At 37.8% G+C, this 72,089-nt stretch overlaps 4 protein-coding genes across 7 annotated transcripts; 2 read left to right on the forward strand and 2 right to left on the reverse strand.

Moving 5' to 3' along the window:
* Positions 1-4,174: 4,174 nt before the first annotated feature.
* Positions 4,175-22,074, reverse strand: pcgf5b (polycomb group ring finger 5b). Its single transcript, XM_084434181.1, has 9 exons — positions 21,858-22,074; positions 19,700-19,968; positions 16,588-16,684; positions 16,127-16,182; positions 15,960-16,019; positions 12,621-12,766; positions 9,847-9,945; positions 8,832-8,921; positions 4,175-6,229 (listed from the first exon to the last, which is right to left on the reverse strand). The coding sequence occupies exons 2-9, from the start codon at positions 19,809-19,811 to the stop codon at positions 6,182-6,184; spliced, it is 708 nt and encodes a 235-aa protein (XP_084290307.1). The 5' UTR covers positions 19,812-19,968; positions 21,858-22,074; the 3' UTR covers positions 4,175-6,181.
* Positions 22,075-27,195: 5,121 nt separating this feature from the next.
* ankrd1b (ankyrin repeat domain 1b (cardiac muscle)) lies at positions 27,196-31,531 on the forward strand. Of its 3 annotated transcripts, none has more exons than XM_084434178.1 (8): positions 27,196-27,358; positions 28,333-28,434; positions 28,521-28,628; positions 28,719-28,817; positions 29,664-29,762; positions 29,857-29,955; positions 30,039-30,137; positions 30,778-31,531. In XM_084434178.1, the coding sequence occupies exons 1-8, from the start codon at positions 27,332-27,334 to the stop codon at positions 30,862-30,864; spliced, it is 720 nt and encodes a 239-aa protein (XP_084290304.1). In that variant the 5' UTR covers positions 27,196-27,331; the 3' UTR covers positions 30,865-31,531. The 3 variants fall into 3 exon arrangements, with proteins under 3 accessions (XP_084290304.1, XP_084290305.1, XP_084290306.1); XM_084434179.1 differs by having other exon boundaries at positions 27,198-27,358; positions 28,360-28,434; XM_084434180.1 differs by lacking the exon at positions 28,333-28,434 and having other exon boundaries at positions 27,198-27,358.
* rpp30 (ribonuclease P/MRP 30 subunit) lies at positions 30,543-33,777 on the reverse strand. Its single transcript, XM_084434177.1, has 11 exons — positions 33,516-33,777; positions 33,280-33,335; positions 33,144-33,200; positions 32,992-33,057; positions 32,834-32,902; positions 32,608-32,697; positions 32,124-32,240; positions 32,019-32,048; positions 31,886-31,923; positions 31,716-31,795; positions 30,543-31,481 (listed from the first exon to the last, which is right to left on the reverse strand). The coding sequence occupies exons 1-11, from the start codon at positions 33,595-33,597 to the stop codon at positions 31,369-31,371; spliced, it is 798 nt and encodes a 265-aa protein (XP_084290303.1). The 5' UTR covers positions 33,598-33,777; the 3' UTR covers positions 30,543-31,368.
* An 88-nt stretch (positions 33,778-33,865) lies between these two features.
* Positions 33,866-58,906, forward strand: kif20bb (kinesin family member 20Bb). 2 transcript variants are annotated; one of them, XM_084434182.1, is made up of 31 exons: positions 33,866-33,978; positions 34,215-34,327; positions 34,432-34,521; positions 34,799-34,918; positions 35,022-35,160; positions 35,251-35,435; positions 35,544-35,601; positions 35,709-35,906; positions 36,105-36,216; positions 36,318-36,389; positions 36,467-36,616; positions 36,714-36,876; positions 36,991-37,248; positions 37,347-37,483; positions 37,722-37,851; positions 39,917-40,121; positions 40,196-40,257; positions 40,360-40,479; positions 40,776-41,830; positions 42,027-42,165; positions 42,275-42,397; positions 42,487-42,547; positions 42,652-42,774; positions 53,024-53,127; positions 53,213-53,347; positions 54,392-54,550; positions 54,684-54,875; positions 56,363-56,437; positions 56,539-56,677; positions 56,790-56,926; positions 58,547-58,906. In XM_084434182.1, the coding sequence occupies exons 2-31, from the start codon at positions 34,226-34,228 to the stop codon at positions 58,628-58,630; spliced, it is 4,827 nt and encodes a 1,608-aa protein (XP_084290308.1). In that variant the 5' UTR covers positions 33,866-33,978; positions 34,215-34,225; the 3' UTR covers positions 58,631-58,906. The 2 variants fall into 2 exon arrangements, with proteins under 2 accessions (XP_084290308.1, XP_084290309.1); XM_084434183.1 differs by having other exon boundaries at positions 53,216-53,347.
* Positions 58,907-72,089: the final 13,183 nt, after the last annotated feature.

Raw genomic sequence — 72,089 nt, forward strand, 5'->3', positions numbered from 1 at the left:
CAGTGCAATATATTTGACCCCTATATATGGAGCTTGATCTTTTTCAGCCCTGTCTCACCTTGAGAAGTGTTTCCAAATGTTTATTTAATACTGTACAGTCAAATACTGAAAAGAGCCTCAGTTAAAAGTGTGGCACAAATGTTTGGTTAAACATTAGGGGAGCCAGCACAGACATATAAATGCAGACAGCTGAGCAAATAAAGACACTAATTAGGCCAAACTGAGATGCCAAACTGCTTGCACAAGAGTACGGTACATGCTGCAGAGTTGACCTGCTTGCAAGGAAACTGGAGGAAGTTTGAGGAACAACTTTTTTGAAGAAGAAAGAAAGAAAGAAAGAAAGAAAGAAAGAAAGAAAGAAAGAAAGAAAGAAAGAAAGAAAGAAAGAGAGTGGCAGTTTATTTGTAAATCCATTCAATTTCTTGTGTGCTCCAGTCTGGTTTGACCCATGGACCTCTCTCAGACACCCACATCACATTGCTCTGTAGATTGCAAAATAAAAAGCAACCAAATGCCCATTTTTGATTTACATCCACTGCAATATTATAGTGTCTGATAATAAAGTGTCTATAGTTAAATAAAATAAAAAATAAAATAAAAAATCCAAATAATAAAATTTGAATATTGAATAGTATATATTGTATATACCATAAAGTCTTTTTTGATATTAATTGATATTTGAATTTATGTATGTGTGCAATAGTTTTTTTTATTTAATCATGTATTTTGTTCATTTTTGTCTAACAAATATATGTAAATATATTCAGTAACATCATATTTCGATGGTCCACTTTATAAATTATTCTAACTATAAGTAACTTTGCAACTACATGTCAACTAACTCTCATTGCAGTATTAGTAGACTGTCTTCTTAATACCTTCTAACTCTTTATTTTGATGGTCCCAACAGACATTCTACTTACCATGTCAACTTATTCTACTTACCTGAACCCTGACACCTAACCCTAACCTAACAGTCTACTAAAACTCTAATGAGAGTTAGTTGACATGTAGTTGACAAGTTACTTATAGATAGTGGAATCTCTGTTGGGGACCATCAAAATTAAGTGTTCCCCTTGATATACAGAAATACTGAAGCCTGATTGAATCACGCAGTGAAACCGCATGATCCTATGGCTCTGCAGCCTGCCGAAATGGGCAGGGCTACTAATCTATATAAGCGGGCCTACCTCGCCATAATTTTCAGAATCTTCCTTCTCCTTGAATGCGAAGATGTTCTCCTTGCTGGACTCCGAAGATAGAAGACAATACATTGGCAGCTTTAAATACAGAGGAGTGATCGAACTCCATGCAGGACTCCACCTCCTACCACTCAAGGAGCAAGGTAAAGTTAAGGGCCTGGTTTGAACTTGTTGCTTGGTTTGGAGTGGTTGGCCCTGGAAATGCCAGGCCACAGCCGCTCAACGAATGATTTCCTGCAGCTGGGGCACCATCAGTGAGCCCCCCGCCAGGAATCTACCTCCTTCGTTCATGTTGAACTTACCAGTGTGACGCACCCCCTACTCGGCCGCGCTCACTCTTCTGCTTCACCGGCCCTTACCACTGTTGACGGTGCTGAAAGCTTCTCCTGGAGGGGGCTGTCGTAGAACTTACTCTACGACCAATCAAGTTGGATCCGCTACTCATGCGATGGCGGTCCCTAAATTGCTTCAAGTCAAACTTCTCTGAAGCTCTGTGTGCAGTCCACGTACAAACGCAGGGCACGAACGGGACACAGCAATGCAAGGGCCGGGTCTGCCTCTTCTTCACTACCTGGTACCTGAAGGGAGTGGTGGGAGCTTTGGGCACGTACCCAGGCTGGGGACTCAAATTCCAGGCCTGTTCCGTTGACTGAAAATGCGTGTCAGTAAAGTCAGATCAATAATTTTGTTAAAATTTAAGAGTGCCCAACTAAGCAAGCCAGAGGCGACAGTGGCAAGGATCCAAAACTCCATCAGTGACAGAATGGAGAAAAAAAACTTTGGGAGAAACCGGGCTCAGTCGGGGAGACAGTTCTCCTCTGGCCACGAACAAACACGATTCATTATGATTCAGGCTGAAAAGAAAGCACGATTCTGATCGGGCATTTACGGGGGTCATCCAGGTGGGAAGAACACCAATCAACGAAAAGGTTCCACCTCTTACGCACCTAAGATGCTTCTGACTCCAGAGGAGGAGATGACTGGGAATCCCTCTTGGCCAATCCCTCTTGGCCACTCCCTCTGAGAAGGGACCTCCTTTCCCAAGAGAAAGGGTCAATCTGGCATCCCCAACCCGAGTTGTGGAGCCTCTACTTTTGGCCTCTTGATAGGAGCCTTCAAGCCTCCCCCAGAGGTCGCTTCCATTCTCTCTTTTCTTTCGGAGCTGTTGGACGGTGGACACACTCCGTCCATGCTCAAAGTACACATGGCAGCTATCGCGACGTACCATGCCCCTATAGCTGGCACAAGTCCTGCCGGCCTAGACCAGGCTCCACCCTCAAGGGTTTTTCTAGACTTTTCCTCAGACAAGTTTGCCTTTTCTGGACATCCTACTTCCCTTAATTTAGTAGTCTGCCTGGGGCCCTCCTCACTGACTGCCGCTGGGCTACGGCTTTGCTGGAAAGCTTCGTTCTGCGCTGGTAACACAGTGTTTTGCAGCCATTCCCCATAGCGATCAGAGAAGATCCTCTGGCAATGTGAATCGTATCTAAAGGGAGCGAGCATTACGTATCCTGCCGTGCTCATGCGCGAGTCGACGCTACTGCTGTTCAGTCGAGAAAATCTGACAAAATGGCCGTTTTGTGCAACTTAAATATGCAGTCGGCCCCGCCCCTTCTGGCGGGCTGAAAGGCTATTTGTCTGTGCAAGTGCACAGACATGCACCAATCAGGCTTCAGTATTCGGAGATAACAGAGTTTCCCCATACTCGTCAGACACAGACCCAACGCTCATTCCCATATCTCAGAGAACCAAGGTTACGTTAGTAACCGGAGCAATATCTTGCCAAGGGCACCAGGCAGTATCACCACCAAATTTTTGTGTTTTCCCTCCTCCAAATTCCCAATATAACCCCTGTTCACCTTCATGGGAATAGGCAGTTTAAAGACACGAAGGTCCAAAATATTCTCTATTGTGCAGATGGAGAATAAATTTGGCACAGGTAGGACATACATACACTTTCCTAGACAGAAGAGATCGTGCTTTTGGAAAAACTGACTGGCCATGACACAAAGTGGAAATCCAGAGGTGTTGTGACCGACCTGTAGAAACTGAAGAAATCCACTTTCATGAGCTCAGAGCCCAGGCAGTGTCTTTCTGCAGAGCGGCACATCTTTCAGAACATCAACTCCCAGAAAGCAAAGCTGTGTGAGCCTCAGTCTAGTGGGTCTTTATCAACATGATGCTGAATGACTTTCCCATTTTAGAAACTGAAGAGTGATGGACAAACACACACACACACACACGCACGCACGCGCGCGCGCGCACACACACACACACACACACACATTCCCTCCTCAACCATCTAAAAATGAGATAGCTGTGTCTTTTTTATGATCTTTTGGCAGCATTTTCTCCTCATTGAAAGCAGTGAAAGTCGAATCACCGTGGAGAAATTCTATCCTTGGCAGATGAACCTTAGATGAAATCACAGAGAAAATATGAGGCAATGCTAACGCAACCAGAGCTCCACACACACCACTGTGCAATGAGACCATTCAGGAGGGAGAGAGAATTGAACCATCTGTAACACATTCAATAAAATAAACATTGTAGTGTTTTGTCTCTATAGAAATTTTAAAAACCATGACATAAGTATGAAATCAAAAATGGTACATGGAGACCAATATAACTGATATTCATGAGTGTATTTTTCTTCCGGACAAAGACACAAATACAATAACTCAAGCATACAAGTCATATGTTGTATACATTTCTAATCTAAAGGAATCACCTCAGGAACTTTACATTGAAAAAAATAGAATATTCTAAGCAGCATTTCATGTTTTTTACATACAACATACATTTCCATTTTTTTAAAAGATAAAATATCTACAAGGGCTTCTTACAAAAATACATTTTGATCGTTGCAGTACAAGGACATTCAAGGGACTATTCTAAACAAATATTAATCAGTGTCCACACATTATTTTATATTTTAAAGTCACCTTTTTAATGTGAAAAAAATTGCAAAATAATATTTTCTATTTTTATTGTTGATTAAGATTTTTAACTCAAATTTATGTGATTTTATCAGATGTATTTTTTCAGGGAGATTTGTAAGGACATGGAAAAATTCACAAATAGACTGAAAAAAAAAAAAATTTGAACTGAGAAATTAGGTAGTTTTGTTACATGCTCAGAAATTCAAGCTTTCTCTTTGCCACATGGCCTCTGTGAGTATAGTTGTAAGGCAAGGCAAACAGTTTTTAGCCTGTTATGCCATGTGGTCAGATGCTGTAGAGTGTCTTTGGTGCAATATGACCAGACTAATATTCTGTAATGTGGCCCAGCAAATCCCTTAATTCTATTTTGCAAGAATTAAAGGAACACACCGACTTTTTGGGACTTCAGCTTATTCACCGTATCCCCCAGAGTTAGCTAAGTCCATACATACCCTTTTCATCTCCGTGCGTGCCGTAACTCTTTCTGACGCACCCACCGCTAGCCTAGCTTAGCACAAAGACTGGAGGTAAACGGCTCCAGCTAGCATACTGCTCCCAATAAGTGCCAAAATAACGCCAACATTTTCCTATTTACATGTTGTGATTTGCATAGTCACAGCGCGTACAAATAACAAGGTCACATGAGACACAGCCATCTTCTAACCGTATACATACTGGGAACTATATTCTCAGAAGGCGAAACACTGCTACTTCTTCTAGTGATTTACTCCAACTCTGAGGGAACTCTCTGCTCCTCACCACGGGGCTTCTGGTGTAGTAAGTAGCAGTGATTCGCCTTTTGAGAATATAGTTCCCAGTATGTATACAGTTAGAAGATGGCTATTGGCTAATATGGTTATTTTGTCACTTATTGGAGGCAGTATGCTAGCTGGAGCCGTTTGCCTCCAGTCTTTGTGCTAAGCTAGGCTAGCGGTGGGTGCGTCAGACAGAGTTATAGCACACACGGAGATGAAAAGTGTATGTATGGACTTATCTAACTCTGGGGGATATGGTGAATAAGCTAAAGTCCCAAAAAGTCGGCGTGTTCCTTTAAGTATAGTTTCTTCCTTTGATTTGACATTTCTTTCTTTGGACAACTTGATTCAGGATTTATTCTGACATAAAACAGGCAAGCATGACTCAAAAGCTTTGATTTAAGACAGCAATTATGAACATTATACCTATGTTTCTATAAAATCCGAAAAAACAAGCCAGAGTATTACAAATTGTGAGGAAGATTTTAACCAAAATAATCCAAAATAACACGACAGTAAAGCTGAATTATTTCTCAATTATGATGCCACGGAAGTATGATGACATTGTAAAACCACTATTCGATGTGTTTAGCAAAGTTAAATTCAACTTTTTTTCTTTCTTTTTTTTTTTTAAATGAGGCACATATGCAGAGGTCACCAAAACCATGTAAAAGAAACAGTATTTTTGAGAGCACAGAGGAATAACCTATAATAAATAAAACCCCTTAAGTGCGCAAAATCAAAAACAGACCAGCTTAAAACCCCCTTAGAGGATGTTTGAAGTTCTAATCAAGCCCAGAAGCTTTAAACACCAGGAGCCTAGTATTAAACCACTTAAAGTGACCTAAAAATTCACATTCTGTCACTCACCCTTATGTTTTTCAAAACCTTGTAGGGCTTGTTTTGTCCGTAGAACACAAAAGGAAAAAATTCTGTAAAAACAACTCTTTATAAACTCAACGTCTGTCAGAATCTCTTCACAAGATGATGTAATAAAAAGGCACTGCCGCATTTACTTGAGATTTTCATATCATGTGACATTTTTAAAGGGAGCTACCATCAAATGCAAATTGCTGAAGGCCTTTAAATATGACTTTTGCGTCACTTTGGTAAATAAACTACAACACAGGAAGTGAAATAAATCACAATGTTGTAAGTGACAATCTTTCGACAAAAAAACGAATGAAACTAAATAGAAGAGATGGGTAGAGCACATCTTCAGAACTGGTCCATTCAATTTGCTGTCTGTTCATAGGATGAAATTAGTGCAGGGTATTTCAACCTAGCCAAAGTCAATGCGTGGTCGATATTCAAGTACCATTGGGTATACCTGGAGAAAGAGACATGTTGTAGATGAGTGTAAAATTTCCTTTTATGACGATATGCAAGCTTTATATTCACATAAACTTATAATTAAATCAAAAACTATCATTCAATATAAAAGTATTCTATGATCACTGATTACAAATACAATATAATTCAAGTTCATTGCAAGCTACCCTGCTGAAATCCAGCATTGCTGGTCACCAGCAGAATATGGTGTGTTTTGCATGCTGGGATTGCTCATCAAGTTTATGGGAAAAGTTCATCAATAGATTTTTAACAATTAAACACAATTTTAATAGTGAAGTTGAAATCACACTGACATACTGTCATTTAACAATTTCTGAGCTCATGGAATGTATTTCTTTTAAAAGGTAGGGTAGGCAATTTGTTTTAGAATTTTTTTATTATTAAGCTGGTTAAAACTCTCTTCACATCCTGATAGCAATCAATAATAGAAGTGGTCTAAATATTAAAACTAGGGCTGTCAACGTTAACAAGCTAACGCATTCGATAAATGTTTTCCAGTTTAACGCGTTAAAAATATTTAACGGAATTAACGCATCTGTTTTTTCTGTCATCCTTTGGCTAGAGTTGCATTGAACATGATACATGATCACACTCTTCTTCATGCAAATGCTTTAAACCATTCAAGTGAGTCAAGACAAAAGAGAACGTGCTAGATTTGAGTTCTCTTTCGTGCTTGAACGAACAGTAACACACATTTATGCCAAAATGTCCATTTTGTCGAGTATCCTCATAAGAGCAGTCTTAAATGAGCGTTAAGAGTTGTGAGAGAATGAGACGCGTGTGAGATCCGTGTCTCTGTCAGCAGCGGCAGATCTTAAAGTGACAGCAGCCACTAATTATATGACATTGATTATGGGTTTATGTGAGGATTGTTTGAAGTTCACTTAAATTAAAAGTTGTTCTTTTTTTGAAGCCTAATAAATGAAAAACACTTTTTATAGCTTTCAATTGACCCTTCGCTAAGCCACGCCCCGAAAACCGCCACTGGCCAATCGTGGCTTAGCAACCGTAACTAGGCGCGGGAGGTCTGGCAAGCTTTCGAGCGAGGGAAACATGCCCATGCGTTATGCGTATGGATTGTGCAAATCTGATACCCGGTATCCTAAAAGTTTGGACGGGGTGGTGGATTTGTTCTCTTCCCGAAACCTAAAACCCAAGGGGAGAAATGCCGGGCGTCATCTTTATTTATATAGCGTTTTTAACAATGTAGATTGTTCCACAGCAGCTTTACATTGATAATAGGAAATTAAAAGTAAAGTGTTTTGGCTTTATAGCAGCTCTAGAATAAAGTTATTGTCCAGCTCGTGGATCAAGCAGTGTGATTAAAGGCAAGACGGAGGCTCACTGACATAACTTAACGTTACTTAAAAATATATTTCAGCATTTTGTTAATCGACGGCTAAACTAGTACCCCAATCCGATCGCGACTCTCCCGGTGTTAGTTCTAGTATAAGTAAAAGGTAGTTAGTAAAAGGAGGGAACATCAGGGGGGGCTTGCCGGAGATCTCCAAGGAAAAGGTTGGTATGCAAACTTAATCAGTTCATAACAGTAACGTTAGTCACTTATGTGACCCACGACGTGTGAGCAGTAGCCTGGCGCGCTAAAAATATAAGCGGGAGAATGTTATCATTGCAAAGTGGTCAGGCTAATGTCTTGTGTTTATTCCACAATACTTATGGATAAGCTGTTTGATTTATAATTGTTATATTATTTTCAAATTTCACTCACCCTGCTGTGCATGCACATAGCTGTTCCTCAATTTGTGTGTTTCCCATTTGAATGGTCAGCGTATGAGGCGCTGCTGCTTGCGCTGGGACCTAACGTTATAGGCTTTAGCTTCAATTTTGATGAAATTATTCTCTAATCGTTGCATATTATGTCGTGGATATATCCCTCGAATGCATACTGCAGTCCCTTTTGTCTTGCTCTCTCAGATTTTCACCTGTTCGCCAAAAATGACTAATTATCTCCTTGGGAATGTCTGAAACCGGTGCATACATACTGTAATAGACGTGCCAGGCGCAAAAGCTTGACAGGCGTAGCAACAGTAACTAAGGAGGGCGGGGCTTAGCGAAGGGTCAATTACACTGCAATGTTGAATGGCTATAATTAATGTTTAAAATTGGGGGATTAATCACAGAAAAAATTTGTGATTATTATTAGTATTATTTTTTTTTTGATTGACAGCACTAATTAAAACATGTACATATATCTTCTGTGGAAGCCTCAGGACCAAAAAATGTTCGTCCAATCATTGCATTCAGTCCTCATAGCTCCATACTCCATGACAGCCTTGTGAAAAAGTTACAATCATAATGCTAAAATTAATGAAGCACCTGCTCAGTTGAAGAGTATGGACTTTACTGAACCGACTGGAATTAACCTTAAAGTTTTATGGCTGTCTTAGTTACTTTGCTTCACAATGTAAGTACCATGAAGAGCAAAACCACACAACTTGCTATGAAGCTCCTTTAGGTAATAAGGTCTGCCGCACTGCTCATCACAGTGGAAAAGATAAGAGGATTCAGATTTCACGCATAAGAGGAGAGGAGGAGATACTGGTATTCTCATGGCTTACATTTTCTCCCCGAAGCCTCCAGCGGGTCATGTAGATGAATTCCATGGTGTGGTCTTTACCCATGATCTCACCATTGCATAGAACATCTAGCTGCAGAAACAGTTAGTGATTATCAGATCTGTTTAATTGTACAGTAGTACAAAACACTAAAGCAAGTATCAAACAAACAAAACATAAACAGCAGGAATATGGTAAGTGATGAAACACATGCAAAGATATAAAAGAAACACACTTGAGTCCCAGACAAGAATATTTAATTTGTAGTGTTCCTATATCTGTCACAGTTATGTTCTGTTTAGTACGGAGGCCCGATCATGACATGCAAGAGAAAAAAAAGTAAATCATGCACACGATTTACTTATTTCTTTCCCTCGATTTGCTAAATCGTGTGCATGATTTACTAATTCGATTTAGCTAATCGAGGGAACGAATTAGTAAATCCTGCGCATGATTTAGCCTACTATTTATTTTGCTGCATGTCATGTGCGGGGCTCGGTAGTTTAGTTTCACTTTATTCGTTTCATAAATTTCTTCAGTTACCTGTTTCCTTTGTTCTAGATTTTCACCAGTCATTAGTTGTCATGGACATTGATTAACGAGCACACCTGTCTGTATTTAGTTCATAACCTTGTCTATTTAAGTGCCTCATTTCCTTTCTTTCCTTGTCCAGTATTGTTTGTGCCATGCACTCTGTCTCGTGTTGTTTGCTCTTGTTAAATAAACCTTGTTGTTGTTATTTTGAACCATTTAATCTGCCTTCCTCATCATAACTGGACTTGAATCATGACAATATCATTAGCAATGTTAAATTCATGTTTAATTACCATGTACTGCTAAGTCTTATGTTTATCCCACTATAAGCTTTGCATAAATGTGCCTGCAAAATGCATAACAACATTAATATACACGTGAGATTTAAACAAAATGCAAAGGCAATATGTAAATTCCAATAAATCATTCTATCTTTGTACAGGAAAATGGTAAACTACATAGACTTAAGATATCCAAATGTTACCTCATAAGAACTGGGAAGCTTTAACTTCAGACTTAAAAACTTCTTAATTGTTCCAACAGTCACTCTTGTTGAGCAGCGAATAAATTTTTTCATTAAACCCTGGAAAACAAATAAAAAAGACAACAAATTTCCAAAATGTGTCTCAGAATATTAGAATGAAAATTTCTGAAAGATCATGTGACATTGAAAACTGGCTGCTGAAAATTCAGCTTTGCCATCACAGGAATAGAAAGAAAGAAAAAAACATTTAAAAACTATATCTAAATGGGGACTGCAGATGAAAATTATTCTGTATGGCTAAATCTGGCACATTTACATGATGGACTTGTTAATTATTATGCATTGTCCCTTTTAAAATAAAGAATGAAGAAATAGAAAATGTCTATTGTTACTATTGTAACCTCCGTTCCCTGATGGAGGGAACGAGACGTTGTGTGAAGACTGACATTATGGGTCTCACATGGGAGCCCCAAACACCTCTCTGATTCTTTCGAAAAATTCATCGCTGTGTGCAAGTAGAGCACCCGGCTAGTTTACCTGCCCATACCTTACAACACACGGGACGAAACTGGCTCAACCCGGAAATTGAAAATTCTCGAAAATGTATTAGGTGTCGTCGAGCCAACCACTCTGCAGATAGAGTTTGCAGTTAAACAGTCACTGCAGGCTAAAGCCCATGAGGATGCAACATTCCTTGTGGAGTGAGCTTAAACGAAGGGGAATGGCATGATCCCCTGTGCCTGATATGCCAAGGCAATAGCATCCACGATCCAGTGGGCCAACCTCTGTTTGGAGACAGCCTTCCCCTTCTGCTGTCCCCCAAAACAGACAAAGAGCTGCTCAGAGTGTCTAAAACTCAGCATGTGGTCCAAGTAAATACGGGAAAGGGAATGTAGTGGACACAGCAACGATAAGGTTGGGTCTGCCTCGCCTAGGGGTAGTGGGAACGTAGTCTGATAGGGATTATGTGAGAGTATCCCGGTCCTGTATCACGCCTGCAGGTCCCCAACCCTCTTGGTGGAGATGAGCGTGGTCAGGAGTACCATCTTCAATGAGAGGGCCCTTGGCTCCAGCAGCTCAAAAGGAGCTCTCTGTAGACCCGACAAGCCTAAAGAGGGATACCATGAAGGAATAAGGCGTGGCCTAGAAGGATTCAACCTCCTGCCATCTTTGAGGAAACTGATTATCAGGTCATGCTTCCCCAGTGACTTACCCTACATATACCTTCAAGGTGGAGGGGGACAGCCGTCCCTACTGTAGTGTTTATCATAATATTATTATATTCTATAGAGCTATAAATAGCAATAACGCGATGGAATGCACTTCACAACTTGAACCCAAGTGGCGTTACTGCGACTGTTACCTACTCTTGTTAGAGATGTGCTAATTTCGCCGAATGCAGTCCCTGCATCAATCCTGGCTCAGAACTACCCTCATGCAAATCTTTTAGTGCCTTGGTCTGCAGGATGGTGGCCTGCCCAGCAGTACTGCAAGGCTCCGCCGTTAGAGACGGAGTAAACTTATATGCCATAGCAGAGAATCTGGGACGATTCTGCCAGGTTGACAGTTCATCCTCATCTGGAGACCTGAATAATAAATTAGGCTCGCCATAGGATGAACCGCCTAACCTAATCCATGAGCTCAACTAGGAGAGACGAGCGTGCTGAGGAATAGAAGGTCTGTGGGGACTCACCCGGCAGAAATGCATCCACTGGTACCCTCAGATCACACTAAGTGCTCGCTGCCGAGGCCTCGTACCTGGAGGTAGAAGGACCAGGACGCAGCGAGAGCATGAACCATCCACAAAAGCTGCTCCAGTATGGGCATGCAGCAGCGATAGGACCGTTTAATGGAGACAGGTGTCGACCACATCCAGAAATACACATGCAGAAAAGCATCTTTAAGAAGACGTTTTTGTCCGCATTTACTATTTTAGAGAAAATGTCTGTTTTATGGAAAATTTCTCTTGCTAGAGAATCTTTTTTGGAAATGTCTCTTTTTACTCTTTTGCACTAAACTGTGTGTGTGGAAGAGAGAATCGCTGAAATGCGCCATACAGAAATCCAACGAAGCTTTTAGGCAGAGGTGAGTGGAGAGAGAATCACAGATACATCTTCTCAGCTCCGAAAAATAAATCTGAATGAGTGGAGCACACCAGCCTTCTTTTATACCCATATAGCCCTCCAGGGGAGTGGCTGGCATGCAAATTTCCCTCTCCAGTTCTTATTGGCCTTTTCTGAAGTATCAGAGGTGTCTGGGGCTCCCAAGTGCAACCCCTAGTGTTAGTCTCGACGTCAACGTCAAAGTGGCTGACAGATAGGGAACAGTTGTTTTAAACTGTAATTATATTTTTACTATATTTTTGATTAAATACATGTGGCCTTGGTGAGCATAAAAGACTTCTTTCAAAAACACAATATATATATATAAAGACCGAAAGAAAGAAAGAAAAAGTTATTAGCAAGCAGGGAGATAATGGTAAATTGGAAGCTGATAGAAAGGATTGAGCCTTGGAGTCACACTGATTGATACCAGGCTTTAGTAAAGACTGAGGATCGGTCTCATCTTAAAATGAGATCTTAAAATGACATCTTAAAATGTCAAACACAAGGATCTTGTGGGGCAAATCTGATCCCGATTCACCTTTCCCTTATAAGGACTGAGGGGGCAAGACCAATGCATAGAGAAGATAAAGGAAGCATAAGACATGGAGTGGCACCCATAAATGCTGACAGGGGGAGGAGAATTATATCGCAAAATTCAAGATGGCTAACCTTAACAATGTTCTCTCCCATCTGCCCATTGTTACGCAAGCAGTCCAGACAGATGGCTATCTGAGTATCACTCCTGTGGCAGTCCCCATCACCTTTATCATCATCCTCTTCATCTACTCGAGCTTTCTTACATATAGGGCCATCCTCTGGAAAAAGACAAAACAGTGGTGCTTATGCTAAAGGATTGCCATTTAAATCATTTAATGAAGGTTCTGAACTGTTGTTTTATCTACTTTTCACACAGATGTTCTCTTAAATAACTGTACTGTTGCTTTTTTATTGTACTAAATTGAGCTAATGACACTATGAAATTTGTTTCATAATTGATGCATTTTTCAGCATTAACACTGTTATTTTCTTGTTTATTACTGTGAAGCTGCTTTGAAACAATCTGTATTGTATAAAGCTCCATATAAATAAATACTTTTAAATGTATTTACTTTTTTTACTCCCAAATATTGTTAAAACACAAAATCCCTGTATCCGCCAATATACACATCTTATTGAAGATTTCCTTAAAGGGATAGTTCACTTTGAAATTAAATTTTGGTATGTTTTAGCTTACCTCAAGGGCATCCAAGATGTAGGTGTCTTTGTTTCCGCAGTAGTTTCAATTTTTATATTTTTAGGTCAAACCGTTCTTGTCTGTCAGTCATATAATGCAGGTCTATGGTCACCACCTCAAAGAGCAGGCACAGAGAAGTCCAAATTAAACAATTCCCCCTCGTAAGTACACATTGATGGCCTAAGACACGAAACGAGCGGTTTGTGTGAGAAAACGAACAGTATTTATATCGTTTTTACCTCTTGTACACAACCACATCCAAGTGATCTGAGGGCGGGCGCTTCCTGGTGTGTGACGTGTGCGCGCGTTCTGGCTTAGTGCATACGTAATTGTTTTCTTTCACGTCGGTTTAAACATCCCGGATAAGCGCAAATTAGTACCATTTCTATTAGCCGTCTTACCTACAGTCTCTGTTCTGTGTAAACAATGAGTGACGTACACGCACAAGAGATCACTTCCGGCGCTTTCCGGCGCTTGCGCAGACTAAGTCAGATCACTTGGACGTGGTTGTGTTCAAGAGGTAAAAACGATATAAATACTGTTCGTTTTCTCACACAAACCGCTCGTTTCGTGTCTTAGGCCATCAATGTGTACTTACGATGGGGAATTGTTTAATTTGGACTTCTCTGTGCATGCTCTTTGAGGTGGTGACCATAGACCTGCATTATATGACTGACAGACAAGAACGGTTTAACCTAAAAATATCAATATTGAAACTACTGCGGAAACAAAGACACCTACATCTTGGATGCCCTTGAGGTAAGCTAAAACATACCAAAATTTAATTTCAAAGTGAACTATCCCTTTAAGAAAAAACTCAACAGACTTCATATGGATTTCTTACAAAAATTTAATTAAAAAAAAGTGCTACATTACTTGCTTCTTCGACAATGTGGGGCAAAAAAGCAAAACATTTCAGGCAAAGCTGAATAGATATGCTAATCCAAAACAGCATCTCCATCTTTTCTCAGATTTTCTTTTATATGAAATAGATAATATTCAAAACAATGCTCTTAGGAAAATTATAAATGTGGTAATTATCTCATCATTAAGAACTATTTGCAGCTGCAAACACTTACAAGTTACCTTGGAGACTGCAGCTATTATGAAAGTCCTTCATTTTGGCTGCTACAGAGCACAAGGACTGTAGATTATTATTGAATTTTCAGCAGCCATTACTGGTCAGTGTCATATGCTCCTTCAAAAATGTGCTGATTTGGTGCTAAAGAAACATTTCTTACTAATGTTGAAAAAAACATTATTGCAGCTTAATAATTTTGTGGAAAGCAGAACTGTTTTAACATAGCTAACAATTAAAAGCATTGTTAATAATTGAGCACCAATAATGACTGATAACAAATAAAACATGAAAATTCTGCTTTTCCATGAATAAATTACATTCTAAAAAAAAAAACTTTTACCCTAAAAACCCTGTTTTTATTTTAAATAATAATAATAAAATGGGGATAAATGAATGCAGCCTTGGTAAGCATAGTGATGGTAGTGTAAATAACTAAACAGTTACTTGTATCTTTGAGCGCAATTAAACAGTCTGAATGTGTCTAAATTTGACAGTACATACAGTATGTCACACTTTCTGCAACGTCATATATCCATTAAAGTCTAAGAGTTTAACATTTTCTGTGTTCATCTTTAAAGTTGTAACTGTATAAAATAGCTGTACAGAGCGATTCTGTGGTTCCCTCTGGAGTCAAAGAAGCAGAGAGACATAGATTGAGGACACCTATACTGATGACTCACAACATTCTACCACCTGTGAGTCAAGGTCACAGAAACAGATTGTGGTAGATTAATTTGAGCTGTGAAGACATTTCTTGATAGGGAACAAAAGTTATAGGCCTACCAAAAGTCTGATGAAAGAAGTTTAAATGCTGAATACAGCAAGGTAACCTGTACCATGAGGTCACATTGGACTGATTCATAGCTATGAGAGCCTAATGTGTTGGTTTAAAGGGATAGATCAGCCAAAAATTAAACTTTTGGAAAACATTTACTGACCCTCATGCTGTTTCAAATCCATAACACTTTCTTTCTTCTGCAAACTACAAAATATGTTATGCAAACTTTTCACACTGCTCTTTTACATACAATGAAAATGAAGTGACCAGGAGCTGTTAAGCTCCAAAAAATGACAATAGGCAGCATAAATGTACCATAAAACTAGTCCATACAACTTGTGTGCTGTATTCTAAGGCTGCAACGGAAATCGTATACTTTCCTACTGCATAGTAGGCGAAAAATAGTGTGTGAATTAAGTAATATGTTAAAATTTACAGTATTCATAAAACAGTAGGCAAAAGTTCCCAGGGGAACTACTACTATCTGCAAGATTTTGAAGTGCGCATCCAATGAACACTTCACAATCCCATGAGGCCATGGGAGAGGATTTGTGAATGAGTGACACAACTGACGCTGGTAGGTCACATGGCAAATACTCAAGACAAGACAATATGTGATTTCTGATGCAGCCTAAGTCATCTGAAGTCGTACAAATTTTATTTGGGCTATTTAATGGTGCTTTTTGTCCTTTTCAGAGCTTGACATCTCATTGTCACCATTCACTTTCATTGTATGAAAAACAGCAGTGTCAACATTCTGCTAAAATTCTCTCACATTTCGTTCAGGTTTGGAATGACAACAGAGTGAGTATATGAATGAAAAAAAAACTTCAGATGAATTATCCCTTTAAAATAGAGAAGCTCTGTGGTAACATAGCTATCAGGTGAGTGCAGATAATTTGTGAGTCATTTTACCATTAGAATTTTCTTTCGATTTGTTTCTTCTCCAAAATTCAACCTCTTGCTGCTGTTCCTCTGGAAGGAAAATGAAAGGCAGGGAAAAGGTTAAATAAATGGCAGTTGATATTTGGTATCTATATATAACACACAAGTTACTTAAAATGGCTCAGTAAAATACATACTTTCTCTTAGACCAGGCACAAGTTTGAATATGACTTCTTCAAGAGTGTTGTCCAGCCTTTGGAGAAAAGAAATGTGAGCTACCACAACACATGATGAGAGCCATATTTTCCCTGTCCCATCTGTTAGCAAGTTCAGGCTAATGCTGCTCTAGATCTTGTTATCATGTTATCATTCTGTCTGGTGTTGGGGTGGAGATGCATCACTGGTGTGGAAAGGCAATCCTGCGCTGGGTCATCTCAGCTGACACTCTAGCTTCAGAAAACAATCTGGCTGTTGCCTGGAATGCCTCCCAACCAAGATGCGAAATCAAGTAGATTAATCTGATTAAACCTTATCATGGTTTGTATTGTGGTGTGATCTACAATGCTGCACTGAATCTGATCCCAGATCACTTGAAACAGATTTTCTGAAGAGAAAATTTTGTCTTAGTAGTAGGATATTATGGATCTGTGTGGTTTACCTTAACATCTCCAAGGGATTCGTTTCATGAACCTGGATACCACATTTTGGGCAATCATTGCTGTCCTCAAAATGCTGGACTATACAGCTTTTGCAAACTGTTCAGAAGCAAGAAAACAGAAGAAATTATTCGTAAAAAACTGAATGCACAAATAATGTTACCAGTTTAATGAACATTTAAAACGAGTCAAAATACAATTAAAGCAGCTGTATCTGTGCAGTGGCTCTGATGATGGGCTCTAAACACACTTGGTGTCTTCCATTGTGGTATTTGTGGTTTCTACGATTTTATCCCACAATTGCTTGCATCCCCTTTTACATTTCACAATTGAAATTCTGCATGTTGTACATAAGTACATATACCTAACTTTTTTTATGCATGTAATAAAGTGTGACCAGAAACACCTATCGCATTCCACCAGCAACGAACATACCTTATTGCTCTGTGAATACAGATGCACAAACCTGTCAACGCACAAACTAAATCAAACTGCTTTACCTCATTAATGAGTGGGGGGAAAAAATAGTCACTGCCCACACTGATATTGATACAAGACACAATCAGGTCATCACTGTTTGGAATAATTGGCTGGATAGAGGGCTAAAATATAGTGCATAGTCCAAACAAATGCATAGTGCATTCAAAATATGGAATTCTTGTTATGGCATTAATGAACATTATAGCATATAAAAAAAAAAAAAAAATTAAAGCAAGCAGAAATCAGAAACTGACTCAATCAAGAATATTATATAGTGAAAATATTATGAGTGAAAATAGCTTATGCATTGAGGAGAATAACGGTGGTCATGGTGACTGATCAACAGATGACTGTGACACTGTGCTGGTCATGTATTTTAAAAGTGGGAATATTCACATGTATTCCGCTTGTTACTTGGCCGATGCAAGAGGAGAGACTGGATCCAAATGCAAGCATAAATTTAACAAAACAAAAGATAACACAAAATGAGGCCTAAATCAAAACCAGAACATGAAACATGATTCAAAAAGTACTGAAACACAGGGGTATATATACAGATAACAAATGGGTAACAAGGAACACCTGAGACTGATTAAACCCTAAGGAAACAAACAAGGGTTGCGTTCCACTAAACTTTTAGACACGCACTTGCAAACTTCCCTAAGCACTTCTCCTCGGGGGAATCCCTGCCATGATTATGAAGTGCGTTCCACTTCGTGAAGTGGATGAGGGAGTTTTATATGGACAGACCCTCGTCCCCTCGATTTTGACAGAGGGAGTGAGTCTACTCCAATGTACACACGTCAAGCAGCTCTATATCCCACAATTCATCTTGATTGCGACGTCACAGCAGATTGCGCTTAACTGTGTGATTAAGTGTATGATATATTAATTATTTTGAGAATTAATTGCATAATATACTCATTATGTTGAGATTTAATTGCATAATACTTGTAGCTGCCTTATGTTCAAAGTCAAAGTTTATACTATTGATGTTTTTTTCATTTGAGTAATTTTGTTTTTCTCCAACAGCTCATATACCTATAGAATTTAATATATTTTTCCCAACCACTTATATGCATATAGAATGGTGCATCAAACGAATTCATAAGTAAAAAAGGGGATTAAATAATAAATCAGCTCCAAAGTGAATTCCAAGTGATCAACGGCTTAGTGCGTTCCATTTAAACCTTATGCACGAGTTCCGGCAGTAGTGGGCACTCGTGCAACATAAGCAATGATGCACATTCGAGGGAACGAGACGGAGGGAAGTTTGCGAGTGAAGGGCATAAAAATGTGGAGTGGAACACAGCCCATGTATCTACAGAAACAAAGGCAAACAGGAAAGGGGAAGCAGTGCAACAAAGTGAACAGAAAATACACTTCAAAATAAAAGTGCATAAATACAACAAAGGACAAAGAGACAGGGATCGTGACAGTGCTGCACCAATATGATGCAAAAAGGAAAGTAGGTCCTTTACACCTGACAATAAAATGACAATTAATTAACACTAAATCCTGATTTTCACATACTCTCTGTGGAAATTCATAGGTGCCTAATCAAGCATTATGAAATTAAATGTCCCTAAAATCAAATAATATCGAACATTAACAATAGCTGTTGTGTGATTTATTAGCCTAAAACACATAGAACAAACGCTGTGTTGTATATTAGCGTGACAGGTAATACAGTAGAGTTTAATTGGACACAGCTTTATCAGATATATGACAATAAATCATATGGAAAATGGTTTGTTCCTCATTCTGCAATCCTAACAATGCTTGAGTATCTGCATTTTATTATTATTATTTAATTATTTGCATTTAGCATTGCTTTTATCACCCACTATCCATCAAGCAATTAGAACAGACCATTTTGGGGTGAGGGCCGCCCATTGGTTGAGAAATCACCAATAAACATTTCACTAAACTTTCACAAAAGCCCTATTCGCACTGGATTAGTATTACCTGGTGACCTCTAGTCATTTGTAATAATTGTGGAGGTTGTTTGTGATCTTAATCCCGTGCAAATCAGCCATGTCTGTAATTCGTACAGTAAAAAATTTCCAGCAAATGACCTACCATATTTCGCCGAACACTGAGGTCCTGTGATAATATCTGTCTTGTGCGAATCGGCATCTCTGTGATTTGGCGGGGTGGTATATAATTTTTTCAAGGTTTTTGTTTCCTGTGCGGCTTTTTATCCATCTTTCGCGAAGAATGGAGGCTGTGTTGGAGTGTTTTGATAGTATTTTGGGTGCTGGGTCATATCGCTATACCTACACCATACAACTATACAATTTGCAGAAAGAGAAAGTTAAAAACCATCAGAAGAGCAAAAACAAAAAGAATGATTAGATGGAGATGGATGACATGTATAGCAGCATGCAGGTAAAGAACATTCTTCTGTTTATGATATATCTAGACCTATAATGACAAGACATTTCCAAGCAATAGCCTATTGACATCATATCCCGGAGAAGTCAGTAAATTCGAGTAAAATCACAGGCTTCACTTATCCCGTGCGAATGCGCCACACGAAATTCAGATGAGGGTGGGTAATTTCTAAATCACACGAGGTCCCTATATAATACTTATCCAATGCGAATAGTGCTAAAGACTGTAGGTACTCACATGTGTGCAGGCACTCTGTCACAGTGGTTGGCTTGATCAGGTACCCTTTACAGACATAACAGGTGATGAAATGGTTGAAGTCCTTCACCAGGTGTTTCCTATGTGATGTCATTGTCAAGTTACCAAAGTGGGGATGGAGGGAAAACAGATGGTGTAAGGATGAAGGAAGAAGGAAGATTTAACCACTCCGTGGCTCAACTGCTGAAGGGCCCCTGGCCTTCTCGTCCTTCATGACATCATGGATAATTAAACATGCCTTTTGGACAGACCTGTGGATGTGGATTCAACAATTAGACTTTGAAACAAAAATGTGATATCTTTTTTTTTTTTTTTTTTTACTTTTATTGCTTTGGATATCTTTATGTGTAACTTTTATAGTTTGTTAAAGGTGAATTCAGTAAGGCTGAATCCAAAAATCGCAAACTCTCTGAGTAGGAGGAACTTCTTTTGAAAAAGCCCTTATTTTGCGACTGTGAAAAGTATATTCTATATAGTATGAATTTGCATAGTAGGCCTATAAATGTAATCCCGATGTACTAGCCTACATTCATCATGTTGTCGTTTTTATAGTCATGTGACCTAACAGCGTCAGTTGCATCACTTCACTGCCATTCACAAATCCTCTTCTGTGGGCTCATGGGATAGTAAAGTGTCCATTAAATGCACAATTCAGAATCTGGAAGTAGGAAGTCATCCAAGGTACTTTTCACCTACTCTTTTATGAATTATGTGAATTCTGAAATACTACTCTTTTCACATACTGTTTTTGCTATGTTTTGTATGTAGTAGGGAAGTATGTGATTTTGGGTGGATTGATTTACGCTCACTCTTATTTATGCCTAAAGTACTAGTGGTTTTGGATTTTGTACTTACCAGAGGTTTTGGATTCTGATTCTGTGCATCATCACGGATTTTGTACTGACACCTACTGGCCTACTAACTGCACAGAAGCTTTCCAATTTTTTTTTTTTTTTTTTTTTTTTTTGTCTTATACTACTACTACTACTCCAACAACACATATGGACATTCCCCAATTCACTTCTAGATTTTCCTATGGTTCATCCTTGATCGGTAGTGTGAGAGCTGCTTGCTTGGACATTTATTTTTCTACTCTTACTCATTGTGTTTAGGCCGGTTCATCGCATATACTGCATATCTCTGGACTATGTCTCTGCCTTCATTAAGTTGTTAAGTAGGCCTATCTATATTGTGTTTTCTGATATATTGTCTGGTTTGCATGTTTTTCTTAGACACTCTTTTAAAACAGCAATATAAAGTTAATATATGATTACTTAATTGTTATCCATAATTCTGAGTGCAACTTTTAATGTTTGAGAAACTGAATGGCTTACATTTGTTTGAGCAGTCTACAGGTGCATCATCACACATGCGAATAAAGCCCCGCCTACTGCTTCAAAACGAAACCATTGGGTTAAACTCAAAGTACAGAGGGGCTTCAAAAATTACATTAAATAAAAGTCTAACTTCGTTTATCCTTACAAAAAGTCCTGTATAAAGTGGGGAACTCGAGTTATTTTGTAATAATAGCCATCAACCGACACAAAATTTGGGCCTGTGAACGTTGTATTTTGCCCTATTTTACATTAGTTTGACGCCCCATATCTTATGTTGGGATCAGCCATTTGAAAGGTTCTGACAAATAGATTCAATACGGGTTTGTCATATAGCCTATACTCCAACGTTAATCCTCAGCTAATCCTCATTAGCTACGTCGCTTCTCATGACATCTTCACGACAGTAAGTGTTTTTTAAAGTCTACTGTCAAAAACTAGTCGGTTTATCCTCACTTGGCTATCGTCAGTGTGAGTGTCATTATCTGCGTCATCTTCCTGTAAAAACCCTGCGCTGCGTTACGTCGATAACGAATAATGAGCTATCAGTGCTGCACTCGTTTTAACTTGCTGCCATTTGTATGTGTCACTTTCAGCAAGCGAGAGGCGAGTGTATTATCGCTCACCAGTGCGCACTAAATAACCAACTCTACCCTGACAACTAGTCTCCTACAGAGACACAGACATGCTGACGAACTTGATATATGACACGAGACCGCATTCCCATCCCACCCGAAACTTTACGATGAAGGGAGAGCGTGAAAACGACACGCAGCTGCAGTCAGACAGTAGCGACCATCTCTTACCTTCTACAAATGATGGGTCCATGTCGATGATGCGCATTGATTTTTACAAACAGGCTTGACCGAATTTGGGCTATTGAAAGTGATGGTTGTAGTAGCGGCACGGAATACGGAACTGCTTTCATTTGAGATGTTATGGGGAAGGGGGCGGAGGACTTTCCAGTTCTTGTTTACGCATTGCTGTTTTATTCATTCCATGGCAGATTGTCTCTGATTGGACACAAACTAGGGCGCAGCCTTCAATTACCAGCTAGTCCGGTAACAGAACCAGTTTATCAATGAAGACAGACATGTGGCAGCACTGCCAAGCTGGTGGATTCGTTATTACTGTATTACTAAGACCTGTACAAGGTAGTACCTGCTATTATAACAAGGCAAGGTACCTGCCAGGTCATGCAAGACTGTTTTGCATTAATAAGTAGAGGCATAAGTAATAATGTTTTGACATGTCCTCCTCAACCCCCCTAAATTTATATAAATTGCCCTTTATTTATTTTGCAGCATCACACTAGAATAAATGAAGAAAGACATTTTAGGTAAAAACATGGGATGAGTAAAACTAATTTATAGCCTACTCTCACAAAATGATGTTTTATTAACAAAGTCCGGGAGGATCACGTTCAGATAATTAACACGAGTGGAGAGCACTCAGCAATCAATGATAAGAGGTGTATATATATTTTCAGCAGTCTCACCTCAATTCATTGACAGTTTAGCAGCATCCCTCCACCACCTCTTCTCCACACTTCTAGTCCTAACCACTTACATACGGGGGGAGTACTCTGGGTTCGGGCCGAACTCCAAGCTCGGGGCCCTCCCCCCGGACAGCACGCCAAATACGCATTAAACTCTCTCCCTCTAATTGTATGTAAGTGTGAACTCGTGAAACAAAAATGGGCTATACAAATTAGTGTTCAGTGTGCACATCACTGCATGCTCAGATGTTACATTTGTGTGACAACAAGGAACTAACACCGAAACGTGGCTGTTGCAAAATTCCCACAGTTGATGGCAACAGAAAATATTTCACAAGAACTATAGGCAAGAAGCACTTAACTGCATAAAACAAGTGGACTCTGACCATAATGGATCTATTCCACTTAATTAAATATATTTAATGCAAATTTATTTTAAAATCCTAACTCCTAATCGTAATGACGGACCCGGACCTGGAAAATTAAGTCAATTATGTAATGTAAATGAACAAGCTTGTAAAAACAGCTGTTTAGTTTTCAAGAAACTGAGCATAACTGCATTCTGTTCTTTCTAACTAACAACTTGTTGGCAGACTGGTGTAGAGAAAGTTCTCTGAATCCCTCTCTCATTAGGAGGCATACCACACATTCCAGTCCCACTGCTGTCTGCTCAATCAGCACCTCACATCAGTCACACTGTGAAAACACAATTACAACCATCAGACAGCACTAATATGTACATATCTGTTACATGAAAGACTTAGCCTATACCTGAGAAATCTAAAGCACACTATAAAATGCAGAAATGACCGGCTTACTTTACAGTATATTGTATTATAGAAGAACACTTTCCATAAACAGAGTACAAAAATGAATAAATGAATGTGTAACTGGGTTGTATGCAAAAATGTGACAGCAATGAATCTCAAGTCAATATAATGTCTAGATTTTGAGATTGAGGTATAATTTTAATTGCTGAAACTGCAAGGCCCAAAACACAATTTTAAGGGAGCAAATGAGAATGTCTCAAACTGATTAAATGCTTGAAGTCCACTCACATTTGGTCTTCCTCTTCCTCTTAGGTGTGATACACACTTTTACTTTATGGGGACATACTTGGATTTCACAAGGATATAATCAATTCATTCTTAAAAATAAAAATAAACATAAACAATATAAATGTAACTATTCAATATTTATTGTGTGAAAATGATTTAATTTGCACAAATCTATATGAATTACAACTGTGTCTGGTGTCATTTCCGCCACAAGCAACAATTTTGCTGCTTTTAAGTTATTTTTAAAAGGTTCATGTACTTGTTTACGTCTTTAAAGTCAAGATATATATATTTTTTTCAAATTATACAAAAAGTGAATATTATTTAATGCAAAACAATTATTTAATTGTGTTTATGTACAGTATAGAATACATGAAATGCTAACTATGAAATTAGCCACAGAAAGTGTTAAACAATACATAATGTGAGATGTGGTGGAAATGTTAATTACGATGAAACCATATCAAAATTGTCCTGTTATGTCCGCTATTGGATATAATTATCAGATAAATAAAATAAAAATAAGCTAGCAAGAGTGTGAAATAATATTTTCACCTGTTTATGTACAGGATCATCTATCTTCACAAGCTGCAGTCTCTGTGGTTCCCGCTCTTCTGCCTTCAAGGGTCTCAGGTGTTTAATGCAAGAGGCTCATGACCTGTTGCTCTGCCGATTACTCAAATGCTCAACTTTTCTGTTATATGACTGCTAAAATGTCATGCATCAACATTGAATAATATTTTATTTGACATTAAGCATTGCTTAATGTGATACAGTATCTCTAATGTATGTATCAGCTCAAGGTTCATATTTCATATTCCATATTAATATTGCTCAAGGTATGCTGTACCAGAGCTGGGTGGTGACAAGTTCAACACACACACACACGTGCCATAGTAGATAAATCAGTCAGAGTATACCACCTGACTGAAAACTCAAAGCATGAAGTTAATGTGAGACATGCCTTCAGATTAGAGGAACACTGAACACTTGTTAAATTTTTAGATATTTTTAATAGTTTAGATATTTTTATGGAAATACAGTAAAAATACTGTTTAAAATTAGAAAAGATTTAAGAAAAAGATTAAAGATGACAATAAAATCACATGGTTTAAGAAAAAGTCAAAAATGCTAATGTGCAAAGCCACAGATGATTTCAAGTGGTCTCTCTACTGAAAAACTGTTTACAGCATTGCGTGTGCGTGTCAGACCTCAGGTCATTAAAGAGCAGGTAGAAGCTGTTACACGGTCCAGAAATGGTTGCTATAGGTATTCAGGCAATGTGTTAAGTTACAGATCATCTTTTACAAGCATTTTAATAACACACTGAGAATGAGGACAGATAAAAACACAAGACGGAAGCTTCACTTCACATATCAGATATCCTACTGACCTATGGCCTAAATAAATCAACAAAATACATAGTGTAAATGTAGAAGTCTCATTTTTATCTGACTGGATTGATTCCCTTACCAATTAAACTTCCTCTCGATTTCAACTGCTTTTTTTTATCTGCAAATGTTTTATCTGGAAAATGAACGTGTAAATATTTGAATGTACATAAAAAGATTCAACAACTGAGACTTAAACCAAATTTCACAGATCTCTTCCACCAAGGCACCAAGGTGTTTTTCTGAGTTATTGTATTGTAAACTTGATTGGCTACCGCCTGTAAACATTTGGTGTCTTGAGGACTGTTCAACTGTGCATGTGTAATAATTGTTTATGGTTCATTGAATAAGCATCAGAAACATTGCTTAAACCCTTCCCAATAAAGATCTGTGAAGTCCTGCCCTCTGGCCAGTAAACACATCAGAGAAGAGATGACATCCCATTATTTTGATTAAAGATTGTGGAGGATCATGAAAGAAAAAGAAAAAGGATGTCCATGGATAAATCATTTATAATAGAAAAGGTGTACAATTTTCCATACAAAATAAGAATTATCTATTTTGATTTTATTGTGATTTTAATTATACAGATGAAAGTTTAAGCAGTGGTGAGAAAATTCAGTTCACAATTCACAGATGTTTGCAAATTCTAAATCTTTGATTTGATTCACAATAAAATTACAATTTTAACGTGTTTCGATTTGTGTATAAAAAAAAGTATTTATATGATTATTAAATGATCAACCCTCTAAATACATTGTACACAGTGTTTTTGAGAAAATGTTATTTTACATACATATATTAAAGGAGCCGTATGTAAGATTGTGGCCAAAACTTGTACTGCAATCACTTTCAAATTACTGTAGAGCGGTGTATCCCCTCCCCCCTGACTCGAGGTTGCCAGATAGGCTGCGGGATCCAGCAGGAACGTTTGTAGCTGCAGCTGTGGTAACTAGAGCAGAGCTGGCAACCCCGATGCCGAAACACTACTGACTTTGTGATTGGTAGATAGTTGGAGGGTGGCGCTTAAGGCCAAAACACAACATGACAACATCAACATCAGTTGAGGGCTGCAACTTCACTTTTTAAATGACAATATCCTGGCCGGACTACTGTTGTCAGTGATATAAGTATTTGAAATTAACATGATTTCTTAATGTCTAGTGACATATCAGGGCCATTTTATGATTAACTGAAATACATTTCTTACATACAGCTCCTTTAAATATACATATTTAATCAGATTTTCTCGCAAATATTCCATGTCAGCCCCCAGTTTAAAGCCCTGCACTAATATTATAATTGTATATATCCAACCTGTTGAACTCTTATTAAAGAAATACGTTAAATACGTTAATCTTCCATTTGTTTTGTTTTTTTCTGAGCTGCTATGAGCAACATTTCTGAGTTGCTGAATTGAACAACTGACACAGACTGTCTTTATTTCTTGATACAGTGCACTCTAAAGTTTAAATGAATAAATTAGACACCTGTGTCCATAGACTCCAATGACAATATGTTGTACTCTTCATGATGCTGATGATACAAACAAATAGCCTAGGTATTATGGAGGGATCTCTCTGTCTAACACCAGTGAAATGTTCTGCTTGTTAAAATATGCTATATGTAGCCTCCCACAGTGCTTAAGAAAACTTTGAAAATGGCACTCAATTAGACATGGTACAATGTCACTATATTAATTTTTACAGATAAATTCTTTAGATCTGCATCATTTCTCAGGTTTATAGACCATGTACATGTGACAAGTCAACCATACATGTGACTCATTACTCTACGTGATTCATGGGCAGCTCCATTTAAAATAGTCACAGGGTGTGACAATTTGACCTGCTCTTGTAACAGAAGTAATGTAAGTGATGAAACCCAGAAGAAAATAGCCTCATAAATGAAGACAGCTCCCCTAATATATGAGACAGTCAAAACTGATTATGATGTTATATTCATAACTTCATAAACATTCCCTGTCATCTTTTGTGTGTGTTATGTGAAGTGGTGTTCTGTGATTTCAGCTCTGCGGACAACTGTAACTCGTCCTTGAGACAAGGGGCTCTATGGCGGCACCTCAAGTTCCCCTCAGGTTTCATTTTGGAATGTCAAATGTCTCCCAAAGGCATTTAACTTCTGAAAATGGTGTTTTTTCACCTTCAGCGCCACCCAAAATGTGACATCACAGTGACGAGGGACACCTTAGATGTGGGAGTCACTGAACAACATGCAGGACCATCACCTCCTCCAACTGTTGCCACCACATATATAAGTGACACTTGGCTCAGATGCTATAGGTTTGACACAAGGAATTTTCAAGTAAAGTCATGGGAATCCTACAGGTCGATGAACTGGTAGGCACTTCTAAATGTCTTTTTGTGTATTATTTATATATATATATATATATATAGTTTCATTTGATGCTTTTGGTTCAAGAATACAGTGTCTTTTGTGCATCTCGGAATTTTAGGTCCTAATCTCCTGCTGTCCTTTATCCCTGCTCAGAATTTATTTTTATTTTTTTTGTACAAAAGACATACTGGGGCAGTTGTGGCATGTGTGTGTTCACTACTCACTGCTCCTAATGTGTGCACTAACTTGGATGGGTTAAATGCAGAGGACAAATTTCGAATATGGGTTACCATACTTGGCCTTCACGTCATGTCACTTCACTACATACAGATAATACCAGGCCTACTTACAGTATATTATTTAAAATATTTGAAAACAAAGTCTTTTTTCAAATGGCTCAAACTGCTTAAGAAATCGGAAAGGAGATGGATTATATCTCTTTATATATTTTACCTCTTTTTTATCAACACTGCATTTTCTGTGTTTTAAAAAGGGATAGTTCATCCAAAAATTATGTCATTTAATCACCCTCATGTCATTCCAAACCATGACTTTCTTTCTGGCGTGGAACACAAAATAAGATATTTTTAAAATACAATTTACAGTTTGGTTACTAACATTACATTATGCAAAATATGTTATTTTGTGCTCTGTAGAAGAAAGAAAGTCACACAGGTTTGTAAAATGATGTAATGAGTAAATGAGTAAATGATGACAGACAATGATTTCTTAGGTTATCATTATATAGGTGTTTTATTTGTATGCTACTATTATTTTAGGTTACAGACATAACAAGTGGAAACAAAGAGCAGGACGATGTGGCACAGAAATATCCTTCTGAAGAATGCAAGATCTCTGTTGACCATCATCTGAAAAGCCATAATAATCTTCAGAGTGATAGTGAAGATGGTTTTAAAACCTCAGCAAGCATGTGATTAGAAGTGTATTTTCTTTAGCATATGAAATGATTTTGCAGACTGACAACAGCACAAATGACCTCCAGGAGATTCTACAAGGGAGTCAGAAGATAAAAATCAGTACACCAGTCTACAAAATAAAGTCTGAACAAGAGATAGTGGTAAACAATGGTCATTGTGCTTCAAAATAATCCTCATTAATAAGAGATTTCAATCCCTGAAATAATCATATCTCATTGTTTCACAGAATGATTTTGTTGACGAGGATGACTTCCTGAAGGCAGCGCTGGATAACAAATTGCCAATGATCAAGAGTTACCTTGCCAGAGGTGCGGACCCAGATGCATGTGATAATGTGAGTTTACCCAACACAACGAATAAAAGTCAACTGTTAGCATTAAAGGACTAAAACACAATACTGTTTTTGTTCTTTTTTTTTTTCTAGTTCAACCGTACAGCTCTACACAGAGCTTGCTCACAAGGAAACGTGGAGATTGTGAACACGCTGCTAGAGGCCGGTGCTTCAATTGAAAATAAGGACAAGGTATACTGAATACTGTTTGCATGTTCTTTTTATATGGATACAAACACACATTTGTGCAAAAACGTGCAAGGTAAAGACAAGGACAAATATTTTAATAATGCTTCAAATCTATGTACCAAATTCTTAGAAATGTTTGTATTCATGTCAGTTTCATAATGGTTTTGAAAAACATTTATACCATTTTCAAGAAAGTCTGACAGTGTAACCAAGTAAAAAGTATGGCATGTTTTCTTGAAAACATGCATTTGCATGTTTCTTTTATTTCTAATTTAAAAGTTTATATTGCATTAACAAGAACATAATACACGTACAGAGGATCACAATGTATTCAACTGTTACATTCATAATAGTATCAAAGAAACAACAAAAAGAGGAAAACAACTACATAGGGGATAATTTGCAAGAAATTAGCCTACCAAGAGAAAATTATTTTAAAAAAATCTATATATTCATTTTGCTTTTCCATTTTTTGCATCTTTTAGGGCCTCAATATAATATATTAGTTCAGTTTTTAAATTAATTCATAAATGTATTTTTGATCCTCATTGATCTTTATGTCATGGGGGCCAGGGGTTCTCACTATTATCTCACTTCCTGTTTTTTGCCCTTCACGTTGGTTGCACCAAATTTTGTTTTCAAAATTTTAAACAAAACTGACTGCTGCTTCTATAAATTATTATATAAATATTTAGTCTATTTTCATTAGGTGTATGTGTTAATTACTGTTAAATGTGTTTATATATATATATGAGCAGCATGCCATTCCTCCATAGTACATCTATTCTGTGGATACACATTTGGATAACATCAGTGGAACTTCTTACTCTGATGATTGTGTTTAAATAGCTTCAAGCAACTGAAGTTCACTGGGCTTGTCGTGGCGGCAGTTTGCCAGTGCTGGAAGCACTACTCAATCATGGGGCAAAACTGGATTCCAGAGACAAGGTAGAAGTAGTTATTCAAACTGCAAATTTGTTTTAATGATATAGCTGGTGTGGTCTGACATACTGTCTCTTTTGGTCAATCTTGGCGTCCTTAGCTTCGCAGCACTCCCCTTCATGTGGCAGTCAGGACAGGACAATATGAATGTGCTGAACATCTCATTCACTGTGGCGCAGACGTCAACGCAAAAGACATAGTAAGAAATCAGGCAACACAGACTTTGAGTCAGTAAATGGTTAATTAACTTTAATGGTCACTTAAAATGTAATTCTTCATCAGGAGGGTGACACACCAATGCACGATGCTGTCAGACTGAATCGTTTCCAACTGATCCAGCTTCTTCTGATGCACGGAGGAGACTTAAAACTCAAGAATTGTGTAAGAATTTTTAAATGTAATGTTTAGTCTATATACTATTATCCTGTTGCTGATGTATTAGGATGCTGATACTGATATATGCTAATATAATTTGCATAGGGTGTAGCCAATCAATGCATATCTGTCTAAATGACAGCTATTTATTTAAAGGGATAGGTTACCCAAGAATGTAAATTCTGTCATGATTTACTCACCCTCATGTTGTTTTAAACCTGTATGAGTTTCTTTGTTCTGATGAACATAAAATATATTTTGAAGAATGGTGGTAACCAAACAGTTGACGGTAGCTACTGACTTCCATAGTAGGAAAAAATATATATATATATATATTATGGAAGTCAATGGCTACTGTCAACTGTCTGGTTACCAACATTCTTTAAAATATCTTCTTTTTAGTTCAACAGAAGAAAGTAATTCATGCAGGTTTGGAACAACAAGGGTAAGAAAATCATGACAGAATTTTAATTTTTGGGTGAACTATCCCTTTAAGCTGTGTGCAGTGCCATCTTCTGGTAATTATGTAAACTTATTCCTTTTGCTAGTGGGGGAAAAAGTTATCTAAAATAATTTTTAGTTGACATTTTTGTAGAGTCTTTTCACTATTGTTTGATCACACTTGCTGTTGCTTTGTTTTCTTCAGGAGGGAAAGTCACCGATGGATAGTGTTTGTGAGTGGCAGAACGGAGCTAAAACTATCTTTGACAACTTTAAGGATGGTAAAAAATAGAAGCAATACTTGACCACCACAGCTACACTTTGGGCATAATATGCTCAAAACCTGCATTTTTAGAATCTGATATTTAAGGAAGGTATATTATTGAGCTCTGCATGACATTACACCTTTTTAAAAAGAAACTTTTAGAAGAGTTTTTGAAAAATGAAGCACAGTAACTTTTTATTGAAGTATAGATAAGGCAAAAAGGAATGAGAAACTCTTTTCAAATGGAAATGCACTGCCTGAATTAGCTCTGTTGCTAAGATTAGATTTGGCTTCATGCTAAGTTTTGATCTTGATTGATTTTATTTCTGAAAGTGTTTAGTAAGACATGAACCATTTTGCTTGCAATTCTTCCAAAGGTTGATGAAATAAATGTCATTTTTTCATGACTGTATTACATTTTTAAGTAGTTTGCAAGACTTTAAGGAACAGGAAAAAATAATAATAATAATTATAAAATACTATAGTTATTATACATGAAAACTTAAACTCCATCTAGAATACTGATACTGGCTACACTAGTTCAATTTTGGCCTTTTTAGCTGCTGGAGTTTCCTCTTCTTGCTTCTCAGGAGTTTGTGGTTTCTTCATGGTGTGAACAACACCAAACGCAGTAGCTCTCGTCTCTGTTATAAAGAATCATGAAAATCACCTATGAACAACATTCATATATCATTTTTAACAAATGTAATATCAAAAAGAAGACTGAAAGATCAATAAAAACCTCTCTTATGCCCACTGGTATAAATGCATACTCCGCAAATCAAAGAGCAAACTAACTGGAAACAGGACCATGTGGCATAGATGTATGCCTTTACTGAGGAAATGGGAAATAGTGAGGCTATTTCCCATCAATTTACCTCCATGCAGCAAGACAGATCGACAGTTAGTAGAAACGGCAGCTTTGGCGTCTCCATCAGACAGGCTGAACACAAGCCCCCTGTAATCTCAATGAAGGAACATACCAACATGCACACAGTACCATGACATATTCAGACAACTTATTTATATACTAATTTAAAAAGGATACAAATTGGCAATGTCATATGGGCCTCTCAACTCAAGAGGCTATGAAAAAAAAAAAAGAACAACAGATGTAAAGGTCATACTGACCATACAATACAGTAATATTGAAATTATATATGAACAAAATACTTTTTTACCCTTTCTGCTCCACTGGACACTATGATATTCTGTGGGTGGAAATGCAATTTCTGAATCGGCGTAACATTTTATGGGCATTTATGCGTAAAAAAGGGACAACATACTTTTCCTTTGCAGAGCTCCATAAGGACGAAGGCATTGGAAATGGTGTATCTTCTCATAATGTTGTCTCTGATGGCTGCTGCATAACAGATCTCAAAGAAAACCCCCCTGTCAATAGCCTGAAGTGACAAACAATGACAGTGATGATAAAGGGATAATTAAAGGGATAATTCACACAAAAATGGCAATTCTCTTATTTATCAAAGTTCATGATGTTTTAAACCCATATTGAAAGGTGGAATGTGAAAGATATAATGAAAGTATAAGAAAAGTGGTCCGAAAACACCATGAGAAAATATTTGAAAAGGTGCTCATACAACTCAACATGAGGCAAGTACATTTATTTTAATTTTGGTGTGAAATATGTCCTCATATTTACATTGTTGTAATTTTGGTTATTTAACTACCAAATCAAATTTAAAATAAATGCCTTAGTGCTGCTTGAAATCACCTGGTAGGTATGGCTATAAAATGCTATAAACTCACCCCATTAACCGGAGCCCTTTTAAAATGGAAAGGCTGTTTTTCAGTCACTGCAATGCAGATAATGTCGACATCAAAAGTCATGCAGGCTGCCTGGCTCAGATGAGGGAAAACATACAGACACTTTAATAACACACAACAACTGTTGGTTGTCATCAGAAATGTAAAGAAAATAACTAATACTAATTGGCCTAAACTGAAGCTAATTCAGAATTGCACTTTCACTTACATGAAAGAGTTTTTCTGTTTTGGGGTACACCGCCACAAGATCAAAGTTTTTGTATTCATTGGTTGGTCTCTGAAGAGAATAACAACACGACAATACAAATCTCATCATTTGAATACTGTAACAAAAATGTTCTTGTTGTTTCCTCATGATATACTCACAAAATGAGATGCATCAGAAGCCACAATGGTCAATCGATTCAGTACTTTGATGGGTGATGATTTCCCCTTTGAAAAAAAAAAGCACAGACTGTTCATTAACAGAATATTCATCACGGTTAATTATGCTCTGGAAACATGCTGAAGTAAATTACCTGTACTATTGGGAATTTATCAAATATGTCTGACACACTCTGTGGCTTAGGAATTTCCTGTAATACAAGAAAATAATGGCATCATCACATGAAGTCCCTCAAAGTGTACAAATGAGAGTAACTTATTAAATCATACCGGTTTCTTCTGTTGTGGTTCAACCACATAGTTTATTGCGACTGTTGAGTAGCCAACTGAAATATAGATTAACGTTACAAGTTTATAACAGCATTAAGTGTTTCTCTAAAAGTACAGTAGATCTAGGCTTTTATTTACCCTGTTTTCAATAGTTAGATTTTCAATGCGTTACATTTCAAATAAGATTAAGCCTTCAAAACTACTACTATAACTAAGTTACTATTAATGATACGTACGATGCGCAGCTGTCTCTATGATGCTTTGGAGTCTGTTCTTGTCATTACTGCTGATTATGTTTAAATCCATAAACACCGACATCTTTCTTCCACTGACACCGACCCGCAAGGTTTTACAAGCGCAAATATATAGTTTATTTCTTATTACACAAATCTAAACCATTTCAACTAACGTACTGAGAGCCACATGCACATACACACTCAACTACACGCTAGAGCGTAAACCACGTGAGTAAATGGAGCTTTATGTGCTATGTAGTTCATACATGGCATTCCTTGCCTTAGTTTTGTTTATCCTGTCAGTTAACCAGAACTACAATACATTTACTTCCTCTTTTGGGGGTGGAGCTACGTCTTTAGCGAGCTGTCCGATTGGTCCGATTTGAACAGAGAACCGCGACGGCAGGAAAGAAGCAAGCATGTTAGCAATGTAAACGGGATAAACAAAAGAAAATAATAACAAGTAAGTGAAATTAGCGAGAATGAAAACACATAGGTAATACTTTTTTTATTCTTACATGTCATTCAAAATTGGTTCTAAGTTTAATAGGATAACATCTTAATTAAGAGCTCATTTTAACATGTTCAATGGCCGACATGTCATTATTGTTTTAATTTTGCTTGTAGCCACTTAATTAATATAATCATTATCATATAATAATAACAACATGTTTAGCTAAACGTCAAACATTTTGATAGGCTTTTTCAAGATGATGGAATCGTGTTTAAATCACAAGCCTGAGAATGTTGGATCTATAACGGTTGAAGACCTCCGGAAAGATCTCTTCGCCGAGTTCTCCAAATTATCAAGGGTATTTATTATTACCAGACAGAACTCACGTTTAAAGCCTTCGAATCTTCGAAAAATGTTAAGGCTTTAACTATTCTTTAATTTTGCTTGTTTCTATTTGCATAGGACTCAGTATTGCTGGAAAAAGAGAATTTGCAGGTCTATCTCCGTGTACGTCCATTCACTTCGTCAGAGAGAGCAGAAGGAGAATCACAGGTGCCTGAACATTTTTGACAAATATTTGACTATTTTATAATATTTATGAGAAATGCTGTCACCACAACCCACGTGTTGTTCCAATACCCATATAACCATCTTCAAAAAAATGTAAGGTTGAATTAAAGCCTCAGTTAGGCTATACTGTTCAATTTTATTGTAGGCTATGTATCTGGGTTTGGAACAACATGAGGATGAGTAAATGGTGACAGAATTTTCATTATTTCATGAACTATCGTTTAATGTAATTTGTTATAATTGTAATCTCTACAAATAGGAGTGCATTTCAATTGAGCCTCCAGATACTGTGATTCTGAAAGCACCTAGAGCATCTCTGACAGCCAGACACAGTGAGAGATTCGGCCCAAATCTGGCACAACGATTTCAGTTCTCTCAGGTATGATCGGCCACAGTCTCCTCTAGCATGATCATTTATTGTGAACAGGCTTCGAAAAATGTTAAGTGTTTTCTGATGTAACAATGTTTAATTCATATTTTAGGTGTACGGTCCAGAAACAACTCAAAGACAGATATTTGATGGAACAACTAAAAACCTTGTGAAAGCAGTCTTGGAGGGAGGGAATTCCTTGATCTTTACATATGGAGTTACCAATGCTGGGAAGACATTCACTTTTCTTGGTAAGGGTTTTGTATGAGATGTTTTTTTATATATGTTTAGCTGTCTATTAATACATTTGAATGTCTATTTATGCTACTTGTATGTTATAGGCCCTGAATCAGATGGCGGAATTCTGCCCAGGTCATTGAATGTTATCTTTAACAGCATAGAAGGTAGAATTTATTCTCAAAATAACATCAAACCTCTCAGATGTGTCGACTTTACAAGGCTCACTAAAGAGCAGCAGGATGAGGATGCTACAAATAAGAGAAACCTTCTTCGTCGATTTAAAGATGTAATTTTTTTTATATATATACGAGTACATTTTTTAACATACCATTTTTTAGTACAGAGAAGTACATTACTAATACTCGCATCATGGCTGTTTCTTGATGTTTATCAGAATGACTCCCAGAAAACTCTGTCCAGCATGTCCAGCTCTAGTTGTTCATCTTTTGAAAGTAAGCATTATTAAATGTTTAACGGATTTCTCTCTGCCTTTGAAACAGTTTTTTAGCATTTTGTCAGTAAATGTGAGCTTGCACTTTACATTGATTTCTTCTTCCAGGCTCCACTTCTAGTGAGACAAATGGGGACAGTGTCTGTTTGGATGAGACCTCTCATGTTAAATTCTCAGTGTGGGTCTCCTTTTGTGAAATCTACAATGAAAGCATCCATGATCTGCTTGATCTTGTTTCAAACGGCTCTCACCGAAGGAGCGTTTTGCGACTAGCCCAAGATGTTAAAGGCAACGCTTTTGTAAAAGGTAACCGAATAATTTAGAAGACTAAAAGTTCACTTGTTGTCTGTGTAGCAAATGTAATAGTGAATCATTGAAATAATAATTAAATAAATATTTACATTTCAATATTTTTTCAATAATTAAATATAGGTTATTTACCAGGATATTATCTTTATGGCTGGACATTTTGACATATACGTTTTGTCTAAATATTTTTCCTAGATCTAAAATGGTTTCAAGTTAACAGTGCAGATGAAGCATTAAAAGTTATGAAAATTGGAAGAAAAAATCAAAGTTTCTCATCCACCAAGCTCAACAACATCTCAAGCAGAAGGTATTTCATTTTAAACCACTTCAGTATTCATTTTTAACTCTCGTTATCATGTTATTACTTTTTAAAGTGACCAAAAATTTAAATATACATTTTCTCCATAGCCACAGTATATTTTCCATTCGAATCTTGCGGGTTGAAGATGTGGGTGTTCCCCGAATTCAGGCAATAAGCGAGTAGGTGACCTTAATCACACCACTGTTACTTTAACATAGAATCAGTGATTTATTCATTAATTGATTTGTCTTTAAAGATTGTCATTATGTGATTTGGCTGGATCTGAGCGATGTGCAAAGACTCAGAACCGAGGTGACCGCTTAAAAGAAGCTGGAAACATCAACACATCCTTGTTAACTCTTGGAAAATGCATCAACGCTCTGAGGCTCAACCAAACGCAATCCAAGTGAGATAATGTCCACTTTCAAAACAATTAATTTGTTTAATGGGCTGCATTAGATGGAAATTTACTTGAACCTGAACTTATATGTCTTTTTGTGCAGGTTTCATCAGCATGTCCCCTTTAGAGAGAGCAAGCTCACACATTATTTGCAGGGTTTTTTCTGTGGCCGTGGAAAAGTCTGCATGCTCATCAACATAAACCAGAATGCCTCGATGTACGATGAAACCCTGAATGTCCTCAAGTTCTCAGCGGTGGCTCAGAAGGTCTGCAAGGACCATTATTCTTTTTTACATTCAGATTATTCAGATTATCAGAAGCACTGATTAAAGGCATTTTTTGATTTATTTATTTTGAACTTTGACTTTGTTCCCTTTTAGGTAGTGGTCCTCAACCCTAAACCAGCTCCTAGCGTTGTGCTCAAGAGATCTGCCAGAGATGTGTCCATGATAATCAATAACGCAGACAAAAAGGATTGGACCAGGAGAAGTTCACTCATGGGCTGGGAGATGAGTCTAGAGGATGTGCAAGAGGATGAAGATGATGAAGATATTGGTGAGGAAGATGTGGAGAGTGGCGATGAGAGCATGGAGGACAACACTGTGCTAGAGACTGCGCAAAGTCAAGAGCTGTGTGAGGTATTCAAGGTGTCTTTTCAGTTTTCATCAATGCATGTTTATAGTTTTCAGTGTTATTTTAAACTGTATGAATGACTAATGTGATATATTCGCCTCAGCTTCAGGTGACAATTAAAGAGCTCAAAGAGAAGTTGTCCAAAGAGGAGTCTGAAAAATTAACTATGGAATCTCGTATTCGTGAAGAAGTCACCACAGAGTTTATGGAGCTGTTTTCTAATATGGAAAAAGACTACAAGTAAGTCAAACACTGTTTTACAGCTCATAGTGGTGAACTGATGATGTATTTCAGATTGAGCCTGCAGAGATTTTTTTGGGCGTGTTTACGCCATTCTTTTATTTGCATAATTATTTTAGTGCACTATAACAATGTTGAGAGCACAGAACTGTCAATGAGTGCAATTCATTTTTAGTGAAATTCTCTTTGATTTTATTGAAAATGCACTAATTTATGTTGCTATTTTTCAATGTTTCAGTGAACGTCTCCAAAGAGAGAAAGAAATAGTTGAGGAAAGAGCAGAAAGGAGGATGGAGATACTGAAGAATCTGGTGAACAGAACAGTTGAGGAAATGGACGCTGTTAGCACTGACGAGAATGCAGCAAAGGTGAATGCAGATGGTTGTAATAATATAAAAGAATAAGGACAAGTGCCATTAACATCCACTGTTATAAGCCTGTGTGCATTTTCTGTAGAGCTGCATGATTAATCGTTAAAAGATTGCGGTCTCGATTCAAACACCCACGCGATCTTCTTCCTAATTGACAACAACTAAAGTACACGGATTTTGGCGTGTTCGCACCGCAGGTGCAAAAAAACTCTTTTTGGAGGAACTAATTTAGCTCCTACTTCAGAGTATGGTCTAAACTAGCACTATAGGAACTACCAGTGACTTTAGTGTACGTTGATTGGCCGAATGCACGCAAATACCAGGACCCGCCATTTAAAAAAAAAAGATGTGTAAACACACAGATTATAGCCTATATATTGACTCCACAAACATGGAAAACAGTGATAGATGGGCCTTTTAACCTTTACACTAAGGAGAAAATCCAACGCAACTTTTAGGGGACCAAGCCAAACATGATTATGTATTTCTGCTCAGCTAGCAACACTGGACATCAACCACATGGCATACACTAATACCTTTTCATATACTGTCTACTTTTTATGTATAACAGTTCCAGAGCTGCCAACTCTCACGCATTCACCGTGAGACTCACGCAATTGACACTTTGCACACCCTCTCACGCCACACATCCATTTTCTCACGCACAGAAAAATCGCAAAGCAAAGCGGACACCGACAGACTAGACAGAGCAGGTTACTTAGGCCTACTTGTGATGTAAAAAAAATCTCAGCTCTCCGATTCTGTCAATTTTATTACGAAATTCAAATAAATACCATTTTGGCGCTTGTAAATGTGACGTGACAGATCCCGAGCGGCACGTGAACCGATCATCTCTACTAGCTAATAGTAAATAAACACGAATGAACAATGTTGAAAAATACAGTACAACTTACCGAAATGTATATTCCTCATACATAATATCGGTCAATCAGTGTTTTTCAATCGCGGAAAGGGGTCAGTGAAACAGCTGGAGAACAATTATGTCATATTTACCTCAGGAAAGCCATTTAATGAACATAATTTAGGCTATAGCTCGTTAGCTATTAAAAAAAAGAGCTATAGAGAGTATTTAGCTAAATATGTGTACTATATTACATATTTATTACATTTTAACTTATATCAAGTTGTTATTATAATAAAAAACACATTCTATTTACTTTGAGTTATTTTTAACCTTAAATAATACTACCAACTGATAGGGCTCTCTGTATGTTTTACAGCATTAGGTGAGGTTTTTTTTTTTTTTTTTTTTTTGAAAAATGAACGCCTGTCTTGTGTAGGACGCCCTACCCCCCCCCATAATTCTCACTCCAAGCTAAATTCAAAAGTTGGCAGCTATGCAGTTCTATCTTAAAACATATTAGACAGGACTGTTAGACAGATTGTAAACTAATGAACACGGAGAATGCGAGCACTGTGAGCTCAGGCTCTGGCGTTCTCAGCGGCTGCGGCGTCAAAATAAAGGTCACAACAACAAGCGCGGCTTACGTCACTTCAGAGTTCCTAATTGCGGTGCGAATGCAACCAGGAACATTTTCCTAAGGGAACCATTAGTTCTCAGGGAACCACCCTGGTGGCTAGTTCCTAGAACTACGTTCCTAGAACTACCTGGTCCGAAAGCCATTTATATAGTTTGATACATCTGAAAAATAGCGGAGGACACAATGTGAGCTGCTGTGTGGAAAAGCTGAAATGTTCCGCAAAGATTTTTGGTACCCAAATAATCGTCAAACACTGACCTGCATTTATAGCTGTTATTTCTGTTGTTTGCCTCTATCATTTAGTTCGGGGACTGAACTTTCTTAAGCTTCCTTGTAACCCATGATCTTCAAACCAGATGGATCTAATGTAGTGGGTATAATAGCTAATAGTAGGATTTAGATCTAGACACATTTTATAGGATAAGACAAATGAAAAGTGGGGAATTATATGATACCTGTATCAAGGCACACATTTCAACACAATATATCTGTTTATGAAAGAAAAGACTAAAAACAGATATGCATTTGAAAATATAATGTTTTCCTTCTCAACATTCTAGGAGGCTAAGATTGAGCTTTTGGACAGCCTGATCGAAGTTATGCGAGGTGATCTAGCTAAGATAAAGGGAGATGCAGAAGCAGTACACATGTGCCTGACGAATGTCCCTGAATCACCTGGAACAGTTAGTCGTCTGAGGACACAGCTGGAGGAGATGAAAGAGGAGCTTCTCAAAAGCCAACAACTTCTCAGTCTTAAAACTAAAGGTGTATTTATTTGCCTTAAAGGGGAAAACTCAATATTTTATGACATAGGTCTAATTATATTTCTCTTTTTTTAGAATTTGAAGCAATGTGTGTTCAGGCACAAGAATCAAATGATCAGCTTCTCCAAGCAAATAGGGTAATATGAACTAAAGTTTTCTTTTAAATATCTGAGGTTATTGTAAATTAATGATTTTAATGGCTTCTGCTGTGTGTTAATATTTTTGTTTGTCTCTTTTAGAATTACGAAAACCAAAAAGTGAGATGTCAGGAACTCATGTCAATCTGCCAGGAGAAAGATGACATGGTCTCTGTATTACAGACCACTTTGGACCAAAATGTGGAGGCAGCTACTAAAGATGTAAATGTATTTTACACTTCCTTTATTTTAAATCCTTGCTGGAAAATATATATATATATTTCTAAAGAAAGAAATCTTACTGACCCATAACCTTACTAAGTTTTACAGACATGGTCACTGTAAACTATCAGTGTATTTAAAATAGTTGTTTGAAAATTCAAAAATTCTTCCGTTGTGTTCCAAGGAAAAGTAATAGCTTTCCTTTAACTTTTATCAGGTCATATATATAAAATACATTAAGTTATACATTTGAACTGTAATGACCCATGATTTTTCTTTTCTTTTCACATGTACAGAGGGCCTTAATTAACAGCATCAAAGAAGAAATCCTACATTTTAGAAACAATTGCAAGTGTTTGCTGAATGAAGACTCTGACCCTAAAGGGGAGGAAATAACAAGTCAAGAAACTCAACATCTGCAAGAACTGAAAATGAAAGATGACCGGCTGAATGAACTTAAACTTGAGAACTGTTCACTTGAAAAAACAGTGTGTGATCTCACTGATAGACTGGCAGAGCTGACTCATGCACATGAAGCCACTGTGGCGATGCAGAGAGCAGAGGTCAGCAAAGTCACAAATGAGAACAAGGCTCTTGCCAATGAGTTACATGTACTTCAGCAGTCAGCCAATGAGATGAGCTCAAAGCTCAAAACTCTCCAGATGGAATTGAGCGCTCAGACAAATATGGCCAGTGACCTTTCAGAAAAACTTGTCGCAGCCAGAGCTCTGATTAAGGAACATCAAGCAGAGTCTTGCAGTCAGTCCAAAACCATTGAATCCTTAATGACGGAGGCAGGTAATTTGCGTCAGGAACTCAGTGCCTGCCAGCTCTCACATGACAAAAAAGAAGATGAATGCATGAGGATGGTTGAATTATCTCAGGAGAACAGCAGACAGATCAATGATCTGGAGCAGGAGGTCAGTCAGACTAAAGTGAACGTGTGCCAGCTGGAAGAGCTCTGCAATCAGCTTAAATATGAACGAGATGCCCAGGCACAGGAATATCAGAGCCTACTGAGCCGATATGAAGCTCAAAAGTTGGTTATGGCCCAAATAAGAAGCAACTCTGAGCTGCTGAAAGAGCTGACCGCTCTGAAACATCAGCAGGGGAGGATGGAAGACCAAGAGCAAGACTTCAGAGATGATTGCTGGAAAACTCTGCAGGACAAACTCATGCAAATGCTGAGCAAACTAAACCAACATGAGGATGTTCTGAACATAGTGAGAGCAATTGTAGAGAATGAGATAACTAAGGCAAGAGATGAGGCCAAGAGGAGATTAGCTGCGATGGAGAAAGATCTGTCTCATAAAGATGCAGAACTAGAGACTAAAGCTAAAGATCTTTTGAAGTAAGTCTTATCCAAACATTCTGATAACAAAAAAATAGGTCCTCAATTCTGTTGAGTGTCTTGTTTGATATGCACTAGACTTGCATGACTACTCTTTCTTTTCAACTATTTATTTCTAGTTGCTAAAGCATGGAAATGAGAAAAAATGGTTTAAGGAACAGCAGCTGGTCTGAATGACCTTTTGGTCTTTTCACAGGTCGAGAGAACTTGTGACCGATGGACTTAATAAAATCAAGACCATGAGTTGCAATTTGCAGCAGGTGGAGAGGGAGCGATCTGATGTCAGTAATCAGTTATGTAAGGCTAACTTAAGGAAGGAACAGTTAGAGAAACAGGTTTGTAAAACACTTTTGTCCATTGTTAGTGTTCCTTTTGTCCATTGCTAGTGTGCCTAATGTGATTTTAAATTAGTTTTTTTTAAACAGTGCTTTTTTATTCCCACAGATTTTAATCTTGAGTGAAGAAAACAAAATGTTTCTACAGAAACTATGTGAAGCGGAGGAGATGAGGAATCTGGCTGGACACAGTTTGAGCTGCACAGAGCAAACTATTGATCCACTGCAGACTGTGAGTGCTGCCCTTTCCCTCAGCTTTGTTCAGTTTGTGATGCTATCAGGTCTTAGATGCTGGATTATTCCACTTCCTTTCACTCACAGGTGCAGTCAAACCATGCAATAGAAGAAGAAAACATACAGCCTTTCAAAACAACCTGCCATGGTAACCTATGTGTCTTTTCGTTTATACCATTTTTTCCACAATACTATTTGGTGTTACAAAATTGGCTTACGTTTTGTCAATAATAAGATTGATTTTACTTCCAGATCTTTTGGCTGAGCAGAAGCTGATTGAGGAGACATGTGTTAACTCAAATAAAGAGTGCACACAGACAGATGAGGAGGAATTGCTGGAGGCCAGGCTGAATGAGATTGAATACATAACCGAAGGTGACTGAGTCTGTTCTAATTGTAATTCCTATAAATCTCTTCTAGTCAACACACTTTGAGAAGTCAGTAAGATTCAGTGTAGGTATTTCAAAATTACTGTTATTTTAAAACTAAAAACGAATAAAAAAAATAGCAGTCTTTCTTCAGTATTTGCAGAATTAATTTATAATTATAATAATCAAACATTTTATTAATTAATCAGCAATATTTACTTTTTAATTTTCTATTTTCTCATCATAGAATCCTGAAAATAATTGTCAAATAAATCTTAAGCAGTACAACTTGATAATGAACAGAATAATAGTAAGAAATGTTTCTTTAGCTCTAAATCAGCATATTAAGTCAAGTCAAGTCAAGTTTATTTATATAGCGCTTTTCACAATACAGATCGCATCAAAGCAGCTTCACAGTATTAAATTAAAATAATACATCAATGTTTGTTTCTAGTGGAAAACGTCCACGTTTAGTAATGCTGATCAATAGTATTGTTGATTGATTAATTAAATTAAATATCCCCAAATATCCCCAACTGAGCAAGCCAAAGGCAACAGTGGCAAGGAACCGAAAAACTCCATCAGGTGACCTAATGGAGAAAAAAAACCTTTGGGAGAACCCAGGCTCAGTCGGGGGCCAGTTCTCCTCTGGCGTTTATGAACTAGAGGTCAGATTTAACTGTAAGATTAAAAGTATTATATGAATGCCTGGCTGAAGAGATGCGTCTTTAATCTAGTTTTAAACTGGGAGAGCGAGTCTGAGCAACGGACAGTATCAGGAAGACTATTCCAGAGTTTTGGAGCCAAATGTGAAAATGCTCTCCCTCCTTTGGTGGACCTAGGTATGACCAAAAGCCTTGAATTTATTGATCTTAAAGAGCGCGATGGATTATAGGGCGATAGAAGATCCGTTAAATAGACTGGAGCTAAGCCGTTTAGGGCTTTATAAGTCAGTTGTAGGGATGTCCCGATACCACTTTTTCACTTCCGATACGATACCGATGCCGCAGCTTTGGCTATTTGCCGATACCGATATCAATCCGATATTTTTATTTTATTCTTGAACTAATACTACTAATAATAAAATATATGGAAGCACTTTGCTCAATTAGCCACATAAAAACATCTCACTCAAATGGAGAACAAATACTTCTCCAGTATATAGTCCACAACAACAGTTGATAATGAAAGACTGCCACCCTTTATTCAAAAGGCCTTGAGATATGTTTGGTAATTGTACCTGAATGAATTTAAAATTAATTTGCTATATTTCAGATCAATATATTTGTTTCCTTAAAATTTTAATTAACTTTAACTTTATTCTCATCTGAATTATAAATAATTTATTTCTGTATAAAATAATACTACTTTTAAAAACACATTTGTTTTTCTTTTTTATTCAATGTAGAATGTGTAACTTAAAAATAAAAAGATTAGAGCTCTGTTTTAGGACAAGAAATGAAAACCAATGCAATATGATGAATGTCCAAAAGATGAGATCATTTTTGCTTTTAAACAGCGTGTGTGTGTGTGTGTGTGTGTGAGAGAGATTTTGGTTGGGTGACAGTTACAGTTTGACAAGAGTTTACAGTTTGACAAAAGCACATTGTGTTTTACACAAATATATAAGCTAAACACTTTTTGCAGTTTTAATGATGTCCTGTATGAAAATGACGGAGTAGCCTATGTTTTTATGTTTCCACTGTTCGATCGCGCCCGTGCCTCTCTCTCTCTGACACACACACACACACATTCCAGCATTGCAATCTTGACATCGCACTCGCAGCCTGTTCATTTTGCTGCTTTCACACCAAAAGCGAATAGAGCGTCAAATTCGCGTCTATCGCGTCTAGTTCGATGCTTGAACAGTTTGAATCCATTCGCGCGTCCAAAGCGAATAGGACGCGCCGCGCGCGTATAATGATAAAGCGAGCGTTTGAAGCGATACAGACGCGCGTTCCCGCCATAGACTGTAAAAAAATATGGACGTAGTGTCCGTGACGTCACCCGTAGGTTTCTGAAGAGCATTTTTGAAGCCTAAAGTGGGCGGAGCCGGCCGTCGCCATCTTGGCCTTGCGTCACTCCCGGATAACAGAAAATAGACAAACAGGCGGGGCGTGAGTGGAGCTGAGGAGCCTGGCCTGGCTATCTGAAATCACTTAGCTCGACGTGATCGAGTTAGCTGATGATGTAAAGCCAATTAAACGTTCCTATTTTTGCCCTTCGAAATATTATAATAGTTAAAAGGCATGGCTACAAGTGAGACTGTGTATTACTTCGAGAGTGTTTGTGTGTGACAGTGATATATGTGCATACATGTCCGTCACTCTTTCATGGTCCGTCAGCGCGGCATTGCTCAAGTTCGTAGAGAGCTTATTCAGTCCATTTTAAATTCTGATTTTGGCCGTCTCTCAAATCGGTTAAACCATAGATATATTGCCTTTGAAGTGCAAGTAAATGCGCTAGAAAATCCGCGCTCATTCATGTGCATTTATTGCATGGAAGGAGAAAGCGCCGACGCCTGCATGATTTCATCTGACGGTACATAAGCATATTATAATCCATCTGTTCCGTGAGAGCAGAACGAACGAGTATTTATTGACGTTTTAAATTTGAAAACCCCAAAAAGCAACGAAATTGTCAGACATCCATTAGTGCAGGTTCACGGAGGAAAACAACTGAAATACAGCGCTGGTTGTTCTCTCGAACGGTAACGACGGAATCCAAAGACGTGGGCTTTGTACCCAAGTATTAAATTGTATGAAATAATCCCGAAAAAAAGCACAAACACTGCAGAGATGGCAAGTTCAGCAGCAACATTTGCTGAGGTGAAGTGACGGCTAGTAACAGCAGACTGACGGCTAGTAACAGCAGACAAACGGCTAGCACCGACAGCGGCAATCCATCTGTCACTCAAGTGGCCACTGGCCACACCCTTAAATTTAAATATTAATCAACTAAACGGACGAGTTATAAAATAATTCACCCCCCTCACAGTTGTTATAAAGGGCAAAATTAGCTGTATAGACCAAAGCCACATAGAGATCCAGGCTGTAAACATATTTTTTTCTGCTGTAAAGTTGGTAATTTTAACATGGGGGAGATACAGATTTGACTCACTTCTGCAGCCAGGCCAAGCGGCCAGTCAACGAATTGCAGTTTAACTCACTTCCGTGTTGGTTTCAAGAGAGAGACGAGGAGGTTGCCGCTTGGTTCCCGCACATGTCTATGCGCGTATCTAACAGTATTACATTAATTAATGTGCACGTGAGTTTTATTTATTTTTATAATGTGTATTCTCCGTGTAAATCCATGCACCGAACGTACGTTCAGTAGGCTACGAATTCATGTACCGTTCCACCCCTAATAGGTATCGGATCAAAAAATTTTCTCCCCTCCGATATCCGATCTAGCGTTTTGGGCCAGTATCGGCACGATACCGATGCCGTGGATCGGATCGGGACATCCCTAGTCAGTAGCAATACCTTGTAATTAATACGGAACTTTATAGGTAACCAATGTAGTGATGATAAAATTGGTGTTATATGATCATATTTTCTTGATCTAGTAAGAACTCTAGCGGCGGCATTTTGGACTAACTGTAGCTTGTTTATTGAGGATGCAGGACAACCGGCTAATAAAGCATTACAGTAATCTAGTCTCGAGGTCATGAATGCATGAACAAATTTTTCTGCATCAGAAACTGATAGCATGTTACGTAGCTTAGCAATGTTTCTAAGGTGGAAAAAGGCTGTTTTTGTAACATATGAAATATGATTTTCAAAAGACAGGTTGCAGTCTAGTATAACACCCAGGTCTTTTACTGTAGAGGATAAAGTAACAGGACATCCTACTATGTTAAAGTTGTAGAGTGAGAGGTTTTGTGGGCGGTTTGTTGAACCGATGATTAGTACCTCTGTCTTGTCTGGATTTAATAAAAGAAAATTGCGCGTCATCCAATCTTTTATATCTTTAACACACTCTGTCAATTTGGATAATTTAGCGTTTTCATCTGGCCGTGATGAAATATAGATTTGAGTGTCATCAGCATAACAATGGAAACTAATTCCATGTTTCCTTATAATATTTCCAAGTGGCAGCATATATATTGAGAATAACAGAGGGCCTAACACAGATCCCTGCGGCACTCCATAGTTTACTGGAGTTATGATCGATTTTTCTTCATTTAAATAGACAAAATGGTAGCGGTCAGATAAGTATGATCTGAACCAGCTTAATGCTTGTCCTTGAACACCAGTATAATTTTGTAGTCGATCTAAGAGTATTGTGTGATCTATAGTATCGAACGCAGCACTAAGATCAAGTAAAACTAGTATTGAGCTACAGCCTTGGTCAGAAGCTAAAAGTAAATCATTTGTGATTTTAACGAGCGCAGTTTCAGTGCTATGATGCGTTCTGAATCCAGACTGAAACTTTTCATAGATGTCATTTTCTTGCAAGAAAGAGCCCAGTTGGGCGGACACAGCTTTTTCTAGTATTTTAGACATAAAAGGAAGATTTGAAATGGGTCTATAATTTGCTAGATTATGTGGGTCTAATTGTGGTTTCTTAATGAGAGGTTTTATAACTGCCAGTTTAAATGTTCTAGGAACATGACCTAAAGATAAAGATGAGTTAATAATATTGAGGAGAGGCTCTTCCACTATAGGTAACACTTCTTTCAGTAGTTTAGTGGGTATAGGATCTAATAAACATGTTGTTGTTTCAGATGAAGTGATAAGTTTATTTAACTCTTTTTGTTCTATAGTTGTAAAGCACTGTAATTGTTCTTGCGGGGTGATAATTGAGGCTGAATTATAAGGCGCGATTGAGGATTGAACGTTTACAATTGTGGTTCTGATGTTTTCTATTTTCTCAGTGAAGAACTTCATGAAATCATTACTACTAAACTGTAACGGAATATTTTGTTCAGGTGACATCTGTTTATTTGTTAGTCTAGCCACGGTGTTAAATAAAAACCTAGGATTGTTTTGGTTGTTTTCTATTAGTTTGCGGAGGTGCTCAGCCCTGGCCGCTTTTAGGGCCTTTTTATAACGTGACATACTGTCTTTCCATGCGATTCTAAAGACCTCTAAATTAGTTTGTTTCCATTTACGCTCCAAATGACGGGTTTCTCTCTTTAGAACATGCGTAGTATTGTTGTACCATGGTGCTTTACTTTTTTCTTTGACCTTTTTTAATCTAATAGGTGCAACAATATCCAATGTTCCAGAGAGAATGGTGCTCATAGTGCTAGTTAATTCCTCTAGTTCATCTGTTTGTTTGGGTTCACTGAGCAGCTGAGACAGATCAGATAAGCAATTTGAAAAATTATCTATGGTGGATGGAAGGATTGTTCTGCCTGATCGATAACGCGGCGCAGCATGATATATTACAGGAGTACATAATATGCAAGTTACCATGTAATGGTCAGTGACATCATCACTTTGTGGAATGATATCTATATCGGTTGGATCGGTTCGATGTGATATAATTAAATCGAGTGTATGATTAAAACGATGAGTTGGTCCTGTAACGTTTTGCTTGACCCCAAAGGAGTTTAATAAATCCGTAAACGCAGCCCCTAACGCATCATTTGGATTATCTATGTGTATGTTAAAATCTCCAACAATTAATGCTTTATCGACATTGACTAATAGGTCTGAGAGAAAATCTGCAAACTCTTTTAGGAAATCAGCGTAAGGCCCAGGCGGTCTATATACGGTAGCCAAGGCTAGAGATAATAGGGATTTTTTTCTTACATCTGAGAGCGTAACATTTAGTACAAGTACTTCAAACGAAATAAACTTATAACCCGTTTTCTGAGTAACATTGAGAATATCTCTATAGATTGTTGCAACACCGCCGCCACGACCAATCAGACGGGGCTCATGCTTATAGGAGTATCCTGATAGAGTAGACTCATTTAGACCGAAATAATCATTTGGTTTAAGCCAGGTTTCAGTAAGGCAAAGTACATCGAAGCTATTATCTGTGACTATTTCATTTACAATAACTGCCTTAGGTGTGAGTGATCTAATGTTTAGAAGACCTAGCTTTAGAAATTGTTTTTGTATTAGAATGATTTTCTGAAGCATAATGTGACACAATGCACAATTCTGAAGCATGATGTGACATTGAAGACTGGATTGTAATTGGTATTGAGAACTGTAAAAATTCCCTGGTATTGGTACCTTGTACTGAAATTCTGGTTTGGTAACACTACTTCAGTTACACTTTAACTACGTCTCACCTGTAACTGTGATGCAGTCTGAATGATAATCACACTGTGTTCGTTCGTTGGCCAGAAGAGAACTGGCCCCCCAACTGAGCCTTTTTTCTTCCAAGTTTTTTCTTTTCTTTATTCTGTCACCTGATCAGAGTATGTGAGCGGAGTTGAGAGGCAGCAATTTTTCCTCCGCGCTCAAAGCATTTAATAATCACTCCACTCGAGGTTCACCATTTACCGCTCCCCGCTCCACTTCACTGATATCAGAAACACTGCTCCGTCTTCGCTCCCTGAGGAAATTGCGGCTAAAGTATTTAAGTATGCTTTAAAATCTTGCAAAAGTTCTGTTCATACCGTAAAACTTCAAATAATAGCCCGGGCTTTTATTTTCCCAAATCGCCGAACTGCACCGGCTTGTATTTGAGACAGGCGTCTATATGAGACAGGCCTTTAATTTAGTGTGTGTTGAGACTTCACCCTGTGCTGCAATATACATTTAGTTTTACATTCATTTACAGAAATCAGCTGGTTGAATGGAAACTGCTGATGTTATCGGATTTTCAGGTGATATTCTAAAATCATTCAGTAAACGGACGCTCTTAGGGTAAAGTGAATTCAGACTGCAGACTTAGCAACGATTGTATTTGTAAAGTACAATCATATAGTACAGACATGATCTTAATTCCATAATGTCCTTAAACATAACTATATTGCTGGCCATAAAATGACAAAGTGCGCGTCCGGTGCGGTGTGCGATACCTCGAGTGGTCATGAACGCGACGCTTCTCGTCCGGTGTGCGATACCTCGGGTTGTCATGGACGCGACGCGGCGCTTCTAGTCCGGTGTACCTCGAGTTGTCATAGATGCGACGCGGCGCTAACTCTCTCTGCCTGCCTTGCTTGCGCTTACAGCTCCCGCCCAGATGCGCAGGGCTCTCTTGCGTGCGCAATCTGCACCATAGAACTGGCTTAAACCGACGATCTGACGGGTTTTAAATACAACCCGAAACTAAAAAACAGACCGGGCCTCTATTAGAGACCAAACCTGTATCCACACCAGGCGTGTAAAAGAGACAGGCGTCTATTTGGGACTCGGCTATTATTTGAAGTTTTACGGTAATATATAGGCCTATTAAATGAAAAAAAAAATATATATATATACTAGAATAATAGTTTCAACGTGGTTTATTGGAACACTATTGTGCAACACATTTTTCCTACGACATGCCAAGCTTATTACATAGTTATCTGCATCAAAAAACATAATTTGCTAATTTAGTTTGGAAAGATGAAAATAACAGTATGTTGTCGTCAGTTATTTTATCTACGGGTCGCTACATTTCTTAAAGATTTCTGCTCATTTCAAAATCAGATACAGATAAAGTAACATCAAGGCCTGAATTTCGTTTTTTAAACTGGGGGGGGAATTCCCCCCTTACATGGGTCACATGGGGGGATCTAAAGATTATGGGGGGGAGAATAACTTTTGATGCATCGGTCTAATTTAATCATCTTCATTTATTAATATCAACAGATTTATATGCATGAATTGTGCATTTCCAGTTCTCAAAACAGTTAATAACAAAAAAAAAAAAAACTTTATACAAAATACACCATGCTCTTCTTCAAATTGACATTAAGACCTCTGTTTAAACTAGGCCTAGGCTATATACACTCACCTAAAGGATTATTAGGAACACCTGTTCAATTTCTCATTAATGCAATTATCTAATCAACCAATCACATGGCAGTTGCTTCAATGCATTTAGGGGTGTGGTCCTGGTCAAGACAATCTCCTGAACTCCAAACTGAATGTCAGAATGGGAAAGACAGGTGATTTAAGCAATTTTGAGCGTGGCATGGTTGTTGGTGCCAGACGGGCCGGTCTGAGTATTTCACAATCTGCTCAGTTACTGGGATTTTCACGCACAACCATTTCTAGGGTTTACAAAGAATGGTGTGAAAAGGGAAAAACATCCAGTATGCGGCAGTCCTGTGGGCGAAAATGCCTTGTTGATGCTAGAGGTCAGAGGAGAATGGGCCGACTGATTCAAGCTGATAGAAGAGCAACTTTGACTGAAATAACCACTCGTTACAACCGAGGTATGCAGCAAAGCATTTGTGAAGCCACAACACGCACAACCTTGAGGCGGATGGGCTACAACAGCAGAAGACCCCACCGGGTACCACTCATCTCCACTACAAATAGGAAAAAGAGGCTACAATTTGCACGAGCTCACCAAAATTGGACAGTTGAAGACTGGAAAAATGTTGCCTGGTCTGATGAGTCTTGATTTCTGTTGAGACATTCAGATGGCAGAGTCAGAATTTGGCGTAAACAGAACGAGAACATGGATCCATCATGCCTTGTTACCACTGTGCAGGGTGGTGGTGGTGGTGGTGTAATGGTGTGGGGGATGTTTTCTTGGCACACTTTAGGCCCCTTAGTGCCAATTGGGCATCGTTTAAATGCCACGGCCTACCTGAGCATTGTTTCTGACCATGTCCATCCCTTTATGACCACCATGTACCCATCCTCTGATGGCTACTTCCAGCAAGATAATGCAGCATGTCACAAAGCTCGAATCATTTCAAATTGGTTTCTTGAACATGACAATGAGTTCACTGTACTAAAATGGCCCCCACAGTCACCAGATCTCAACCCAATAGAGCATCTTTGGGATGTGGTGGAACGGGAGCGTCGTGCCCTGGATGTGCATTCAACAAATCTCCATCAACTGCAAGATGCTATGCTATCAATATAGGCCAACATTTCTAAAGAATGCTTTCAGCACCTTGTTGAATCAATGCCACGTAGAATTAAGGCAGTTCTGAAGGCAAAAGGGGGTCAAACACAGTATTAGTATGGTGTTCCTAATAATCCTTCAGGTGAGTGTATTAATGTCTCTCTATTTCAGTGTTGTTCATGTGTTTCAGTTCAGTTCAATTCTTTGCTTTTTTTTTAAAACATCATACAAAATACGCCATGCTCTCCTTCAAATTGATATTAAGAACTCATTCTAAACTATATGTATTTATGTCTCTCAGTTTCAGAGTCTTTCATGCGCATAACAATAGAAAACAAGGAGAAACGCGCAGTCACATGCTCAAACAATCAACAACGTCGCTCTAGATGTGTAAAAACAAGTGGAAAGCACGGGCGCGCCACTGTCTCCTTTCCACAAGCGCTTGCTCTCCCGTAGCATCTGTCGTTGCTATGCAACCATGAACTGCGCTCTCCATGATGACAAGGAAGTATCAGCAAAAGATTAATTTATTTCTAGCCCTTGCATTAACTTTACTACTAGATATATTTATGGAGATGAAAAATAATAAGGCGCCCTGTACAGCTATGATCAGCTGTTCGGCCGAACATTCAATGTTGTTACGCTGTAAGCTGATCAGTTGGTTCGTTGCTGCCGCGCTCTATCACTCGCACACCATAAAGAGCAAAATGGTTTTTAATGTTTCAATTTCGTGATTAAAATGCCATAATTTGGAAGCGGATAATTTCTTCACAAACAGGTCATTATGACTCAAAATGCTGCACCTACACTCGATAGTGTGAATAAGATCAGCGCAACGCAGACCACTGCATTGACAGTGTGAAACATATGATCTGTCTACAGCCAGGGCTCAGTGGAAGACAGAGAATGCCGGTCCAGCGCTGATTGAGGAATTAAATTCGAAAATAAAAGACAGTTTTACATCTTTTTTCTCGCATCTGTGAATTAATTTTTTAATCATTTGCTCTGAGATGAAACAAATATATTTGTGCGGGAATTTCTCGCACTATAAAAGCTAACCTTGTGGGAATGATTTAAATTATGCGCAATCCCCGCATTCCCGCACCGAAATTCAAGCCCTGAACACTGTAAGATGACATTTGTTTGAATGCATTAGTGAGAGAGCGATTGTGTGTGTGAATAAGTGCTACCGACGAAAATAACTCTGTTTTCAGAGCGCTATATAAAAAAAGGTTAACAAAAATGAAACAACACCACAAACATCTCTTTGTTCTTCTCAGATCGTGCTAAACTGCAGGAAATGTATCAGAAACCAAGTGTTGGTCTCTCTGATAAACCCCAGCAAGAGGAACGGAGAGCCTGCAGACCTGCAGAAAGCACCAAGGTAAGAACCTGGAAGTCTTTAATCTCTCCGACTTTTCCACAACTGGGTTTTGCCAGCAGTAGAATGATTTCTTTTGATGTTTCAGCAGCTTAATGAGGAGCAGGCTGATGATAAGCAGGGAAAGGGGCAGGATGGAGCAGCCATGGGGGAAGAGGAGAGAGCGGCCCAGGCAACAAGGCAACTAGAAAGCGACCAACAGGACAGGCTGCAGCTGGAGCTGGTAATAGGATCAGCATTTCCATTTCTCTCACTCTGCTTCGTTATTTTCTTTTTCACAGGCTTGAGGGCAGGATTTAGCTCAGAATAGTAATTTATTTACACAGCAGGTTTCTGAGTTAATATCACTTCTGTGATTCGAGTGACCTGCCAACAGGAGGAATGACAAGACTCTAGCAGGACAGTAATGGCACAGCAGAAAAATGGAACGCGCAATTTTTTTTGCAATTTCTTAAACGACTAATTCACTAATCAGTCTTATGTAAGCCCTGTATAAATAAACGGGGGACAGGATCATCTGATGAAATTAAGTTGTGTACTTGTTAAAACTTTTTTTTTTTCTTTTTTTTATGCAAAAGTGGATAGGAATGCAGAGGTCTTGGGTGTGTTTTTAAAAATGTTAGGTGATGTACATCTCAATGTGTATTGCTGTAAGGGCAGTACTTTAAATAGCATTCTTTTGATGATGCATCTTCTTCAGGGGCATATTACTGTGCAATACTTGTGTGTGTGTGTGTGTGTGTGTGTGTGTGTATATATATATATATATACACACACACACACACACACACACACACACACACCTATATATACACAAGGAAAAAATCTAGATACACTACTCAATTCAACTAGTTGTTTGATGGATGACTAGTACTTTTGGAAATGATCAACTCTTTATTTTCTCTTTACTTTAGCAAGATCAATGTCAACTACAATGTTTTTTTAATGGTCGATAACACTATCTAGAGAGAAGGTTGGCTGGTACAATAACTAACTAACTAATTAATTAATTAAACTTTTTTTACACAACATTTGCTCAAATTCACCAAAAATGTGTAAAATTGCACTACTCTGATTTTGGAAATGACACTATGAGGAATGACCAAATACATTAATCATTCTGACCAGTAACAGCCTACCACTAGTTAAAATGTGGGATTTTTAGAATACTTTTAAAATACTTTATATCAGCAACAATATTTTGTGGTAGTGCTATAGTATTAAAACATATTTTTCTCTTCCTCACTTCCCTGCATACTGATTACAGGAAATGTTAAAGCTTCAGCTGGCTGAAAAGCAAGATACCATTGTAAAATTACAAAAGGAAAAGGGGGATTTTGCTGCTACCCAGAAAATTGACAGACCCAAACAGACTTCAAACGTGAAGTCAAAGAATGAAGGCGATTTATTTAGTCCAACACAAGAGGTCAGTAGAATGATATTAATGCAAAATGCATGCAGCTGATAAGAATTATTTGCGCATGCAAAGATGGGAATAGTTCTGGTCTGTATGAAAATTGGTTACTGTGCATAATATGTGTTGGCATCACTCAAAACAGGTTGCAGTACTAGACTCCTCTGTCCTTTCCACAAAGAGTCTCAGAGATGAACGCTTCCCCAAACCTGAGCTAGAAATCAGCTATACACCTCTTAAACCTGACCGAATGAATGTCAGGAAACCGGGAGAAGAAGACTCTGTCACAATCAAACTCCGACGTACAGCCAGAAAGAGAAAGAACCCAGACATGCAGGTATACAGATACCATTTTTAAACCCTTTGTTGTGATTTCCTAAACAATCCAGGTTCCGACGGTCCAGGAAAACTTGGAAATGTCAGGGAATTTCAAGACATTTAACAGGAAAAGTCATGGAAATTTCTATAGTATATATATATTTTAGTTATGCTCAGTTCCAAAGTGTACCTTTTGTGAGTGCAATCTCTATAAAATGATTTTCATCACAAAAAATGTCATGAAAAAATCATGGAAATTCACTGGTTAGAGCCTTTAACTAGTCCTGCAATAATTTCCTAATTATATATTCATTTATATTTCATAAAGCGTATAATTAGACCTATTAACTGATTAAAATTGATGAGTTGTCATTATAAAAATGTCCATAGTTAACGCATTTAGTAATTCATTGATGATTCAATCCAACGTTTCACAATAAAAATAATGCAGATGAGTTAACTTTTGTTAAAGAGATAGATTTGTATAAATTAGCTGTGAAGAGGGTCTTTGTGTTGGAGCTACTGTTGCGATAAACTCTGAAGGTTCCAGTCTATTTTTAGATATCACATCCTTTTCAAATTGAATGACATTAATGACATTATAAATTGATCTATGGCTGCATTTACACTGGCACAAGAAATTCGTCTTTTTTTTTTCTCATCTGACACAGATCGGAATTTGGTGCACACGTCTAAACGCAAAAATCCGCACGAGATCCGATTATAATTTTTTTGCATCCGATCTGAGCCATTTCCAAATGTGGTTTTAAATCAGATATCTGGACATCTGACCTACGTCTAAACACGTACATCTGATTCCTCTTTGAATTCCTAGCCACCATAAGGCAAGGGTGACACGTTTGCCCACAAAGAAAGCTTTTTAATGTTGTATTATGAAGCAGATGTGGCTGTATGCACTTCCTCGCAGCTTTTTTTGAGGTGTAAACTTATTAAAGGAAAGAAATTGCACGCACACGTAAACATTCAGGAGTTGGAGAAATGGGGCGAATTATCTTACAGTGCTACTTTTTCACTTCAGATTTCTATATCTAACGACCTGTAGATAAAATAAATGAAATTTACTGTTATTTTCCTGTATATATCCATTCTGTCACTTTTTGCGCTGCAAAACATCTATGACAGCTGTTATCGTGTGCATGCTGGCAAATAATCATGGCCACCCGACATGAGTTATATAAATAATTTTAATTGCACGGCCATTCAAAACCAGAGGGTCTACCATGTGCACAGTAAAGCGATCACTGACAATCATTTTGGGCGGGAATTAATGTAAAAACAGATATCGGATGCCAGGCGTGTCTAAAGTGAATGTAAACAGTCGGTCTAAAGAATCGGATATGGTTAAAAGATCGGATCTGTGCAATAAGAAAGTCTATGAATCAAATTAAATTAATCACGAGCGCTAACACATATTAACTTTAACATCTTTACATGTAATGCAACACAAAGTCATATAACTTGTATTGTATGCGTTTGTTGTTCTAGAACTCGGTGGAGTCAGAAAATCTGAAAAACCGACGGCTAAAGGTGAAAAACTGGGATAACATGCAGTCCGTTGAGGTGATTTTCTTTTTTTTTTTTTTATTATTAATAGGGTATACCTGTGACATCTTACATCTGTCCCTGTAATGTTTATTTGATATGTTTTTGCTCCTTAACAGACTCCCACAGTTCAAGGAAAAAAGGTGAGTCAATTAAAGCAGAAAGACTCTCCTGCCAGCCTGAAATGTAAAAAAGATGGAGCCTTCCAAAAGATTGGTAACTTCATCCAGAGCTCTCCAACCCTCTTTGGAAGCAAAGGTCAGCTCTGGCTCTTAATTTTACACACAGTCAATGGTATTGATTGGAGCTCTCTGCCAAAAGTGTTTCATACTATATCTCAGCATGACCAGACCTTTAACTTCCTCCTCAGCCAAGAAGATCATGAGCATGGTGAATGTTAAGTCTCCTGAACTGCCAAATGCTTCTGAAAACAACAAACCCAAGAGATCCAAACGAAAGCTCTTCAAGACTCAGGTTTCCTCCCCGATGGACATCCCTTCTTATCCTGTAAGTAATGTTTATTTTGCGTAAGTCATGGATAAGTAAATCAAATGCATGTAGTCATGAATGAGAAGCATGCCTTATGTTAGCGGTAATGTCACAGTGTTACGACAACTATGTAACATTTGATTTAAGCCCCCAAGTAGTGTTGCACGGTGCACCGATACTTCAAAAGTATTGCGATTCTTGGAAATTAAAAACGTCACGATTCGTACATTTATTAGTATCGATACTTCTAAGAATGACCGCGTTCCAGATTTGTAAGTTCGGCGACACACTGGATGCGTGGCGTGAGCGTCTCAGCTGCGTGGCGTGTCCGTTTTTATTTCGGCTCCCTTGTTAACAGGTTAGAGCTAGCACACTGCCTGCGTGACACGCAAGCCCGAGCCGCGCGGAAAACGCGTGCATGCTAGAAATAGAACCGACGCCTATTTTTCACGCGACACGCAAGCGTTGGAAGCGTTCCCAGGCAAAATAGAATGGGAAAAGATGTTTCTATGTCATTTTGACACGAATACATATTAATAAATGACATTTTGATGTTTGAAAGTCTCTAGGTTTTGACATAAATGCAGATATAAATGTAATTTAAAAAAATATTATCGATTTTCAAATACTGCACCTCTCAAAACAGAACGAAATATTCTGTAGCCTATTTTGCCGTCAACACTGCCGACGTTGTCTTTGCTGCTATATATTTATGTTTAACATGAAGTATAGCGCTTCCACAACTCTCTCCCCATATGTCAAATATATCACCAATGAGGCTTATCATTATGTTACCAATATTAAACATTGTTTAATATAATCGCTATATTCAAAGTTCAGAATCAAGATAAAGTTATTTACCGGTAACTCTTATGTTTCTTATGATAACTGAGATAATTCTGCAAAATTTATTATTTTTTTACCCTGAATGTCATTGCTCTAATTTATTTTTTATATTTTGATATTTCATATTTTGTTCAAATGTTTAATATATCTGCTGTTCATATGTTCATTTATTAGTGTGTTATATGATTAGAATGTTGTCCCGGTTTTAAAATAAAGCACAGCAATGATATTTGAGAGTGTTTCTCCATTTTCAGGAAAAGTATCGAAATCGCAATTCTTGACTTGGTATCGGTATCGAAACAATAATTTTGGTATCGTGACAACACTACCCCCAAGAGACAAAAAAGGTTGATAGTCAATTGTTTTAAAGCTTTCCAGTGTTAATATACTGGGCACTAGATTTATTAAACATAAAAAAAGATACGTAAACAATACTTGGTGAAAAGTTTCACACATTGAAACATTACCGCGTTAACGTTATACTTTAAAAAAAAACATCCATTGTGCCACATTCTATTTTTAATGTCATTTAATATTTATTATTTATAATTAAATATTCTTCTTCTATGAGTTTAACTTTGAGCTTGATTATTTTAAACTTTTGAGTATTTAAAGCTGTAAGTTCTAAGGCTTTGTTGAATGTTCAGTTTGAGTAAAAGAAATCTCATTATTTTATTTGAGATGTGTTTGTTGTGGGATGGAGGTACAGTATTACATTTATTTGTAAAAACATTAAAACTGCAGAAATGCTACCAGGTGAATGTGTATTAAATTCATGAAATAATTTTACAGGTCATTGGAAGCAATGAAGATGATAAAGAGAGCGATCATCTCATAATCAAGAGAAAACTCAGAACAAGAACTGCCAAGAGATGACAAACACACAATTTGATGGCCAAGTGTAATTTCAGTTAGTTTGCTTTTTCTTTTTTCTTCAAATTGTCATATTTTGTTTGTTTAATACTTAAATGTTGTTGAACAATTCATATTTGTTTTATTAACACTGGGCATGTTTGTAAATATTTTATGTATGTACCTCACAGCGTTTTAAAAAATTGTTTTCTTTTTTAATTTAGCTTTTGATTTCCTGTTGTAATTGGACAAAATATGGCCCAAAAAAAATGCTGTTTATTAAAAAAAATGCCTCAGCATATATCATTTGGGTTTCAGTTCTTATGCTTAAGAGAGAAATATTAACTGAATATGCTTAAAGCATTACTGTCCCTTTATGTTGGATTTCACATCATGATATCCTTTAAAAAATGCTCAGATGAGGAAAGCAGTGCCAAACAAGTAAGGTGAATGGGGATGAAGAGAATGTTCCAGATGAATGTTTGGGGGTCAATTTGTATGGTACTCATTTATTTCCACTGTCAGTAAATGGAGGGTGGCTGTCATCAGAGAAGAGTAAGTAATACATTTTATCTGCACCTCATGATCTCTGCACTAACAGGTCAAACCTGCACTAATACACATCTCACTTCTCACACTAATACACAATTTCACTGAGGTGAAATTAATGTGACATTGAAAACAAACATTTTTGTGGGTGTGTGCTTGCATGTCATCATAGTAGCAAATTTCAATTTGCTTCGTGGCATTGGGTTATAAAAGTGTGCTGTCCTTAATGCATGTGATAACATTTTGTTTAAAGTCAGCATTAAAAGGAAGTTGCGATAGTCTGACTTGTAGATCAGGGCTGCGTTCATCCCCGACAAAACGTTGCACAACGTTTTTTAAACAGAAACGGTGATGCGTTGAACACACTGTTCTGATAACGCAAGAGTTGCAACTATGGCAGCTGAGAAGGCCATTCTTTGTGTTCTTTGTGAAGAATTTTCGGAGCCTGATGAAGTCGGTATAAATATGTGTTTAATACTACAAAATATGCCCGATGTTACAGTTACTACACTTGCCGCCCAGAACAAAAGAGAACATCCCAATCGAGTGAAGGGATTTGTGGAAACTGAAATGGAAGCACACATCTTTTTTTTTTATCTTTTTTTTTTTTTTTTTTTAGAACATGTAAATAACATTACAGAAAAAACAGGCATAAGTAACAAACTCCAAAGACGATAAAAAAAAAATAAAAAAAAACATTCACAAGATGCCAAATACAGATTCATAATACAATAGACATAGACATAGCTTTTGAATTTTTTACAATTTTAAGAGACTTCATTAACAGAGTGAGTTCGTTAGAAAAAAACTTGTATAAAGGAGGAGATTTTGACAATCTACATTTATGAATGAAAAATTTGCCATTCAGGATGATAAAATGTACAAAATTGTGAATATTTTTATCATCATTCTCAAAGTAGCAAATAATTTCTTTCACATTCAGTGTTATCGTTAGATTAATTTTAACTGAAAAAGTAAAAAAAACAATCTTTCCAAAATGACTTTACACTCTGGCAATCAACAAACAGATGATTTAAAGACTCCTCACAGTTGTTACAAAAGGAACATGCTTTCCCAACATCCATAAAATTAGAAAGCCACATATTAGTTGGATATATTTTGTGTGAGATCTTCAGGTGAATTTCTCTTACTTTGTTAGAAATACAAAATTTGTAAGGGAGCAGCCATGCTTTTCTCCAATTAACATCTCTTAAAATGGAATTCCAGTAAAATTTCCCTCTTGGAGTAACTCTCTTTTGTTCATTAAATACTTGTCTTATATCTTTGTTAGTACATTTTTTATCAAAAATATATTTACCATTTATAAGGAGATCGTAATCTTTATTTTCAACTTTATAATAAGTCAGGTGGCTGCACATTAAATTAATAAGCCCAGAGGGAATAGCTTTAATTACGACAGAAAATTCTTTAAATTTTATAGGAAAATTTAATTTGGACAAAAAAGAATCATAAGAGTACATTTTTAAAGATGAATCAAATAAATCACTTAAATACATTAACCCGTGATCCAACCATTTCTCAAAAAATAAACTCTTGCCTTTAACTGTAATCAATTCGTTGTTCCATATTTTCATTCTGTGAGGAGAAAAATTATGCACAAAGCACAATTTCCAGGCCAAGAGTGCTTGCTCATGGAATTTAGACAGTTTTATAGGTAATTTAGATGGTGCAAAATTGCAAGTTAAAAGAAATTTAAGACCACCGACCCTCTTAAAAATATTATGTGGAATAAAAGACCAAATTGAATCAGTATCAATAACACACCTTTTGATCCAATTAATCTTAAAAGTATTGTTCATGTCTACATAATCCAGCATTTCAAAACCTTCTTCAGATTTCTTTCCAACTAATAAAGTTTTTTTAAGATGGTGGTGCTTATTTTTCCAGCAAAAATCAACTAATAATCTATTAATTTCTTTACCAGTAGAATCCTGAACAAATAAAGACAGCCCAGGAAAAATGAATCTGGATAAACCTTCTACTTTTGTTAATAAGATTCTGCCTAAAATAGATAAATCCCTTCTTAACCAATTGTCAAAAATCATTTTTGTTTTTTTAATCTTGTTATTAAAATTGAGATGCTGTCTAACTGTCAAATCTTTAGAAATATAAATTCCTAAATATTTAACATTCTTTCACTGGAATGTTAAACATTGAATGTTCTGAAGAATCATGCACTGGGAGAATTTCACACTTTGTAATATTTAACTGAGACCGAGGCATCAGAAAAAGTTTGAACTAATTCGATTGCTTTCTTAATTTGAGTCTTATCTTTTAGAAATAAAGTTGTATCATCAGCCACTTGTGATATTTTTATTTCTCTATTAAATAATGTTATACCATGTAAATTTGGATTTTTAATTATACTAATCGCTAATAGTTCCACAACAATTAAAAACAAAAATGGGGAAATTGGGCAACCCTGCCTCACTCTGTTGATGGAGAATCTTCTAGAAGTACTGTTCTGTAATATAAAGCCTGTTTTATACTTCTGCGTCGAACTCACGCCGTAGCTACGTCGTAGGCTGTGTGTAGCGCGCGTACCCTTCGGCGTACCCTGACGTGCACCTCTCCAAAAATGTAACAACGCGTCAACTCTACGCGGACACAAGCGCTGTGATTGGTCTGCTAGAACCCCTCCCTCGGGTTTCACATGCTCCCTCTGCGCGCGTCAACGCGGACAACGACGCAGAAGTATAAATGAAAACCAATGCGTTGCCTACAGCGTAGAGGCTTCGGCGTAGGTCCGACGCAGAAGTATAAAACAGGCTTAACGGAACTATTAATGCCTTTGTAAAACATTTTAACAGTCTGAATGAATTTATTTCCAAAACCAAATGCATGTAAACTCTGTAATAAAAATTGGTGATCAATTGTGTCAAACGCCTTGTAAAAGTCAAGGAATAAAATGAGTGCATCTGAATGAACAAATTGGTTATAATCTAACAAGTCCAATATAAGCCTAATATTTGAACTAATATGACGTGTCGTGGAAATTTTAAACTGTATATTAAACTAACCATGTTTATAACATCTAACCTTATTTAACATCTAACAATGGAACAGGATGTACTGTACGAAACCAATGGAAAACTTGTGTCTTTGACCGTGTGCGTATGTATGTAAAAATAACACAGTTTTGGGAAATGAAACTAGACAGTCTGTTAGAATCTTGTGATTACAGATGAAGTCACCACAAGATCAGAGTTTGCTTTACCTAGTAACATAGGGGTTTGCATATGAAGAACCAATCAAATAGTGGGGAAATTATGTAATGCAGCCTGACATTATGTCATACCTCTATACTATAAAAACTGTTGTATATGTGTTTTACGGTGGGATGTCTCAATGGAATTTGTCTGAGATCCTCCGGCCTTGATTCTTCTTGGGAGAGTTCTCTGAGAACTGCTCGAAGACTCTCCCGGCCGTTATTAAAGCATTTAGAGGACATTTGCTGAAAGTCTGTCTGTTCATTTCTGCTGCGCAGCAGGTCAGTTTAGGGAATCAAGTAAGTTAGAGTAAGAAACTCGACTGAAGACGCAAGAGCTAGAGTATAAAGGTTATTAAGTGTCGATTGTAGACGCTCTGTGTCGATGAGTAGACGCAACAGTTTTATTATTTATTAAGTGTCGATTAGTAGACGCTCTGTGTCGACAGTAGACGCAACAGTTTTATTTCAGATAGTCAGGATAGAGGAAATTCCTTTACAGACGCTTTGCCATAAAACCAGTTTGAGATTCTCCAATTATTTTATTTAAACCACTCTTTAATCTAGTAGCATAAACTAAGGCTAAAATTTTATAATCAATGTTTAATAATGTTATTGGTCTCCAGTTGTCAATGATCAAGGGGTCTTTGTCTGGTTTTGGAATTAAACTGATAATACCTTGTTTCATTGTTGTGCTCATTTCTTTCTGTTCTAAACATTCTTTATACATGCTAAATAAAGGGTTTTCTGTCAGATCCCAAAAGGCACAATAAAATTCAACAGTTAACCCGTCTGATCCAGGGGATTTTCCTTTCTTCATTGAAAAAAGAGCTTTAGAGATCTCAGCTTTGGAAATATCATCTTCACAATATTCACTATAATCATTAGAAACTGTTGGAACAAAATGTTTAACTGTTTGTATATAAGTGCTTATTTTTCATTGTCAGAATGGGAAGTATAAAGTTTTTCATAAAAGGAATACACAAAAGATGCTATATCTGAAGGATTATTAGAGATTCTTTCATTTATAGTCAAAGATGAAATAGAGTTTCTTGTATAATTTCTTTTTTCAAGAGAAAAGAAATAACTAGTATTTCTTTCCCCTTCCTCAAACCATTTGGCTCTTGATCTCACATAAGCACCTTTAGCTAATTCTATATACAGATTATCTATTTCTAAATTAAGAAGATATAATTTAGACTTGTCATCTTCGGATAGAGTATTTTGTTTAATTAAAGTATTAAGTTGCTCTGTTATCTCTGTAATCTTCCTAAGTTTATTTTTCTTTAATTCTTTACCTCTTCTCATAGCAATTACCCTGACTTTAAACTTAAATAACTCCCACTTTTGGACAAAATTTTAATTATTATTTTCAAAAATATTTGCTATCAATTTAACTTGTTCCACAAAACAATTGTCAGAAAGTAGACTGTTGTTAAATTTCCAGTATCCACGAATAATACTACTCTTACACCCATCAAAAAAGATTGATATCAATTTGTGATCTGATAGAGGGGCACAAGTAATTTTTGTTTCTGAAACATAGTTGATTAAGTCATAAGAAATCAACCAGTAATCTATTCTTGATTTTAAAGAAAAGGTGCTATTATTCCAAGTATAGTCACAGCAATTTGGATTCAAATATCTCCACACATCAGAAACTTGTAATATGTCAGTTATAAAATCAAATAAATCTGAAATTCGTGAACTATGTTTGGGTGGAAAGCGGTCAACAGAATCGTCTGGAGCATCGTTGAAATCACCACCAATAATTACCCTTCCTTATACTTCTTCTTTAAACCTGTTATTGTATCACAAATCTTCTTAAACATTTCTAAATTGTGTACTCGAGTATTAAATCCATAGACATTGCAAATTATTAAAGTGGAATTGTCCAGTTTAACAGTCAGTATAATCCATCTTCCATTATCTGAACGAATAGACTCCAAAACATTGCCTTTGAATTTGTTAAAGAAAATTGCGACACCTGCTGAGTGATTGGATCCATGACTAAAAATTGCATAATCTCCCCATTGGGTTTTCCAAAAATTCGAATCAGAGTCACAAGAATGAGTCTCTTGAAAAAAAAGTATTTGAGCTTCTGTATGTCTTCCAAAAAGAAATATAGCTTTTCTTTTAACAGCATCACGAATGCCTCGAACATTTAAAGAAATTAACTTGAACTTACCAAACTTGTAATCAGCGTTACAAAAATTTAACTAATTAACCAGTATAGAACAAGTGCCTTTGGAGAAAGTGAAAACTGAGAAAGCATGAAACATTACATCAATCGCAACACTTGCGTTGACCCCAATATGTATCCATAACTGCTGACGGGCACCATCCGCTCAGGTAATGTCAGGAACACTGATGCGCACCCCCTCAATGTAGGCAAATCCTCCTCGAAAGGTGAAAGGGTGAAGGTGAAAGTGACACGTGACGGCCAAGTATGGTAACCCATACTTGGAATTTGACCTCTGCATTTAACCCATCCAAGTTAATGCACACACATTAGGAGCAGAGTAGTGAGTAGTTAACACACACACACTGCAAACGTGGATACACACACCCAGAGCAGCGGGCAGCCTTTGTGTGGCGCCCGGGGAGCGATTAGGGGTTAGGTGCCTTGCTCAAGGGCACCTCAGTCATTTCCCACCGGTTCTGGAATCGAACCAGCAACCATTGGGTTACCAGTCCAACTCCCTAACCACTAGTCCTTGACTGCCCCAAGTCAAAGCCGGCCTTCTTACCCTCTTCTCTCGCACGTTTCACCAGTGGCCATGCTTTTTTTCTTGCGGCTCGTTCTTCCGAAGACAGATCTTCTTTGATGTGTAGCCCGTTTTCCGTCAGATAGTGGTTGTCTTTGGCATCTCTCCACACTGTATCTCGATAAAGACGCATGGCGAACTGAATAATTATCACTCTGGGGCGACCATCACCTCTTCCTTGTCCCAGTCTATGAACCGAATCCACGACATCTGGAAGTTTGTGCGCGATCTTTGGAGACACTTTGGAGAGGATCTTGATAACAATATCTCGTGTGTTACTCTCCTTGTCCGGATTACTTTCCTTTACCCCGTAAATCCTGAGATCCCATCTTCTTTTATAGTTCTGCATCCCCATACACACCTCCTTCAGTTGCTTATTTTCTTGCTGCAACGCAACATTTTTTTCGAGTTTCAGAATCTTCTCTTTGTGGGACATGCTCTCACGTAACAGATCACTTACGGTGGTAGAAAGAGAGGTAATCGAAGAAGCCGTACTTTCCAAGACCTTCTCCATGGACTCAACTCTCTGAAATGTGCCGTCACACTTCGATGTAAGTTCAGCGACAGCATTAATGAGTGAATCAATTTTCTCATCAATGTTCATCTTTAATTTCCCCTTTTTTCCCAATGGACTTTTACTCGGAGTGCATGGAAAAGATGTCGCCAATTCTTCTTCTGTGTCCATCTCGTCAACACTTTTGCATTTGTCAGTCGCCATGTCTGTATTAAACTGAGTCTTATCTCTGTTTCTTTTCTTACCCATATGGGCCTGACAAACCACACAGTAGAAGAAGAACAACTAAACTAATAATCGATCAAATTTATCGGGGTTTTCAGAAGTAGTTTCATGTTAATCTCTTAGTTGCCTGACGACACGCTCAAAACGTGTCTGCACAGATGAACCAATCTGGTTCAGAATTGGCCCCCAAGCACACATCTTACCTAATGGGGCTTGGGCGTCGTGACGTCATTACTTGGCGTGGCCGCCATGTTGATTGTCTCCTTTACTGCTACTCGGACTATTGCGCACTGTTTATAGACGTACTCCCTCTCAGTCGTGAGTCTTAATTTGATTAATTTGGCGTTACTATTTCAACCATGGTAAACCGTTTCTGTATTGTGGGGTGTAACAGCGCAACACATAATCGCCATGGGAAAAAGATCGAAAATGGATTAACTTTCCACCGCTTTCCTGCTTGGAGGCGCAACCACTGAGACCATTATCCGAGATAACTAGAGTCGTCGGCTCGCTTGGATCGCGGCTGTAAGACGACCAAACATAACCTTCCACAGTATCCCGATGTCGATGAGAGTGTGTTCCCTTCATTTTCATTCAGGTAAGTTAAAGATGGTGTCTCTACTGTTCGATCGCGCCCGCACCTCCCACACACACACACACACAACATATTCCAGCATTGCAATATTGACATCGCAGCCTGTTCATTATATCCGTGATTAAATATAATAATAATATGTGTCATGTGTTAACCTAATATATAAAAAATTACACTGCTCTGTTTAAATAGTCAATAGGACAATTTGTACTATTCAGCGTAATCACCTCTCCACTGTGATGTTTCCACGCACATTTTAGCGCGTGTGAAGAGGATGATTTTTCTACGTCGGTATTGGAACATGAGTGAAGTACAAAGCCTATGATAAAGAATAGTTTAGCATCCAAATACATCGCGAATGTTGAAACGTTTTGATTCTAATGAGAGAGAGAGCCTACGTGAAGCCGACGCCGCACTTTCACTTTCGCTTTACATTATTTAGTTTTGGCTTGTTTATAGTTAATTTTTTATTCTTGTTCTGTTCTGAATATCATTAAATGTAAAGGTTTCCCTATTTAACATATCCCGGTAAATTCCACATCCTTTTCGGGATTTTGACATCTTTTTTTCTTTCTTTTCTTTCTCCCAACTCTGCTTCTTCTCCTCGTTTGACTTGCTGTATGTTTACATTTGCGAGGCCATCAACATGGCCGCCACGTCCCAGAATGCAATGCGGCACCCAAGCCCTATAGAGCTGGTAAGTCCCGCCCATCCGTAAAACCCCAAGTGGACCTCTAGGTTGAAAAATCGTCAATGCAAGTGAATGTGAGAAAATAATTATTTTTTGTTCCCGTTTGAATTGTGCCATGAATGTGAACATATGTTGTCTGTGAATTTTTTATATAATTTTTCATGTTACGAGTTTGACAGTATATTGTATGATTCTTTGGCTAGCAGTTGTGGAAAAGACATAACGAGAAAGACTACATGTCGCCTATGTGACGTCACCCCATAACACATTTTCCCTCCACTTGTCAAATCACGGTGCTAATGCTGCGATAATCTATGGAGACAGATCGAGATGCCTGTGTGTTTTGTACCCAAATGTCACCATTCAAACCAAATGGGCTGTTCTTTCTTTCAAACGCGTTGAAAGCAGCGAAGAGTTGTAGTCCACAAAGTGCTCTCACACAAAGTCTAAACGTATCAAACTTCTACCCGCTAAATTGTAGCATTCTTCACACGAAAAATTATATAAAAAATTCACAGACAACATATGGTCACATTCATGGCAAAATTCAAACGGGACCAGAAAATAATTATTTTCTCACATTCACTTGCATTGACGATTTTTCAACCTAGAGGTCCAGTGGGGTTAGCGGAAGGGGCGGGACTTACCAGCTGTATTCAGACTAAAACACATCTATTTAGCCTCACATACTGACTTTATTTGTAGTTCATACTGTTTTACCCTGTATTTTCTTTCTCATTTTTAGGAAAAGCACTTAATTACCATTGTTTATTTCTATACCAAATGTCATACACTTGCAATGAAGCTAAAAATATAAACAACTACATCATTATGTTGATATCCTATATTTTTACAATAAAACTTACGACAAACATGTCTTCTAATATCCTCAGTTGTTGCGTATACCGAGCTGTATCGAACACATTTGTAAATTACTTTCCTTGAACCCTTCTTCTTCTTCTTTCCAATTTTACGGCGGTTGGCATCCAACTTTTTGGTGCATTACCGCCCACGTCTGCTCCGGAGTGTGGATCAGATAATAGATTACAATACAGCTTTGTCCATTCCCTTTCCTACACTTACATACATAACACTCATTCCCCTCAAATAAACACTCACACACAAAACAAACTTTAATTATCGATTAAATACTATTGAAAATTCCCGCCTCCCTTAAAAAAGACATCAATATTCTACTCTGTGTCCCATTTACTGCGCTTAATAACCCTTTTAATGTGACCTCCTGCACCCCAATCTGCCTCAACTTATTCTTCATTACCTGCCTCTGCGTTTCATATCTCTTACAAATCATAATTATTTCCTTGAACCCATTGTGCGAGTTCACTTTAATACCACGTGCTTTATATACATGTTGCTGCTGACTGGACTGCAGTTCTGACACACCCACCAAACAAGAGAAAATGCATCTCAAACCCCGGTGCACGCCGTTTCCAGGAAACATGACGTTCAACCCGGAAACCGTAGCAAAACGTTGCGCACCGTTTTGAACTTGAACGTGCCCCAGGACATGATTTTGTCCATCAGGAATTGATTGGATCGTTGGATCATTGTGGTTGCTGCGATTTCATGTGATTGACAGGCTGTCCCGCCCGCATGGCAGTAAATGTCAATTTTCATTTAAGACTTTAAAAATATAATACAGATTTCATTCGATTTTTTATTTTAATTTTATTTTTTTAAACCAGTTCAGCGCAAATCCCAACCTGCAGCTAATTTCATTGGTTAAGGTTACAGTGAGGGGTAGGTTTAGGGATCAGTGTTTGGTGTAGGCAATCAGTACCGTGATTGACATGACCAATGAAATCTTTAGAATCGGCTGTAGGGCAGGATTTCCGCTGAACTGGTTTGGGGGGGAAATCACGCATTTGAAATCACTTCACACTCCGGCACAGGAAGTGGCGGTATGCACCTAAAACAATTGTATGCATCCCGCCAATAAATCCACAGAAGAAGAAGAATTTGAATCCAAACTGCACATCTGAAACACGTGCCTAGAAAGCCGTCTGCCAGCACATGAATCAGTAGTTTCATGTGTAGTAAATCAAATTTAGGTAGGGCAGATTATGGGTCTTAGCGCTAGTTTATGATAAACATTTTTTCTAAGCTTAATATTCTAATCGCTGAACACACGCAGAACATTGCATTATTAAGCCTGAGGGTGGCGCTCTAATGTTGACTAAAAGGCTTTAAGTACACACATAGAATTAATGTAGCCTCTGTGTTTTAAAATATTACAAGTTGTGGAGGAAATTCCAGTCAGGAAAATAATGTAATTTCTATTCTATTCTATTCTCAGAACAAACATAAAACAAACCCAACAGAATTACTGTATTAAGAGTATTCATATGAGCATATTTAAACTAAAGGATATGCTTTCATTGATCTGATATGCTACTCCACATAGGAAGAACAGACAGTTAGTTACTGACCTGATGCAGACACATGGCTGAGGCTGATTGATATCGTCTTGGCCTGGAGTGAGGTTTACTCAAGCTAACATGAAAAAAAGCGGGGCAGTCTGAAATCTGCCCCAATTAGAGTGCACTGCAGTTCCATTTTCAGCACAGATTTACATTAGAAAATTGTGGGGAGCTGTAGAGCCGGGGAGGGCTCAGGCACCCGCTGTTCTGCTTCATATCATAAGACATGCCTGCCGAAGCCATACATTAAATTTAATATATCCTGCCTTCTCTGTGACTTTAAATAGTCTAAAAATTCAGAAAAATATTTGTTGCAGAATGCTGAAAACATAATTTTCATGTTTTTTCTTGTCATTTTAAGTTTAAAATGGTCAAACGGTGTGCATGGGATGTACATTCAATCAACTCCGACACTAGGTATTCTGAGAGGCTGGGCTACGGTGTGTATTTTTTACCCTTTCCCAAGCCACATCTCAACCGAGATAAGTGTCTGCTCTGGATTAAGTTATGCGGTTACTTAGACCACAACACCAACTAAACGTGGATAAATTAAACAAGGATGTCTACATCTGTTCTAAGGTAAGTCAACAACGTATTTGAACGTTATCTTTAACATCTCTAACGTAGCGTTAGGCTAACGTTAGCCTAGCTTCTAGCTGAACAAAATGGAGTATGTTTTTATGTTTCCACTGATCGATCGCGCCCGCGCCTCTCTCTCTCTCTGACACACACACACACATTCCAGCATCGCAATCTTGACATCGCAGCCTGTTCATTATGCTGCGTTCACACCAAACGCGAATAGAGCGTCAAATTCGCGCGTATCGCGTCTAGTTCGACGCCTGAACATTTTGAATCCATTCGCGCGTCCAAAGCGAATAGGACGCGCGTACAAAGCGAGCGTTTGAAGCGAAATAGCACCAAACTATAACGTTTACACTGTGACCTGTAAATCTTTGTCTAGAGCTGAAGCTTTTCATCGACCTTCTCAACAATAAAACTATTAATATAACCCTCCAATGCATAGTTAAAGCCCTTTTGGCGACTTCGAGATGATATATAATCTTTCTGTCTCCAAAAATCACCAATTGCCTCCTGTGAAATGTCTCCTACTGTGACAGCTGCCATAGTGCCTGTTACCGAATGTTGACTGTTTGTCCGAGTGAGTGGACTGGAGGTGGCGTGGCTTAGCCATAGTTCAATTGCCTCAGATGTTAATCTGAACTAAAATAAACCTTTATAACTACTAGTGCTAGGCCTATTACATTTCATTTTTTCCAAGGGGCTGTTTTGTTTTATATGCTCCTAAGAAGAGTCAATTATAGCTCCAGAATGGCTCTAAGTAAAAAAAATCATACTTTATGATGTTAGTTTTAATTATATATATATATATATATATATATATATAATTAAAAAATGTCGCAGAAGCACTTTGTTCCTACATGAATTACCTACCTCTTTGCACTCCAATAAAAAAGACTTTGTGGTATTTGGCATATTTGTTTTTGTAGTAGTTTTTGGGGGGTTATTTTTCCTGTAAAGATATCGAGATATATATCGTATATCGAGATATAGCAAAATATATAGAGATATATTTTTTGCTCCATATCGCCCAGCCCTAGCCTGGTAATACCAAACTCTGCTAATTCGCTTTGCTTTGTGTGTGAACGACTTTTGCAGATTATGTGAAGTAAACGCATCCACGGTACAATCAGTGTCTACGTCACGGCTCTCAGCCCGCCCTCTGTTCGTTGATTGGCCGGCTGTTTTCAGGCCGGAGGAAAACGGAAAGCTATTACGCTGTCTCAGACTAAGTACAGAAGCGAAATGAAATTGAGCGGAAGTAAGAAGTCTGACGTAGTCAGGCTAGCCCAGCCCTAGCTTGAACGGACAATTTCACACAAAATTATGTCAAAATGCCTGTCTTGGTGAGTATTCTAGTAAACAGTTGGTCATGTCTTAAAGGGATACTCCACTTTTTTCGGAAATAAGCTCATTTTACAACTCCCCCAGAGTTAAACAGTTGAGTTTTACCGTTTTAGAATCCATTCAGCCGAACTCCGGGTCTGACGGTACCACTTTTAGCATAGCTTAGCACAGATCATTGATTCTGATGAGTCCAGTAGCATTTCTTTCAAAATGACCAAAGAGTTTCAATATTTTTCCTATTTAAAACTTGACTCTTCTGTAGTTAAACCGTGTACTAAGATCGACGGAAAATGAAAAGTTGCGATTTTCTAAGCCTATATGGCTAGGAACTACTCTCATTCCGGCGTAATAATCAAGGAACTGTGCGGCTGTACCATGAGTGCAGCAGGCGTAATGATATGACGCAGCGCCTGAAAATAGTCCCCAGCTCGGTAACTTCTTCCAACGTGACCGGGACTAAGTTTGTCTAACCTATTAGACCTATTTTCAGGCGCTGCGTCATATCATTACGCCTGCTGCACTCATGGTACAGCCGCACAGTT

The sequence above is a fragment of the Rutilus rutilus genome (assembly GCF_951802725.1).
Source record: "Rutilus rutilus genome assembly, chromosome: 16".
NCBI classification, from domain to species: Eukaryota; Metazoa; Chordata; class Actinopteri; order Cypriniformes; family Leuciscidae; genus Rutilus; species Rutilus rutilus.

Excerpts from the sequence above, each read along its gene's own strand:
- ankrd1b (XM_084434178.1), top strand. The coding sequence starts at position 27,332 with ATGGGAATCCTACAGGTCGATGAACTG. Across the intron at positions 27,359-28,332 it reads TCCTACAGGTCGATGAACTG|ACTGACAACAGCACAAATGA; the intron begins GTAGGCACTTCT and ends ATGATTTTGCAG. Across the intron at positions 29,763-29,856 it reads AACTGGATTCCAGAGACAAG|CTTCGCAGCACTCCCCTTCA; the intron begins GTAGAAGTAGTT and ends TGGCGTCCTTAG.
- pcgf5b (XM_084434181.1), bottom strand. The coding sequence starts at position 19,811 with ATGACATCACATAGGAAACACCTGGTGAAGGACTTCAACCATTTCATC. Across the intron at positions 16,183-16,587 it reads AATCCCTTGGAGATGTTAAG|GCTGGACAACACTCTTGAAG; the intron begins GTAAACCACACA and ends TTTTCTCCAAAG. Across the intron at positions 12,767-15,959 it reads ATCGAAAGAAAATTCTAATG|AGGATGGCCCTATATGTAAG; the intron begins GTAAAATGACTC and ends GTCTTTTTCCAG.
- rpp30 (XM_084434177.1), bottom strand. The coding sequence starts at position 33,597 with ATGTCGGTGTTTATGGATTTAAACATAATCAGCAGTAATGACAAGAAC. Across the intron at positions 33,336-33,515 it reads CATAGAGACAGCTGCGCATC|TTGGCTACTCAACAGTCGCA; the intron begins GTACGTATCATT and ends TCTATATTTCAG. Across the intron at positions 32,903-32,991 it reads CTTCTGATGCATCTCATTTT|AGACCAACCAATGAATACAA; the intron begins GTGAGTATATCA and ends TATTCTCTTCAG.
- kif20bb (XM_084434182.1), top strand. The coding sequence starts at position 34,226 with ATGATGGAATCGTGTTTAAATCACAAGCCTGAGAATGTTGGATCTATA. Across the intron at positions 35,161-35,250 it reads GAAGACATTCACTTTTCTTG|GCCCTGAATCAGATGGCGGA; the intron begins GTAAGGGTTTTG and ends TGTATGTTATAG. Across the intron at positions 37,484-37,721 it reads AATATGGAAAAAGACTACAA|TGAACGTCTCCAAAGAGAGA; the intron begins GTAAGTCAAACA and ends TCAATGTTTCAG.